This window comes from Callospermophilus lateralis, unplaced genomic scaffold, assembly GCF_048772815.1.
Source record: "Callospermophilus lateralis isolate mCalLat2 unplaced genomic scaffold, mCalLat2.hap1 Scaffold_2286, whole genome shotgun sequence".
Lineage (NCBI taxonomy): Eukaryota > Metazoa > Chordata > Mammalia > Rodentia > Sciuridae > Callospermophilus > Callospermophilus lateralis.
In genome coordinates, this window is record NW_027513193.1 from 169,139 (window position 1) to 241,227 (window position 72,089).

General features: G+C 40.1%; 4 protein-coding genes and 1 pseudogene across 4 annotated transcripts; 4 read left to right on the top strand and 1 right to left on the bottom strand.

The window, feature by feature from the left end:
- Nucleotides 1–5,184: 5,184 nt before the first annotated feature.
- On the top strand, nucleotides 5,185–15,662 carry LOC143640407 (olfactory receptor 14A16-like). Its single transcript, XM_077108237.1, has 3 exons — nucleotides 5,185–5,433; nucleotides 14,699–15,187; nucleotides 15,279–15,662. The coding sequence occupies exons 1-3, from the start codon at nucleotides 5,185–5,187 to the stop codon at nucleotides 15,660–15,662; spliced, it is 1,122 nt and encodes a 373-aa protein (XP_076964352.1).
- Nucleotides 15,663–25,979: 10,317 nt separating this feature from the next.
- Nucleotides 25,980–26,984, bottom strand: LOC143640408 (olfactory receptor OR9H1-like). The gene has a single exon (XM_077108238.1). The coding sequence runs from the start codon at nucleotides 26,982–26,984 to the stop codon at nucleotides 25,980–25,982; it is 1,005 nt and encodes a 334-aa protein (XP_076964353.1).
- Nucleotides 26,985–36,982: 9,998 nt separating this feature from the next.
- LOC143640409 (olfactory receptor 2T3-like) lies at nucleotides 36,983–37,839 on the top strand (annotated as a pseudogene).
- A 22,504-nt stretch (nucleotides 37,840–60,343) lies between these two features.
- LOC143640406 (olfactory receptor 14C36-like) lies at nucleotides 60,344–62,548 on the top strand. The gene is made up of 2 exons (XM_077108235.1): nucleotides 60,344–61,248; nucleotides 62,518–62,548. The coding sequence occupies exons 1-2, from the start codon at nucleotides 60,344–60,346 to the stop codon at nucleotides 62,546–62,548; spliced, it is 936 nt and encodes a 311-aa protein (XP_076964350.1).
- A 6,710-nt stretch (nucleotides 62,549–69,258) lies between these two features.
- Nucleotides 69,259–70,194, top strand: LOC143640410 (olfactory receptor 14C36-like). Its single transcript, XM_077108239.1, has one exon. It carries the CDS (start codon nucleotides 69,259–69,261, stop codon nucleotides 70,192–70,194), a length of 936 nt encoding a protein of 311 aa, XP_076964354.1.
- The last annotated feature ends 1,895 nt before the right edge of the window (nucleotides 70,195–72,089 follow it).

The window sequence follows — 72,089 nt, forward strand, 5'->3', positions numbered from 1 at the left end:
AGACTAAATAATATGCTACTGAATTAACAATGGATTGCAAGACATCAAGGAGGAGATTAAAAAATTCTTAGAGGTAAATGAGAACACATAAACAATCTATCAAAATCCCTGGGACACTATGAAGGCAGTATTAAGAGGAAAGTTCATTTCATGGAATTCATTTCTTCAAAAAAGAAAAAGTCAACAAATAAATTACCTAACATTACATCTTAAAGCCCTACAAAAAGAACAAATAAACACCAAAAGCAGTAGAAGACAGGAAATAATTAAAATCAGAGCTGAAATCAATGAAATTGAAACAAAAGAAACAATTGAAAAAATTTCATTCTTTGAAAAAAATAAAATAAAATTGACAAAACTTAGCCATGCTAATAAAGGGAAGGAGAGAGAAAACTCAAATTACTAACATCTGTGATGAAAAAGTAAATATCACAAAAGACACTACAGAAATACAGAAGAAAATCAGAAATTATTTTGAAAACTTGTGCCAAAAAATAGAAGATATCCAAGGCATTGACAAATTTCCAGAGTAATATAATTTGCCCTAATTGATTCAGGATGATATATACAATTTAAATAGACCAATTTTAAGCAAGGAAATAGAGGACACCATCAGAAGCCTACCAACCAAGAAAACCCCAGGACCAGATGGATACACAGCTGAGTTCTACAAGACCTTTAAAAAAGAACTGAAAAAAATAGTCTTCAAATTATTTCATGAAAATAGAAAAATAGAAATAGAGGAGCACTTCCAAACTCATTCTATGAGGCCCATATCACCCTGATTCCAAAACCAGGCAAAGACACATCAAAGAAAGAAAACTTCAGACCAATATCTCTAATGAACAGATGCAAAAATTCTCAATAAAATTCTGGCAAATCTAATACAAAAGTATATCAAAAAGATAGTGCACCAAGATTAAGTGGGGTTCATCCCAGAGATGCAAGGTTGGTTCAACATACAGAAAGCAATAAATGTAATCCATCACATCAATAGACTTAAAGATAAGAAACACATGATTGTCTTAATAGATGCAGAAAAAGCATTCAACAAAATGCAGCAGCCCTTCATGTTCAAAGCACTAGAAAAACTAGGGATAACAGGAACATATCTCAGCAGTAAAAGCTATCTATGCTAAGACCAAAGGCCAACATCATTCTAAATGAAGGAAAATGGAAGGCATTCCCTCTAAAAACTGAAAAAAGACAGGGCTACTCTCTTGCACCACTTCTGTTTAACATAATTCCTGAAACACTTGCCAGAGCAATTAGACAGGCAGAAGAAATTAAAGGGATATGGATAGGAAAAGAAGAACTGAGTTTAGCACTATTTGCTGATTATATGATTCTATACCTAGAAAACCTAAAGAATTCCACCAGAAAACTTCGAGAACTAGTAAATGTTCTTAGTCCTGTTCATTGAAGGGATACATCTAATCAGGAAATAAGGTGCTAGAAGGACTTATGAGCCACATCAGTCTCTAAGGTATGACTTTTTGACATTTCAGTTGGCCAGTCTGAAACTCTGTAAATGTCCATCTTAAAACCATTTCCCTCCTGTGGACTAACTCTTATAATAATAGAAATTGATAACATGAATTTGCATAAAATGTCTCCTCTTTTGAACTTTTTGCCTTCACTAAGTCTTTTCTTGGGCTTTTCTTTTAATGGTATCTAAATATAAGTTCTGGGTTTTAAGAGTTAACTTTTCCACCTTTTTTACCTTAATGTATGGACCTTTGGGAGGGCAAATTTAGCCTTAATAATTGCTTGGGATGATGGGGAAGAGTCATAGCATAAGGAATTTCTCTGGAATCCTGACATTATGTCTCAACCCCTATGACTGACAATATCTGAATTTTCTCAGAACTAACCACTCCACACAAGATTACAGCCATGAAGTCCAATTTTCCAGGAGAAAAATTGGATGGAAAGGAAATACAATTATCTCAATTACTCCAAACACCAAATATTTCATTAAGTAGAGAAGGCTGTAGATACAGGAAGGAAACAGTGTCAGTCTGGTTCAAGAGTACGATGAAGCATGCAAAGAACTTTTTGGTCACTTAGGAAGACTGTTTCCTGATCCACTACTTTTATTCTTTATACCATAACATGTTCTTGATTATCACACTGTAGATGTAACACACCTACTGTATGTTGCAGGGAAAAGTCATGTCAGGTGAAAATTATGGAAGAAGAGGGAAACAGAACTGGATTACAATGACTGTTAAGATTAACATAAGCTAGGGATCTCTTCCTTAAAGATTTTACAGGCATTTCCCTCTCCCAGAGGCTATGCTCCTGCCCCTCACTTGAGTTAGGATTCAGCATATGAATTTTGGGAGGACAAAACAGTCCATGGTACTGTCTGTGACCTATTCTATGTGACTTAACATTGTGATTGTAAAATACATTCTTCAAGCTTTTCACAACTTTATGTTAAATTTTTCTTGAAGTTAATTCCATTGTTGTAATTTATTCTACTCTAGACTTGTACTGTTCAGCTCAGGGAATTTATGCTGTTTTAATTTTTCAATATGATATATAAAATTTTAGTTATAATTTGTATCATTATAACTATAGTGCTTGCACTTCTGTGCGGATTTTGTGTAGTGGAGTCATACCTTTGTTTTGAGACACATTTTAGATCCCAATTCAAACTTTGCAAGCAGAAGAGGAAACCAGGGAAAAGAAGCAAATATCATTAGGACCTCTTTCTTGGCCCCTTCAGACATGCCCTGGAGCTCCCACTTCAGCTTTCCTGGAATTCGGAGAGGAAGTGCATCCCTCTGACTGCAGTGAAGCACAGCCCCAGTGCTCTGGGAGCTCCTCCCAGCTGGGAGGCTGGTGGCACTTCTCAGGGACGTGCTATAGGAAGAGGCAGAGCACAGAGCCAGCCATGAGGCCTGTGGGCTCAGAGCCAGACAGCACGCTGCTGTCACTCCAGGCCACCAAGGGTCCACAGGGACCACTATGGTCCCTGTTAGAATTGTCCTCATCTCCTACCCTCAGTCCACTGTTTCCCAAAGGATGATGCAGAACACAGTGAAAACTACTTCAGGCTCACTGAAAAGAGGGGACGTCAGACAAGGTGAAATCTCTGAGCTTCTCCCTCACACCCAGGATGGTTGAAGACTTTCAAGAGGAAGGAAATTTCAGTGTTTCTGGTCCTTCTAGGTGAATACTGGGGCTTCAGGAGTAGTAGGGAAATTATTGGGGAACAGAGATCCTCCATGGAATGAATATTATATATATATATATATATATATATATATATATATATATATATATATATATATCTTCAAGTTTGTTTTCAAGAAGGAAGCTGATATATGTTAAATCTAAATTTACTTTCAAGTGCTTACTTTAAGATTGAAAAGAATTGATTGACACATTATAGTTCATATTTATGGGATGCAATATGATATTCCAATACTTCCAATACATGCACATAATGTGTAATGATCAAATCTGGGCAGTTACATTTGAATTTTATTAAAAAATTATTTACATAAAGCAATAAGTTCATTTTAAAAAAAGAAGTTTCTTGGGAATCACAGAATATGAACTCCTCATTTTATAATTAGAACTACAGTCAAAGAGAACCAGAAAATCTCCAAGTTAGCAAACATTAATTGTAGTGTTGTTTTTTTTAAAAGGCTTTCTGTTATACAGTTCCCTCCACATTTGCTTTTAATTCTTTTCAAGTGCATTTATTTCTTTGGTTTTATAATAGGAATCACATATAAAACATTGGGGGAAGCCATAGAAAAGTAGTTCCTTTCAGAAGACAATTACTTGGGATTTTTAAAGAATGCAAGGGCTTTATTTCCAGAGAGGAAATAACTCAGGAAGCACAGCCAAGGAGTGCATGGTTGGTGGTCAGCACACACACTGCAGCCTCCTCAGCTCCTGCTGGCTTATGCAGTCAGATAGTCCTGATTGCAAACACCCGCAACCCAGCACTGAGAATCCTCAACTTGATGGGGGCCCTCAGATGAACAACTTCATCCTCTGCCTTGATAGAATCTGTTTGGAATTGAAACAGCAATTCCTTAAACTTCACACACAGGCCATCCCTAGGAGAGTTCTGCTGTCTTAGCTAGAACAGGCCTTAATTCCTCTCTAACTCAGAAGATGGAGAAAGCTTGACAAGTTGGACAGAAGTCAGTGGCAATAATTAGCAAAGTTTCATTTTCTTTAGAAAGTAAGTACTTTATTTTCCAAAGGCCTACAGCTAAATATCTAATTTTTATGAAATGCTTTATTTTTACTCAATTCAATTAAAGTTATTCTATATTTCCTATTAAAATATTTTGTAAATTTTCTTCTTTCTCAAACACTAAATTACCCATTTAGGTTGAAGGATAAATTTCAACCCCATGATCTCAGGACTCGATAGCTATAATTATAGCTATAATTATTTGTGCCTTTTTTTTGTAAAAACACTGGAAATACAGTCAGAGAGAGAGAGACAGAGACAGAGAAACAGAGAGAGAGAGAGACAGATGATTTGTGTATGGCTGCATATAAAAACAGACTGTCGGTTGGTAATGGTGAACATTTCCCCCCGTTCCTTGCGCTTCTCTAACTTATCATCCATGATCACTGTTGCTTCTTCATTACAATGATATACCTACATGAATTTTATAATTTATAAATTTTCTTTCACTTTTTCTCTCTCCTTTTTACCATAAGCTTTAGTTCTTATACTTTTGTTCAATGTATTTAATAATAAAATATAAACTACATTAACTCTCTATGAATATGTTACTAAGTATTAAAAACAGGATTATTTCAATATGACTCAATGGGTATGCCCTCTTTGAGCTGCTTTACAAGTTCACTGGCTTATTCCAAAAATTCTACGTAGAAATTCAGGAATGATTCAAGATAAATTTTATAAATTTATAAACTTTATTATTAGATATGTAAAGTCTCCAATTTTCATTTTTTTCAGTTTTCTTTCTGATCACCCTTCTCGGCATTGCTGTTGCATGCATTGGGAGTGGAGCTGGGCAGGTCGTTGATCCTGGTGTGTCAGGAGAGCCGTGGGTGCACGCGTTATCACAGAGCAGAGCTGGACCCTGCAGCGGTGAGCACACACTGTTGGTCCAGAGCAAGGCTTAGTGGGAACCTGTCATGCGTCCGCCCTCCCCTTCCCTCCATCAGGTCCACAGCATGGCGTCCACGGCCAACCACACAGTGGAGATGGAGTTCTACCTCACACTATTCTCCAAGGACCAGGAGCCCCAGCTTGCACACGGCTTCCTATTCTTGCTAATTTACCTGGTGGCACTGGTGGGGAACCTTCTCATCATCATCCTGGTCACCGTGGACCAGTGTCTCCACACTCCCATGTACTTCTTCCTGAAGAACTTGTCCTTCCTGGATGCTTGCCTTGTCTCAGTCACTGTCCCCAACTTCATTGTGAGTTCTTTCTGCCACAAGAGCACCATCTCTTTCCCAGGATGTGTCTCACAGGTCTTGTTGGTGATTCAGTTTGCTGGGACTGAGCTTTTCACTCTCACGGCCATGTCCTATGACCACTAAGTGGCCATCTGCCATTCCCTGCACTATGACGTCATCATGAACAGGGGGCTCTGTGTGCGGATGGTAGGTGTCTCCTGATTCCTTGGGGGCATCTTTGGGGTCTTATACTCTGCAGGAACTTTCTCTTTATCTTTCTGTGGCTCCAGAAATCTCCCACAATTTTTTTGTGATGTCCCCTCTCTGCTGAAGATTTCTTGCTCAAAGTCACATGTCATCATTGATGTTAGTGTGGTCTTTGGGGTCATATATGCACATTTCTGTGTTGTGTCCATTGGATTTTCATATATGTACATTTTCAAGACTGTGACAAGAATACCGTCCTCACAAGGACGGTCAAGAGCCTTCTCCACCTGCACACCCCATCTCATAGTAGTGACCACATTTTTTGTGACAGGCGTCACTGCCTATTTGAAACCAGTGCTGGAATCCCCACATCCTGTGGACTTTCTGGTATCTGTTCTCTATTCCGTGATGCCTCCGTCTTTGAACCCTGTGATATACAGCCTGAGGAATAAGGACGTCAAAGCCTCTCTGTGGAAGATTCTATGGAAACTGTGCCATAAGTATTCTGGGGGAAAACAATAGGACTATTCTCTAGAAAGGATTAATTAAACATCTTTATAAATTATTGTTTTGGGGGTTTTATGGTATATGGTTTATTTTGATATAAGGTAAATAACTGAATATTTTGGTTTGGTACATGTGTATTTTATTTAGAATGAGGTTTATAGGTTCATGACCATGATCACCAATGATTATCTCAGAATCATCAATCGTTTCTTCCTTAGAGCGAATCCATGTGATCAGAACATCCATGATACTAGGCAGTCATCTGAAGGACCAGCTCCTCAGAAACTGTTGACACAATTCTCTGCTTGCAGATGTGACTAGGTTAAAGGGTTTGGGGTGGCTGGTGGTCCCAATCTAATCACCTCAACCCTCAGAAACTGCAGACTAAGATTTTCCCCAGAGAAGGACTGCCTGTGGGAGAGTGGTCTGACCTCGCTGTCACTAAAGAGGGACTGTCCTGTGCTGCAGACTCCCAAAGAAACACAGCCCTGCCAGCTCCCAGGATTCCAGCCAGAATGATCTTGGCCTGTAGAATAATGAAGATTTATTCTAAGACAAGCAACTGGTGAAGGTTATGACTACAGAAATGTAAAACAACTACAAACCAAATCTTTCCCCCCATAAATGCCTTTAAATCAGAGTTTCTGGCACATGCATAGATATAGATGCTAAGTCTTAGTAAAAGGTGATGAAGATTGGGAACAAACACATTATAATCCTCAAAATTTTCACAAAATAGCACAAAATTTATCATTTATGTCCATTTTCATGTTGTATTTCACATTTCAAATATTAACATAAAATATGAACATTTTTATTTTGTTATTTTAGCTTTATTATTTAATAAATTATTTATTTAAAGTATTATAGAAACACCAAACTTGCTTGCATTTCTTCCTGTTTTTGTTGTTACTGATGTTTTTCCATTTGTCAAGATTAGTATTTTTGGCTGCTGGTTATTTTGCATCTATTTCCCCAATGTATTTTATCATTGTTTATAATCTTCTTTTATATATTTAGGAATATAAGTTAAAATAAATTTTTACTGTGAGGAAGGATTAAAATTAAATGAAATTTTTTTATTAAAAAAAATAAAATTGTAAAGAGAGGGAAAGGCAATTTCACAACACCTATGTCTCCCACCACTACCAGGTCAGACAGCCCTTGAAATTCTTCAAGCCGAGGGAAGGAGATGAAGTCAGCATTCAACTTGGCCATAGATTGCCTTGTTTTTGAGTTCTAGTCAAGGCAAATAGACAAGAAAGATAAAAACATTCACATTATAAAGGAGAACAACAAGCAGTCTCTATTTACAGGTTTCCACATCTTGTCAAGAATCATCCCTTACCTGTGATTTTGCTTTCTGCCAGTTCAGTTACTTGCAGTCAATGAGAGTAAGAATACATCAAATGGAAAATTGTAGAAATAAACAGTGCACAGAATTTAAATAAATTTTCTAACAGTGCTTATAGTCATAATTTTTTATTTCTAAAATTATTGCATATTAACCTCTCACTGTTCCTAATTTGTAAATTAAACTTTATCCTAGGCATTTATGTCTAGGAAAGCCCATAACAGACCAGGTGGATTACTCTATGTGACTTCTGGCATTCACTGAGGGGCTGGTAACAGATCCCTAGCTTACCTGGTAGGACTAGTTATGTGGAAAAACTCAAAATTCCAAATATATTTTGAAGACAATTATATTCTTATCCTTAAATTTTATTTATACTATGAAAAGGGACTTCAGACATCCAAAAAAATCTTGAAATAATTCAGAACTATTATTTTAAAAGGCACAACAAAGGTACAAGATTCAAAACACTACATTTTTTCCATCCATTTCCATCCCCAGTGCCTTGCTTTCTCTCCTCCCTCCCACTATCTCCTTCTACACTACTGATGAACCTCCACTTATTTACATATATTTAAATTTCTGATTGATAGATCTACATAAAGATGGAATCCACTGGGGTTTATTGATACATGCACATAGGGAATATTGTCAAACACGTTCTGCATTTCACCCTCCTCCCTCCCCTTCAGCCTCTCTCCACTGATCTTCCCTATACCATCGTGTTATCTAACTATCCCTTCCTTTTCCCCCCTTATCTTTCCCTTGCTTGAGCATATGAGAAAAATCTTTCAACCCTTGATTTTCTGAGTCTGGCTTATTTCATTTAGCATGATGTCTCCAGTTCCATCCATTGACTGGCAAATGCTACAACTTCATTCTTCTTTATGGCTGAGTAAAACTCCATTGTGCATATATACCACATTTTCTTAATCCATTTATCTATTGATCAGTACATGGGCTGGTTGCATATTGGTGTGTTTTAGATATAAGGTGTCAACAAAAGCTCATGTGTGAAACAAAGGGAGAAAGTTCAGAGGTGAAGTGACTGGCTTATGAGAGCCTCAACCTAATCAGTGCATTAATCCACTTGGGTGGTAATTATATGATTAATTGGGTGGTAATTATATGGTTAATTGGGTGGTAACTATAACAAGGTAGGGTGTGGCTGGAGGAGGTGGGTCACTAGGAACATGCCTTTGGGGCATGTATTTTGTCCCTGGTAAGCAGAGTTCTCTCTGCTTCCTGGTGCCACATCCTGAGCTGCCTTCCTCCTCCACACCCTCCCACCATGATGGGCCCACTGACTTCCAGCCCAGAGCTATGAATTCGATCTTCCATGGACTGAGACCTCTGAACCTGTCAGCCACATATGAGACATCTCCAAAAAGCTCATGTGTGAAGTAATGTGAAAGGGTTTAGAGGTGAAATGATTGTGTTATGAGAGCCTGAAACTAATCAGTGAACTAGTCCCTTGTTGTGATTAATTTGGTGGTAGTTGTGGGCAGATGGGGTGTGGTAGGTCATTGGGGCATGCCTTTGGGGCACACATGTTGTCTGTAGTGAGGGGAATCCCTCTCTACTTCTTGGTGCCATGTCCCCAGCTGCTTTCCTCTGCCTCTCACTTCTGCCACAATGTTCTGCCCCACCCAGGCCCCAAGGAATGGCTGGCCATCTGTGGACTGAGACCTTTAAAAACATGTGCCTCCAAATAAACATTGTCTCTTTAAAACTGTTTTTGTCTGCCAGTTGAGATGGAGCATACCTGTAATCTCAGTGTCTTGAGAGGCTGAGGCAGGAGGATCACAAATTTTAAGTCAGCCTCAGCAATTTAGTGAGAACATGTCTCAAAAAAAAAATTTAAAAGGGTGGGGTGTGCTTTAGCTCTCCTGGTTCATACCAGAAAAAAAATTGTTCTTGTCAGGTATCTTGGTCAAATTAATGAAAAAACTGACTAAAACACCTCCTTTATTTGTTCTTGTTAGGTTTTTTGGTTACTGCCACAGTCTGGCTGGGCACAAAATAACCGAGCCTCCATGAGGCACTTGTAGGTTCAAACAGGAACTCCTTTATTGCCTGAACTCCTGCAAACGCCACCCATGCGGGCCTTCCAGGAACACCACACCAACTGGAACTCCCTCCATCAGAACTTCACCAACCAATGCGAATTCCCCAGGAATCCCCCACCCCCAGCAGCCACCAGAGGCAGACAGCAGGGGTCTATATACAACTAAATACACAGCTTAACTAACCATCATCATCTCAATGGCTCTCTGGCTCACCTCTCAACCACTCCCTTCTGGCAAAATGCCATGTGTCATTCCAACTGGGCTGTGGCTCTCAGCAGGTTACAGTGCCCAAAATCTGACTGAAACAGAAATCTTCCTCATGTGGCTGTATCATTAGGGTGTGCTGGTGGGATAAAGAATTTGGAGTAGGGTAGCTGGTTCATACAGTGGTTCCATGCCCACTTTTGAGGAATCTGCATACTTTCCAGAGTGATCGTAATAATTTGTACTGAAACCAAAAAATGCATGATAAACTTTCCCCCCACATCCTCACCATCATTTATTATTTATTATTTGCATTCTTTGACCAGAATGAGATAAAATTTCTGTGTAATTTTGGTTTTCTTCATTGCTAGGGATATTGAATTTTTAAAATATATTTATTAGCCATTGTGCCTTTTTCTTTTTAAGAGAGAGAGAGAGAGAGAGAGAGAGAGAGAGAGAGAGAGAGAGAGAGGTGTGTTCAGTTCTTTTGCCCATTAATTGATTGGGCTATTTGGTTTGGGGTGTTAAGTTATTTGCATTCTTTATATATTCTAGATATGAATCCCCTATCTGAGCAGTAAGTAGCTAGCAAACATTTTTTTCCAGTTCTGTGGGTTCTCTTTTCATGCTCTTTACTATTTTCTTTGCTGTGCAGAAGGCTTTTGATTTGATGTTGTCCTACTTTCTGATTCTTGGGTGTAGTTTTTGCAATTTTAAGGTCTTGTTAAGGAATACTGTGCCTGCATCAATATGATGGAGTGTTGACTCTATGTTTTTTTCTAACAATTGCAAAGTTTTCTGGTCTAATTCATAGTTCTTTGATCCACTTTGTTTTGACTTGTGCGAAGAGTGAGAGATAGGAACGTACTTTCATTCTTCTGTATATGAAAGGCTGGGTGAGAACATTCTTATCTTTTTCCTAATTTTAGTGGAAATGTCTTCAGTTTTTGTCTGTTCAACAGGACGTTGGCTTTGGTTTTGTTTTGTTTAGCTTTTATGATGTTGAGGTAACCTCCTTCTTTTTGAGAGCCACAACCAAGTCAAGATGGCGCCTGGCATTTTGCCAGAAGGAGTGGTTGAGAAGTAAGGCCTTCGAGCCATTAAGATGATGATAATTAAGTTAAGCTGTGTATAATTATTAAGATAATGCCTGACTGCTGTAACTGGATGATGCTAAATTGTAACAAGCTGTGTATTCAGTTGTGTATATAAACTTCTGCTGTCCAGCAATAAGGAGGCTCCTGCTACCTGGGGTGCCCGCTTACTTTTGAATTCTCGTGGAGTTCCCGTTGAGTTCCCATTGGTTCTCGCAGAGTTTCGGTTGAGTTTGAGTGGAGTTCCCATTGGGTTCTGGCAATAAAGTAGTTCCTGTTTGAACCTACAAGTGGCTCATGACCTCCCGGTTATTTGTACCCAGGCAGACTGCGGCATCTTCTATCCCTGGTTTCTCGAGGGCTTTTAACATGAATGGGCATGGATTGGATCAGAGGCCTTCTATGCATCTGTTGAGAGGATCATATGATTCTTGTCCTTAATTCCACCATGTGGGGGATGACCTTTGTTAATTGGCATATGTGTGTCAACCTTGCACCTCTGGGATAAGGCCCCGCTTGGTCATGGTGCGTGTGCGTGCACACTTTACTCTCCACAGTCCAGTTATGCTAGGATAGGGAGATAATTTGCTGAGAGACCTGGAGCTGGCATGTGAGAGATAGGTTTATTGGGAAATGCTTCTGGGAAAGGTCCAGTGTGATGGGCCAAACAAGTAGTTCTTCTTCCCTCCCAGTGTCTACAGTACTTCACCCCTGGCCTCATGGCACTCTGTCCACTGGAGACCAGCAGGAGGAGCCCTTATCCTCTCTACAGTGGGACACTCCAAACCAGTTACCACAGGGAACCAGCTAACCAGTCCCAAGTCCTAGCACTCATGAGGGTAAGTCTGTGTCCCTCAAGATGATACTTATCCAGTATCCAAGATGACACTTACTCTGTACAAGCTCCGTCCCATTTTTCCCTTGACTTGGATAAGTTCTTGAGAATGAAAAGACATTTCAGGGACATAGTGTTTTGCTGTCTTCATTTTCTTCAAGGATGACAGAGCATCAGGGACTAGAAATCAAGGCCCTGTGCAAGCTAGTCAAGCACTCTGCTACTGAAGTACACAGCCAGCTTCTTTAAACTGGCCACTTTATCTCACAACTTTTTGTCATCTGAATCTGAGGTTATTGTGAACACTGTAATTAATATGTATTAGCGTAGCATTCAATCTCAAAGAATTTGTATGTATGATTATAATTAAACACCTTCTAATTTCCAGATAATTTATGAAAAATAGCACCAAAATCAAAGCACCTGCATGTGGTACAAGTTTTAGCTTTTGGTCTCTGAATCATTGATTAATTAACATCCCTCATTAGAATCATGCATTTGCCGCTCTAAATCCATAAGAGAAAACAGAACTTGTCAATCCAGAAAAAAATATGGCTTATGATAACTTAAAAAATAATAACCATGGATTTGTATTGTGAGATGATAAGTCCCTGGGGACATTCCAGATGCACGGTCCCTCCTGCACATGCCCGCCACAGGGGTTAGGTAAGTGTGTCTTGGGTGCTCTTTCAATAAACACTAGGACTCCTGAGGGCATTCAGTGTTCACACTCACTCATGCACAGTGTCATCCCGGTGCATCCTGCACACACGTGGAGCCAGACTGCGTGTCCAGCAGCCGTGGAGATGAGTAAATAGTCCCCACATCATCTCCCTTTGGAATATTTCCAACTTCCGGCCTGTGGGACAGGGACAACAGAGAAAACCAGCACCACCCTCCCTCTGCTTGTGCTTATCTACCTCTGCTTTTGCAAACTCTAGACAGCGGGGACAGTGCTGGGCTGGAGACAGCAGGGACAGTGCTGGGCTGGAGACAGTGGGGACAGTTCTGGGCTGGAGACAGCAGGGGACAGTACTATGCTGGAGGCCTCTACCATTTGGAAGGTAGTATGATCTTGGACCACTTAACTTAGTGATCTGTAGTGATTTCACCAGCCTCTACATCGAAACTTGAATGAAAATGGCAATTTCCATTTCACATAGTGCAGATACTTTATCAAATTTCAATTTTCTTTTATTCTGATTATTGATTATAATTTCAGTTAGAAAATAACTGGCCCAGGAGAAAACTTGGGTTTCAATGCCCCAATTAGAAGTGTTTCTTGGATGATTAAATGTCAACTTAAAGATAATTAAAACACATTTGTAAGTATAGGTCCCTGTGAAATAAGATATTAATTTTGAGTGTATTTTTTGAAATATGTTCTCAAATAATTTGTTTCAAAGGCTTTATCTTTATTGTGAAATATTGGCTCAAAGATATAACAAATTTTGTAAATAATCATACTATGTAAATAATCATTACAGAAGAGTTTTACCACTGAGCAACATCCCCAGCCCCTTTTTTTGTTTTTTATAATTTTTAGACAGGGTTTCACTAAGTGGCTTAGGGTCTAAGTTGCTGAGGCTGGCCTTGAACTCGTGATCCTCCTGCTTCAGCCTCCTGAGCCAGTGGAATTGTAGGTGAGTACCCCCCTCACCCAGTTTTGCCTTTTTTTGTTTGTTTGTTTTTAGTCAGGCTCTCAGCAATTTGCTGAGTTTGACTTCAAACTTGTAATCTCCCTGCCTCAACATCCCAAGTAGCGGGTATTACAGATGTGCACCACCATAACCTTCCCAGGAATTTTAGAATTTTAGACTAAATTTCATTATCTAAACTCTTTAAAGGACTGTCTTTTTTTCCAGCTGGTTGAATTAATTTATTTATTTAATAGATAGAAGGATAGTCAATAGAAAGGAAATTATAAAATACTGGCAGAAAAGTGTCTCGACTATGGTCTTAGAAAATTATATCAGAAGTTATGAAGTAAAATGCTGACATGTATGGATAAATAATCACTAGACATGAATATTGATATGCTGGTACACTTATATCAACATTTACATAGCTGTTTATCTATCTGTTTATGGATTTCCATTTAAAGTCCGTTAATTTTTAAATCAACTAGAAAGTTATGTAAATTTTGTCCTTGAACTATAGAAAGAACTCAGAATATCTTAAGGAAAATGTTCATCTGGAAATTGGAAACAGGATTAGCAGCTATTATGGAGAGAATGAAAATATAAATTTAAATAAAATCTTAATATGTCTTGCCTTTTTAAAGTTGTGCACCACAATTTAAATCAAAGTTTGGTAGGCCTCTCTCTCTCTCTCTCTCTCTCTCTCTGTCTCTCTCTCTCTCTTTCATCTACCTAGAAATATTATTTCAGGAATGTATGAAATAACCTTATAATCATAAACTTGAAAAAATTGAAAGGATATAAGAGTGTTAAGAAATACAGAATATAGAAATACAGAAGCCCAAAATAAACTCTGAGAGTAAATTTAACAAATTTTAAAAATGACCTAAAGTCTCAGAGAAAATTAAACAAGCAAGAAACTTTAAAAGAGCAGGTAGATATACATCTGTTGTAAAATTTATTTTAAAGACAAGTATCAAAAATATATTAAAATATTAATTGCAGAAGAATTTGCAAAGCAAAATGGAAATAGTCCTGGCAGGCAGCTATCAGTCTGTCTCTCCCTCTTTAGACATTTTAATACAGATACTTCTTTAGAAGACACGGGTTGCTTTGTGCTGGGTTCCTGTAAATAATTTGTGTCTACAGATGGAGAACATTTTCATAGACTTAAAAAGAAAAATTGAGAGAACAAGCAGTGGACAATGGGACAAATGAATAATTCCTTTATTGGAGAAAATTTACTGTTAAATCCACATTGTTCATATGCATGTACAGATTCACACAGAAACACATTCATTGACGTCTGCTCCGTGTTGGACAGGAAAGCTTGGTATGCCTGCCCTCTTAATCACACATGTCCATTTTTACTGCAGAACGATTGTTTGAGAATGAGTAATAACTCTATGGTCACAGAATTTCTTCTCCTGGGTTTTTCTGACTCACGGAGTCCTCTGCTCCTACCAGCTGTGATTTTTACTGCGATATACCTGGCTGCCCTGGTGGGGAATGGCCTCGTTATTACCATCACCTCCCTGGACCCAGGCCTCCACTCGCCCATGTACCTCTTCCTGAGGAATCTGTCCCTCTTTGACATCTGCCTCATTTCTGCTGTGGTGCCCAAAGCTGTGGCCAACTGGGTCACCCACTGCCACTCCATCTCTTTCCTCGGCTTTGTGGCCCACGTCTTCCTGGTGCTTTTCTCAGCAGACACAGGCCTGTGCCTCCTCACAGCAATGTCCATGGACCGCTATGCTGCCATCTGCCATCCACTGCACTATGAAGCCATCATGAGCAGGGACACCTGTGTGCAGATGGCCACTCTGTCCTGGCTCAGCAGTGGCTTTTTATCTGCTATCCACACTGTGAGCACCCTTTTTTATCTTACTGTGGATTCCATGAGATCCAACAGTTCTTCTGTGACATTCCCCAGTTGTTAGCTGTCTTTCTTCAAAGCGTGTGACTGCAGAAATTGTGTTCATTATCATTAATGTCTTCCTGGACACTGGCTGCTTTGCCGGCATCATCATCTCCTACGTCTTCATCTTCTCCACCTTCAGGCGGATCCCATCCACAGCAGGGCGGGGCAAAGCCTACTCCACCTGCCTCCCCCACCTGGCAGTTGTAGTCCTTTTCCTTTCAACTGGTTTTTGTGCTTACCTGAAGCCCCTCCTGGGGTTCTCCTCCTCCACTGACTTGTCTCTCTCTGTGGGCTATGTTGTGCTGCCCCGATCCCTCAACCCCATCATCTACAACCTGAGGAACAAGGCAGAATTGGAGAAGCTGGTCACCGGGAAGCTCCTGACAAACCAGCACGTCCTCCTTTTCCTCCAAGAATAGTGTGATTCCTCCCTTCCCACTCGTGGATATATGGGGTCAGTCTAGGCTTGTCTCTGTTTGTCTCCAACTGTTTTCTGGAACCAATGTGTTGATCTTAGTTCAAACTGGAATAAAATACATGACCAGGTTATTAGCAAAGCTGCGCTCGGCTGTACCCATCCTAGTTTTGGAGCATTGCCAGAGAAAGTGTGCTCATTAGTGATTCACCGCAGGTTTCTCTAGGTTATCTTAATTGGTTTATTAAATCAAGGCACACATCTTGGTTTTCGATATTTGCCAAGGGAGTTATTAAAAAGTCATTCTTCAGTGAGTCTATAGATCTAGATGCTGTGGTTTGTGCTCCAAAGAGGAAAAACAGCCATTGTGACCTAAAAATCTCCTGGCCAATGGCCCTGATTGCACTGGACCTGCCTAATCTCACTTCACCCTGTTGGGTCTGTTGGGCTCTACCCTGGCCTGTTAGACATTCTTTCCTGAGCACACATTTCTAGAACCTTACACGTTACTTATATTGTCCTCATTTACAAAATTAGCTTCATAGTCAATAAAATATTCACTCCTATCTCAACAGCACATTCATAAATAGCACTGAAAAGCAAAGGATGGACACTTTGCCAGGAGATGCATTTTCCACAGATGGGCAGTTCTCCTACCTAGGCATGAGCACTGTATCTCCTATCCCCAGATGATCATGTCCTTTCAACATTTTGGGGTTGCATAAAATATGAGATGTTGAGAATTTGTTAATAATTTCTGTCTTATATGTAAAAATAATTTCTGTGTTCTTAAGTTTTCACTTTACTATGTACTTTTTACCTATACTTTGAAATGTTCTTAATTTTCTATTCTCATTGACCAATATATGGAACTAACATATGAAGCTGTTAAATATGTGATTTATTAGTACTTTCTATCACTTCCTTATGATTTGAATAAGAGGTGTTCCTCAAAAGCTCATGAGTGAGACAACACAAGAACTGTGGCAGCTGAGGTGTGGCTGGAGGAGGTGGTCAGTGGGGGGTGGCTGTGGGGTCTGTATTTTTTCCGTGCTTGGTAGAGTTCTCCTCGATTCCTGTGGGCCGTGCCCTGAGCTGCTCTCTTTCACCACGCCCTTCCTCCATGATGCTCTGAATCACCTCAGGCCCAGGGCTGTGGATCAGCTCACTGTGGACTGAACCTCTAAAAACATGAACCAAAATAGACTTTCTCTCCTCTAAAGTGCTCTTGCTGGCTATCTTTATTACATTGACCAAGATCTAACTTAAACAGTATAATATCTGACCCCAATAACTGCAGGTGCAAAACTGGCTTTGAATCAAGCTCAGTGATTTCCCCTTAGCACTCAGCCAACCATACCAAGAGCTGGAGACACACTCTCTCTCTCTCTCTCTCTCTCTCTCTCTCACACACACACACACACACACACACACACACACACTGAGAATTTTAAAAAGGAGAAAAAACTTATACTTGTCTTATGATTTTTCTGGTTCATGACCTTACCTGAAAATAAATGTACAGTGAAAAATATTTGGGGGAAAATATATATTAGTTAGAATTTACTAGAGGAAAAGGAAAGAGTTAAGTATGCTTTGTGTTTCCTCTTTATTTTATTATTTTCTAAAACATTAGTTCAAAATAATTAAGACTAGAACTCTCCTGCGGTTCAGCAATCCCACTGCTGGGCAATCCACAGGTCAAGGGGATATTTGACAATGGAGCACATCTAGGCTGCAGCCCTGCGTCCTGGAAATGAAGTAGTGAAAACAGCTGACCAGAGAGGCGGCCAGAGTAAACACCCCGAACCCGACATTGGACAGCTCGAGACTTGATGGGACTTGCAACATGGGATTTGGTTACTGGAGCAGAAAATGAGGAAAGAATTCCTTGAACCCAAGCCCTGACAATTGTGGAGCCATGGGGAGGTGTAACAAAGAGAAGAGGGGAAGGGAAAGCCCATGAGCTTCCTCCTCGGAAACAGCTGGGAGGACAGCAGGCTGAGTTAGCCGGTCATCAGCCCCAGAGACAATGGAGAACCTCACACAGGCCAGCCGGGGTGGGCTGAGGGCTGTGCGGCAGAGTGGCCTCTGCAAAGTCTATAGTTGGCCTGCTTCCCTAGAACAAGCCGAATAAACACAGGCTCTCGCCACATTCAGACAGCCACAGGTAAACCCAGAGGGAGCGCCTTGGGAGTGGCTGCCTCTGACACTCATCAGAGAGGCTCCTGTGGAGGATCACTGCTGGCTGAAGACTCCCCAAACCCTCCGCTGCAGACAGAGGAGTGAGGGGGACTTTGCCCAAGAGCAAATCACTCCCATGGGTGTGAGCCCCAACCCAGCACTCCCCCACCACCAAAGGAGCCGGTTGACATCATACCCCTCTCACGGTGGGTGGAAGCCTTGGTGTCACAGATGCCCACAGAGGAACTGTGCCCACAGGCCTCACAGGTTCAGTCATCAAGAGCTTTGATAGGGCTTTACCAAGAATCCCCAGTGGATGAGGCAGGTGATAAGCACTCACAGCCACAGGGGCTCAGACCAAGTGGGCCCACTGATACTCCACTGCCATTACAGAGATGGCATCCTGACCATCTCCACCAGTCACAGACTCCACCCACAGAAAGCCTATGCTCACAGGCCCCACCTTTGCAGACAGCCACCAAGCTCTATGCCACCATAAAGAAGGCCCTTCAGGGGGAAGTGAATGCTTAGAATTCCATAGAAGTCAACAACAGCCCTGAGCCTCCCCTGTTCCCCCCACCTAATGGAAACAGCCAGTGGGTGCAACATCCCAAGCATGCAGACGGGCCTGTGGGCTGCCGACCACCCACCAGCTGGTGAGAAAGTGACAGAAACCAGGGAAGCAGCTCCTGATCCCAGCATGGTTCATCTCATGGACAGAACTTCCAGTGCTTCAGATAGATAGCTCTGTTTACTTCATTAAATAGTATAAAGACAAAACATTGGGAGTTTAGCTTTTTAGAAGCCATGAACATGATTGGAGTATCTTCCCATTGAAAGGTTACAATAGGAGCAGATGACCTTTCCAGAGAATTCTACCAAACATTCACAGAACTAACAATCTTTTTAAATTCTTTTGAAAAATTGGCATTGGGACAGCCCTTCCAAAATTATTCCATGAAATAAGTCACTGCCCCCAAATACAAACAGACAAAGACATAAAAAGAACAGAAAACTATAGAACAATATTCCCAAATGTTCCTCAACATTAATCCTAAACAAAATACCAGTACACTACCACCACCCACATAACCAAATGGCACGGGCATGTTCCCAGAGAAGATGAGTAAATGGTTAATTACTGTATGAAAAGAGACTCAATATCACTTATAATCAGAAAAATATTCATAAAACTACAGCGATGTCTCTTAGGGACTGTGTTCTCTTTAACAATCACACTCTCCTAGCCCCCGTTGTACTTGCCCTTTTCTAGAGAAACTGCGAGATTTTTCTAATCCTTCTGCCCTGCTTTCTGCTCCTGAGTGTCACAGTAAACTGGGCTGAAGGCTGCCTGGGTATCCATGCCTCTGCCCCAGTGCTGCTCTGGCTGGAATTTCCTCTTCCAAGTTAATTAGCCCAGCATCTTTAAATCCATCCTCACAGAAAGTCTCAGTATACAGGCAGAACACAGGCGATTCCTTTGCCAGAACACCAACAGTCTCTAGTCCAATTTCCATTAGAACCTGCTAAGAGCCACAGCCAAATAATATGATGCATGGCATTTTGGGTTGAAAGGTGATGCCAGCAAGCCATTGAGATGATATGATTTTGTTAAGATCTGCATTCATATGGATATTGGACTCCTGCTGTCCACCTTGGCCTGCTACGGGACTCCTGGAGAGTTCCCATTGGTTGGGGAAGTCCAGTAGGAGGGAATTCCAGAGGAGGGACTTCCTGTTGGGGTCTGGGAGAACGCCGGGTGGGTCGGTCGGCAATCTGGCCGGGAGCGTATGGGGCATTGGCGGCAGTTTCAAAAATAAAGTTTGTTCCTGCTTGAATGGCTCATGATTTTGTGCCCAGCCAGACCGCAGCAAGAACCCCCCTTCCCCTCTGAAGCCCCATTAGAGTCTTTACTGTTTGCCATTTTATTGGCCTTCTTGTCTCTGCCTTCCCACCAGAACTGCCCATTAAGCTCCATTTACAGCATTCAAAGGCTTTTCCAGATTGCTTTTTTTTTAAATTTCTGTTCCTGATCCCCCTTTTCCCTCTCCATTTTCCCTCCTGTCCTCTCCTCTGACCCTATCCTTCCTCTACCCTACTAGACATCTTTTCACTCTTCTATTAATTTGTCCAGACTGCATTGCTAAACTTCCAAAAGTACCTCTCCCAAACCATCTCCAGTGTCTTCTGAACTGTGTGGTCAGGTGAGTCATAGCAGTAGAAATTGTCACTGACAATTTCTGTTTCAGTTAGATTTTTGCATCACTGTGACCAAAAGACCTGAAAAGAACAACTTAGAGGGAAAGTTTATTTAAGCTTAAAGCTTCACAGGTTTAGTCCATGGTTGGCTGAGTCCATGGCTCTGAGCCTGAGGTAAGGCTGAATATCATGGTAGAAGAGAAAAGTAGCTCAGGACATGGCAATCAGGAAGCAGAGAATGCTATGTAAGTGTGTTTCAAAAAATTAATGTGCATTTCGGTGACAAAAGATAAAACAACTCATTCAATATGGGCAGAGTTTTATATTTTTTTTGTAATTTTTATTAGCCATTTTAATTATACAAAAAAAACCCATGGGTTTCATTGTGGCATATTCATATTCATCACCCAAAGAGGAAAATCAAGTGGCAAGTAAGTGCATGAAAAGTCCCACAGTATCATTAGTCACTTGAAAGCAAAAATTAAAACCATAGTAAGGCACCACATCCCACTAACGAGAACTGCAAACATAAGAAGAACAAAAACAAAAAATGTGACAGTGAAGATTGTAGAGAAATTGGAACCCTCAACACATCACTGAGGGAAAATGTAAAATGGTATGGGTGCTGTGAAGAACAGCTCTACAGTTCTGCAGAAAGCTGAACGTGGTTACCACTAAACCCGCCATCCCATGCTAAGTGTGTACTTAAGAAAAGTGAAATGGCCTGTGTATAGACACATGATAGCATCAAAGTGTATATCAACTAATGAATGGGTAATTAGAGGGGGGAGGGAAAGAGAGAGAGAAGGGAAATTGCAGGGTAAAGGAAGGAGACCCTCATTGTTATACAAAATTACATATAAGAGGAAGTGAGGGGAAAGGGAAAAAAAAACAAGAGAGACAAATGAATTACAGTAGATGTGGTAGAGAGAGAAGATGGGAGGGGAGGGGAAGAGAGGGGAGGGGAGTGGGGATAGTAGAGGATAGGAAGAGCAGCAGAATACAACAGAATACAACAGACACTAGTATGGCAGTATGTAAAATAGTGGATGTGTAACCGATGTGAATCTGCAATATGTATACGGGTAAAAATGGGAGTTCATAATCTGCTTGAATCAAATGTATAAAATATGATATATGTAATGTTTTGAACAACTAATAATAAAAAAGACATATCAAAAATAAATAAAATAAAATAAAATATGTCCATACAATGGAATATTAGTCATTCATAAAAATGAATTACGAGTACATTCTAATGACATGGATGAGCCTCATGGACGTTAAGATTAGTGAAAGAAGCCAGTTGTAATAGCTTCATGTTCTATATCTACATGGTGTGGAATACAATTTAGGCAAATCCATAGGCATAGAGAGCAAATTAGCAATTTCCAGGGGGTGGGGTAAAGAGAAAACAGACCAGGGCTGTTAAGAAACACAGTGGGCTTTTCAGAATGATGGAAATGTTGTGAAAGTAAGGAGTGCAATTTTTATGCAACTTTGGGATGTATCAAAAACATTAAACTATACATTTTATATGGACAAAATTTATGGCATGTGACTTAATCTCAGTAAGATTGTTGTAAAAATAGACTCTCTCTATATAAGTTCCCAAAGACAAAAATGCAATAATATACAATATGGCAGAGTTTTTAATAGAAAAAAAAAATCCTGGAAGCAAACATCTGTAAATAAACTTCTAAGGAAAAAATATATAATACATTTATAAATATAAAAACACATTTAAGTTATAAAAGAGCAGAATTTATTTATATGTGATAATATTTTATAAATCAACTGTGACCTTTTTAATGTCTTTTCTTCTAATTTTAACATACATACTAATTCTAAGTTGGTTTTTATTAAATAACTATTTTGCTTATTATCAGTCATAATTTTTTCTTTTTTTTTCTTTAATGAGAAGACAGTTATTTGATTTTATTAATATATTAAAATATTATAATTTATTCATTCTTAAAAAAGTTATAAATTTATATATATCATATAAAATCATAATTCAGAATGCAAAACAAAATAGAACAATAAAGACATAGACATGTATAACATATTAACATGATAATAAGATATTTATTTCTTATTTATTTATTTATTTATTTTTTTATTGGTTGTTCAAAATATTACAAAGCTCTTGACATATCATATTTCATACATTAGATTCATTTTTTCTAATTCTGATAATGCCTGTCTGGCAAAGTCATTAAAATTAAAACATTTTAAATGTTGTCTTTCCTTGGTTGTGTGCAGCATTACATAGTCTTTTTATTTATTATATTATTAGCACACTAAATATATAAATTAATGGGTTTCATTGTGACATTTTCACATGAGCATCCATGTGTCCAGTGACCCTCTCTCGACCTCCTCCCCTGCCAGCCTGATCCCTTTCTTTAGTAGCAGTCTCTCCTGTTGCTATGTCATCATACCCACCCCCTAAGTTTCACTTACACAAGAAACTTGTGATGCTTTCATTTCTGAGTCTGGCTTATTTTGTTTAACGTGGTGGCTCAAGTTGCACTCCTCTTCTGAAAATGACGCCATCCCATTGATCTTTGTGGATGAATAACAATCCATTCTGCACACACTCCACATTATATCTGTCCATTCATCTGCTGCTGGGCAGTGAGACCCATCCCACAACTTGGGCACTTTAAATAGCCTCCCAATAAATGTGGGTTTATTGGGGAACTATAAACCAGTAAACTAGATCAAGTAGCTCTTTTGTATGCTGACTTTGACTCCTTTGGACATGTATGTAGCAGTGGTATAGATGTATCACAAGGAAGTTCTAACCTCAGGTTTTTGTTTTTTTAAGAGAGAGAGAGAGAGAGAGAGAGAGAGAGAGAGAGAGAGAGAGAATTTTTTAATATTTATTTTTTAGTTTTTGGTGGACACAACATCTTTGTTTGTATGTGGTGCTGAGGATCAAACCCAGGCACACGCATGCCAGGCGAGCGTGCTACCGCTCGAGCCACATCCCCAGCCCACTAACTTCAGGTTTTGTGGCACCTCTGCACTATTTTGCATAATTATTGTTGTCATTTATACCCCAATCATCAGTGTTTGCAGGTTCAGCATCAACATTTGTATTTTTTTATTTTGTTGAGAGTAGCCTTTCTTACTGGGGTGAGATGAAATCTCATTTGATTTTTAATTTGCATTTCCCTGATGGCTAAACATGTTGAGCATTATTTATATATTTCTTGTACTTCTTCTTTTGAGAAGTGTTTATTCAGATCATTTGCCCATAGGCTTGCTTGTCCTTTTGTTGCTGAATTTTTTAAGTGTTTTGTATATTCTGAATATAAGTCTTCTATCAGATAAATTACTGGCAATAATTTTCTCCTATTATTTTTGGGGGGTGAGGCTGGGGGGCTGGGGATTGAACCAAGGGCACTTAACCACTAAGCCACAGTCCTTTTTAATATTTCATTTAGAGACAGGGTCTCTATAAGTTTCTTTAGGTCCTCGATAAATTGCTGAGGCTGGCTTTGAACTTGTGATTCTCCTTCCTCAGCCTCCCAAGACACTGCAGGCATGCCCCACCACACCAAGCATGATTTTCTCCCATTCTGAATGGCTGTCTCTTTACCTTCCTGATTTGTTTCTTTATGCTGCAGAAGCTAGTGTAATTCCATTTGGCAATTCTTGCATTAATTTCCTGAGCCATTGTGTTCTTATTCAAGAAATAATTATGTGTATCAATATCTAACACTGAAGAAAATCTCAGTGTTACATTAAGGTCTTTGGTCCATTTTAAGTCAATGTTTGTATGGGTGCAAGATAGGAATCTAGCTTCAACCATCCATGGCTGAATGTCCAGTTTTCCCAGCACTGTGTTTAAAAGAGGACAACAGTTTTCCAACCTGTGTTTGGGCTCCTTTAATCAAGAATCAGATGCCTGTAGATGCCTGTGTCATTCCAGGATCTACTCTCTAGTCCGTTGCTCTGCATGTCTATTTTTATACCAATACCATGCTGTGTCTGTTAAGATGGCTCTGTGTTATATTTTTAAATCACTGTTGTGATGCTGCTAGAATTGTTCTTTCCCTGAGAATCGTGTTGGTTATTTAGGACCTGGTGTTTCCATATGACTTTCAGGGTGGTTTTGCCTTGGTATTTGATGGGGATTGCATGAAACCTGTAGCTCACTTTGTTAGTATGGCCATTTCAATTACAGCATTAATACTCTAATACAAAAACATGAAATAGAGCTGTGGCCACAGCTCAGAGTTAGAACACTTGCCTAGCATGCATGAGGTCCCAAGTTTTATTGCCAGCACCATAAAACTAAAACTAAAGTAAAACAAAAACCATGAAACACTCAGTGATCAGTCTGTAAAAGTATGAAAACTGTAAAGTTTTCTTTGTGATGTAGAAGCTGGTGGAATTCCATTTGTTAATGGTGTAAAGATCGGCAAATAGATCAACAGAACATGACAATTTCAGAAAAAAAAAAATCCCCAGATGGGTCGGCAACTGATTTTTAACCTAAGTCCAAGGTAATTCATTGAAAACAGGCTAGTATTTTTTAATGGTTCTGAAATATTGGAATTTATGTGCAAAATGACACTTGAACTCAGCCTGGCACTATTTAAATTAACTGAAACTGATCCTTGGACTCAAGTGTAAGCCCAAAACTGTATCTGTAGAAAAACATAACTAAGAACTTATGAGTTTGGATTAAAGATCTATTTACGTAAGACAATGCAAACACATTCACTCATAAATTGATACATTGGATTTAATAAAAAACTAAAACCTCTGCTCTTAGAAGTGCAATGTTAAAGAAAGATATATCAAGTCACACTGTGGGGACAGACTTTAAATCATGTATTTCATCAGGGGCATTTATTTAGAAGATATAAGGAACTTCTAGACCTCCATAATCAGAAAAATGATTTTTTCCCAACCAAGGGGGAAAAAGAGCAAAAAGTTTAAACAAATATTTCACAAAGCAAAGGTGTTCACATGGTAAGTAAGTTCGTGAAAAGATTCTATCATATTGCATTTAGCAAACACGTGTTAAATCAAAATGTGACACAACCACATACTTGCTAGAAGAGCTTACATGAAGAAGGCAGACTATACCAAATGCTCACAGGGATACAGAGGACTGAAGGGCACATTTTGGTGACAAAAGCATTAAATAGCACAAACTCTGAAAAGCCACCTGTATTAACTATGACAGTCAGCCCTTCCACCCTTCAGATATTTATTTAGATGAAATTAAAGCAAACACCCCAAAACAGATTTATTCACAAAAATATCCATGATTTCTATATGTGTAATAGTCCCAATCTGAGAACAGCCCAAATGTTTATCATCACAAAAAGCAATAATCAAATTATAGTCTATTCATACAATGAAAAATTATCTCAAAATGGAAAGGATAGAGCATTGATATTGCTACTAGTTGGATGGATCTCAAAATAATTATGTTCAGGAAAAGAGCCAGATCTCCAAGGTGCCCACAAAAGATGATGTACATCTTAATTGTTGAGTGTGTCAATTATGTTTCCACAAAGTCTGCTTAACATATAATTTAATACGAAAAAGCTAATTACTAAATTATGTATTTCTAAATATTTTTAGGTTAAACACTGAAGCATTTTATTTTTCTTTACCTTTGGGAAGGATTTGCATTTGTACTTCAAGATAAACATTTTACTGATTTTATAAAAGTGCAATTTATACCTATTTTCTGATGGTGCTTGATCAAGATGCTATATGAAATAGGAGGTAAAAAATGCCATGCTATTTCTGCCTATTTAATCATCCATTGTTCCAGTTGTAACATTTTATTCCCCATAAGCCTTGATATTGCTCATTATTAAAGATATCAAGACAATTAAAGGACACTCTGTCTTCTACATTACAGATGTCCATACAGGCTTGTCTCCAAGCCTGGTAAAGCCACCTAAGTACCCACCCACGAGCCGCAGTGGTTTGGAGTAGATTCCAGACTGCTTTGTGAGATCCACAGACCCAGAACCCCTGAGAGCTTCCACTTGCCCCTCTTCAGAGCCTGCTTGACATCTTTGTTCCTCAAGCTATAGATGAGGGGGTTCAACATGGGGATGACAACCGTGTAAAAGATGGACACCACCTTGCTCTGCTCCAGGGAGGAGATGGCACTGGGCTGTGCATACATGAAAAACACGGTCCCGAAAAACAAGCACACTCCAGTGAGGTGGGAGGCACACCTGGAGAAAGCTCGGTGGCGTCCCTGCACGGTGCGGATCTTCAGGATGGCTGAGATGATGCAGAGGTAGGAGACCAACACAACCAAGAAGGTGCTGACAATGATGGAGCCACACAGGCTGAGGAGAACCCACTGGTTCACAGATGTGTCTGAACAAGACAGGGACAAGAGTGGGGGGACGTCACAGAAGAACTCATTGATCTCATTTGGCCCACAGAAGGACAGCCTGAAGGTCATTGTTGCCTGAGTGACAGCATTCACTAGGCCCCATGCGTAGGACCTGGACACCATTAGTCCGCAGACCCGGTGAGTCATGCTCATGGGGTACAGAAGAGGGTTGCAGATGGCAAAGAAGTGGTCGTAGGCCATGGCAGCCAGGAGGAAAGCCTCAGTGGTGCCAAACAGAGACAAAAAGAAGAACTGAGACTGAGACATGCACGCAGCAAAGAACACCCTGCAGTCATCTTTCATACAGTTTACCAGGGTCCTGGGCGCAATTGTGGAAGAATAGCAGACGTCCAGGAAGGAAAGGCTTTGGAGGAAGTCATACATGGGAGTGTGGAGGTGAGCATCGGCCCTGATGATTACAATTATGCCCAAGTTTCCCACGATGGCGATAACATACATCACCAAAAAGACCAGAAACAGAGCTTTCTGCATTCCCAGCCCGCCCCTGAAGCCAAGTTGGACAAACTCTGACACCTGTGTACAGTTGGTCATTGTGTAATGGCAGCCAGAGGAGGCAGAGGAGGAAGCGGGCCAGGAAGGGGAAACTCTGCAAGCTCATTAGAACTTACTGCCTCAGGGTTAAAATGAAACTAGAGATCTCCACGTGACACTAAAAGCATTCTGTGTATAATCCTGTTACAGTGTCTTGGTTTATTGGATTCCATAGGCCATAAAATTGGAAAAACCTCTGCTGCAAAGGAAATACAATGGCATCAAATAAGCATTGACATAAGAAGTCTGCACCTGTAAACATGTATAGTTACCTATGATGACCTTTATCAGAATTACCCATGTCATCTCACCAACAATATATGGAAATGAGTCCCTGATCTACTTTGCATCCTTTATTTACTTCACTTACCTAAGGGTTTTGTTTTGTTTTGCTTTGCTTTGTTTTATTCTTAAAATGCTTTAGAGAAGTCTCAAAATCAAAGAATAAAAACAGTGACTGAGAGTCCAGCTCAGTGGCACAACACTTGCCTAGTGTGCAAGGCCCTGGATTCAATGCCTTGTGTGTGTGTGTGTGTGTGCATGCACGTGCACACACACACACACACAAGCACAACGTTGGACATGAGTGCCCCTGAGAACTAGCCATTGAGCCAATCCTGCATTATATAAGAACTGTCATCAGACAGAACTGGGAGATGTTGGCAAGTGACATTGGTTGTCTGGAAAAGACCAAGCCCTGTGCCAAACCCTCTACACTGGTTTCCTGTTACTGCTGAAATAAATTACCTTGAATGGCATAAATAAACAGAAATTAATGATCTTTCAGTTCTAAGGAAATACATGCAGTGCCCATGGTCTGCACTTGTTAGCCAGCACGCTTCCTTACGGAAGCCCTGAAGGAGAATTTGTTCACCTTTTCCAGCCTCTAAAGACCTGCATTCCTTAGCCCATGGTCCCTTGTGCTTTTAAAACTGGAAGCACAGCATTTTCTCTTCTCTCTGACCTCTCTGCTCTTGGACTTGCTTTATCTGTATGTAACCATCCTGTCTTCTTAAATGCCCTTGTGTTGAAATCAGATCCTTCTAGATGGACCAAGATAACCACCACCCTGCCGCCCTGTCTCAATGTCCTTTGCAGTGAAAGGTACTGTATCCTTGAATCAGTGTGTGGACATACTGGGAGGGTAGCTCTCATCCCTACCATGGAATATATTTTGTATATTTTTTTAAAGATTGATGAAGTTGTGGTTATAATATAAGGCAAAAGAAATCCAATCATACATGGTGCTGTTTTTACTAATTAGGCTTTTTACTACAATCATTCATTAACACATTCTTGAATTAATGATTATCAAACTATTTTTCCTTTTTATCTATAATAACTTCCCCTCCAATACACTCTCTTCATCATTAAATATTACACACAAAACAACAATAATGTATTTAAGCAGCTAATTTAGGGCACCTTGAGCTACAGTAAGCTGGAACTTCCTTGTAGGGTAGAAATTCCTCCTTGGAATGGAGCTGGGGATGGAGCTATAACTGGGTGACTGTTGGAGTCAATGTGTTGAAGGAGAGAGCAAGTGCTTCTCTTACTCCAGCTCTGGGTGGACTGACTCACAGGCTCCTCACAGTGGGCAGGGCACAGCAAGGCTGCCCACTTCCAGTGCCAGCTCACACTGCTGGAAGTGATCCCAAAGTCTTGTGCACAAAGAAGCAGGTCACAAATCCATCCCAGGCACAAAGCCAGGCAAGTCAAGTTAACGCAAAACATAGTTACAGCTGTGACACTGCCACAAACATAGCCATGACTGTGCTGCTGGACACCACCATGCCTAGACACAGTGAGCCTGCTGCAGGGAGTGTCATACGTCTTACAAGAGGCCCTGAGGAGAGGAGGCACTAACCAGCTAACTCCAGAGGAGCAGGAGTATGATCCTGTCTCATCAAAGGCCACTCTTCTTCCTGGGAGAGTTAGTGCCTAAGAATCTCAAAAAGGAAATCTCATCAAAAAACAGAGCAAAATCACACAGCTGGAGGAGTTTTTGACACTTTTGAAGACTTGACATCCATGAAAACAAAAGTCTCCTTTTTTGGGGAACTTGGACTCAACCACTGAGCGGTGTCCCCAGCCCTATTTTATATTTTATTTAGAGACAGGATCTCACTGGGTTGCTTAGTGCCTCACTTTCTGCTGAGGCTGGCTTTGAATTCACGATCTTCTTGCCTCAGCCTCCCCAACCACTGGGATTACAGGCATGCACCATGCACCCAGCCCAGAGTCTCCATTTTAACTGCTTTTCAGATAAGCATTTATAGCTGTGTTGTAACAGATTGATGTAGAAAATGAAGGCACCAAACCCTAATTCTGAAAAAAAAATAGCTATTGGATGATTGTTATAATATATCAATCTAAAAATATTTAAACTGTCTTTAATGCTCAAAAAAGCAACCAGTACCACATACTAATACCACTGAGTTTCACCATAAGAAATGTGCCAAGATTTGCCAAGTTGTCCTGCTTATTTTTTTTCCTGACTCCAGAGCCCTTTTTCTTGCCCCCTTATTTACCAGACACCTTTTTATATGTGAGCACTGAGCAACACTAGTACTGCTGCGTGCTCTTGTTTTGGATCTTTTGCTGGATTATCACCCTCTGTTGCAAACCTTCTCTGTGCTCCTTAGAAACCCCCAATCCTGAGATAGCACAACATAGAAATGAGTGACCCAGCACAGGGTCTGGATCTGTCTGAATCTATTAACATGAGCTTTGAAATGGGAAAGGCATGTGTGAGCTTGTTCTTTCCATGTTTTAGTAGACGGACCAGTTAAATGTGGATAATTAAAGTTGCACTTCACTGTAAGGACCAAAGTGTTTCACAGATAAAAGCCCTCCAGAAAGCATGGCCATGTAATAAGCACAATTAAGTATGGCCATTATTAATAGTTCTGCTTTTAAAACTTAGTTCATTGTTGTCCAACACTGTTTAATTGAGTTCCACCATTTTCATAGCTCCAAAGGTGTTCTTCAGCAGTGTGGTTGATCTAGCTTTCTAGCTGCCTTGCTAGAATCTAACTTAATTGTGCAGAGGGTCTTGAAGAAGGGTCTTGATTAATGTCAAGTCAGCCTCACCTTAGTGCCCTGTGCTTTGCCCCCCTCCCCCGTTTCAGCTGACTCAGCTGCCCCTCCAGCTCTGCAGTGAGTTCTGTCCTCAGGAAATCTCAGCACAATTTTGTGAGAGTCGAGGGTAAGGATTATAATAGTTCCTTCAGTGTCGGTCCCCAGGGTGGCTCCCCTCGGTTCTGTGTTAACAGGAGCAGAGTGGCTCCTTCAGGTGCTGCGACTTGGCAAGGAGACAAGATGAAGTCCCAGAACAAAGATCTGAGAGCAGAACCTGACAAATTCAAAGCCACAACTGTCCTCAGAATAAGAAAGTAAGATGGGCTTATAAGTTTGAGGTTGGAAAGCTTAATAGAAGTTTACATGCTTCCACTCCAGGCCCACTGCTGTTATCTAGAAGATGAACACATGCTAATCAAATCCAACAGGTACTGGTCAGGCTTCTAGCTTGCTGGTGACCTAATCAAACTCAAAGACATAAATACAATTGCAGGCATATTTTGTGATCCATTCTAAGTTATTTTTTTAACTTACATAAGAAATAGGTAGTAAGACACTAAGATTTCATTTTATGTGTTTCTGATTAGAGACAACTAATATCCAAAACTGATAAAAACCATATACCACATATTAACCCACATAATGCATGAGGAAATATTTGCTTACATGATCTTTGAAATATTCCTTCAATTCATAATATTTTCCAAGTCATATACATGGAATGTAAGACCTGAAAACATTCAAACTCACTGTAATGTCACCAGAGACTAACTGATGGAATTAGAATTTTAGTAAAACACATCTCAACTTCATGGAGCTCACAGTCTATCCTTATAATTTCTGAAGTCGTGTTGAAATGGTCTGGAATATATACAGGCACATAACAAGTTTTAAGTTCTGTAATGTGTGTTCGGGAAACTTGATAAAAATGGAGCCCTCTCTCTTCTTGAAATCTAGCGCCTTCAGTGTTTATAACTGGAATGACTATAATAGTGGAAGATTCAATACATTAGGTACAGTAAAATAAATGAAGGTTATTAAGTGGATTGAACAAAGTTGGTGCATATTTAAAGAAACTAAATTATTTCAGCCATTTAAAAATATTTGCTCAGGGGCTGGGGTTGTGGCTCAGAGGTAGAGCGCTCATCTGGCATGTGTGAGGCACAGGGTTCAATCCTTAGCACCACATAAAGATAAATAAATAAGGGTATTGTGTCCATCTACAACTAAAAATATTTTTAAAAATTTTATTTAGAAAACATATGTTCAAATGATATTATTTACTTACAAATATATATTAAACTAAATGTAGAATTCAATACCTTTTTTGTAAATATGTATTAAATGTACATTAAATTACATATATATGTAATGCAGATATATACATGATGTTATCTTTTTAAAAAGTATAATCTGATATAAAATTATAATCCATGATTTATTAAATACTGTGGTACATGTTGTGGGTGAAAACATGCAAATAACAAGGTAATTGCCTTCATGATTGCTGCTATTTTCTACTGAATGGTAAAATGATCACAGGCATTCAAACAAACACAGCTAAGGATGTTCATTGGACCTAACCATACACATGTGGAATATAATTTGCTCCAATTCAGTCCCCAGGACTTCCTCATTCCCTCCCCTGTCCCCTCCCTATACTCCACCAATTATTCTTCTTTGTTTCTTTGTAATTCTCTTTGCAAATCCATATAGCAGTCTCAGTCAGTGACCTCTCCCCAAGACTCCTTTCTCCCAAGATATGAGGAAATATATGGAAACTGCACCTCTGGGCACCCTGGGAGATTTGCACACTATCATGTGTGTTAAGGGTAAAATTATCAGGTCTTCTGAAAACCATCTAGTAAGTAAGTGTCAGTCTCTGAAATAGCAGATAAGCTGGTGTAGCAGAGGGTTTCCTCTTCCTGAGGGCCATGTGGACCTATGCAGAAGATCCACCACCTGTAAGAAGGTTGATAAATTCTGTAAGCTTCTCCTGAAGCATTTGGAAGACCTCAAGTCAGAGTGAGTTGCAGGAGGCATGCCCAACACACCGTCCTGGGAGACGAAAACTGCGGCGTATTGGTTACTTCCTGAGATCCAGGCTCTGCACTGTGCAGCACGGACTTTACAGAAATCATTTCAACCAAGATAGTCACGTCATAGTTTTCAGGAACCACCACTATTAACAAAGAATTTTTAAAACACTTAAGCTAGTCTTATTTATTCTATGCTCATTGCATATTTTAAAAGTTTTTCTTATAGTTGATTGATTAATAAAATATACCAAAAATATATATACATTTACTGGTAATATAAATAGTAGAACAATCAAAGACAGGAAATAATTTTCCTGAATAAACAGTGTAATAATTGCTTCTGTTTAATGTTATTAGTAGTACAATGGATGGACAGGAACAACTTCCCTGGAGTCCAGAAAATATGAGTCAAGGTCCACTTTCACAGGTGTTTTCTGAGACAGCAGCAGCTTTCCTGGTCCTATTGTCATGAATTAGAATGTTTGAAAGCATTCATTGAAAATTTCATGTCTAAAATTAAGATCACTTAAAAGCTGCCCTTTGCCCTGATGTGGGTCAGCTTTGATGGAAGTTTTTGGATATTTTTCCTGTTAAGATGTAACGTAGTCTGTGTTAAAGGAGATGAGAACTAAGTTCATCACTCCATCTCCCACTCAATCTCAGTGGACACAAACCTCTGAAAGTAACTCTCATGTGGATAAAGAGAGTGAGCACCAAGGCAAACACCCTTTGAGGTTCCTTTACATAAGTAAACGTGAAGGATGTTCAGCTTTCTCAACTGATTCCCCTACATGTGACTGGGATATTTTCTCAGATTGCTAACATTTAGAGTATATTATATGAATAGACAAAATATTTTGTGATGAAATCATTTTCAACATACTAAAAGGGACCACATCTTGAATACCTATTCCAAGTTATCTTTTAACCATATATTAACTCAAGATAAATTCTGTGCATATATAAACATATACAAATATATACACACCAATGCACATATATCTGCATACATAAGTATATATGACCATTTTATTTAGCATATACTTATTTCATTAAGTATGTAGGGGAATATAATAATGAGATGAAGAATTAATGATTATTCCAATTTTTATATTTGACCCTTATATATTATAATACAAATCCCAAGCTGCTTCTCTCCCATATAGATACATGTGTACTAAAAAAAGCATTTATCACCATGTCTGCTTTAAAAATATATCTATTTTATCACTTGGTATGGCATTATCATTATCCCATACCAAGTGAAGTGCATAGAAGTGAGGTAGTCCCCTTCAGGAACTAGCACCTATTAAAACCACCAGGGGATTTCTAACTATCACACAAAGTCTGTATACAAAATACACTGCACTTGGGGGCAGAATCATCCAGACTGACAGTAGTGAGTATTTTAATAAGAATATTTACAAGGTTTAAGAGTCTTGGATAAGACGGTTTAAGATGGAATGTTTCATACTGTAACTGCTGAGGACTTGGCATGGTACCTTCAGACTGGGGCACACAATGAGGCCCAGACCCCAGAGTGGAATCTGGGATGTCACTGGATGAGTTTTTGTGAGCCATCACTGGATCTGTGATTCATGATGTGATTCATGAGCAGGTTGAGGGCCAGAGCAACAAATACACACACAGATGTGTTCAATCCTAGGAATTTCGTGAAACAAATGGTGAAGTCGATTACGTTCTATTCTCTCCCTCCTGACCTACTAGAATACACAGTTATGTTATTTGCAGTTCTTAGTGTGACCTCATTATTGCTCCAAGTCTGAGATTAAGTACAGAATGTGTGGGTCTACAGATCTGATCTACTGATGTTCTGCATCACTGTTGTGCATCAATTTCCCCTTCAAGGCAATTTGAAATTTGGCATTATATTTCTTCTACTATTTTTAGATAAATTTTTTAGCAAAGGCATGGTAAATTGATGATTTTCTTTTTTTTTCTTGACTGAACTACTTTTTCATTGGTGTATTACAGTCATACATAAAATTGGAATTCAATGTGCTATGCTTCTACATGTACATGACATAGTTTGGCTGACTTTATTCTGCTGTTCTACCCCTTCTGCATTTCTCTTCCCTCCCCCTCCCCTTCCTCTACTTCACTATTCATCCTTCTGTTTTCATGAGAGTCCATGTCTCCTTTTTTTAATTACTTATTTCTCTCTATGTTCTGCATATGTGAGGAAACATATGACTCTTGACTTTCTGGGTCTGGCTTATTTCAATCAGCATGATGTTCTCCATTCATTTGTTTATCTGGAAAATGCCATAATTTCATTCTTCTGTAAGATTGAGAAGAAAACTCCATTGCTTATATACACCACATTTTTTTTATCCATTTGTCTGTTGATGGGCACCTGGGCTGGTTCCATATCTTGACTATGATGAATTGTGCTGCTATAAACATTGATGTGGCTGCATCACTGTTGCCTGCTGGCTTTAGATCTTTTGGAAAAATACCAAGGAGTGAGATAGCTGGGTCACGAGGTGGGTCCATTCCTGTTCTTTTGGGGAATCTCCATACTGCTTTCCAGAGTGGTTGCATTCCCACCAACAATGTTTGAGTGTACCTTTTCCCCACATCCTCACCAACACTTATTATTATTTGTATTTTTGATAATTGCCATTCTGACTAGAGTAAAGTGAAATCTGAAAGTGGTTTTGATTTGCATTTCCCTGACTGCTAAGGACGTTGAATATTTTTTATAGACTTGAAAAAAGCAGCAGAATTATATATGCTGCTACCAACAAATTACTAACTTCTTGATATTAAGATTTTTTTTCAGATGCATTAATGATATAAAATAACACAGAGAGTGCTTTTGTCAGCTTTTTCACTAATGTGACCAAAAGACCCAATGCAAACAAATTTAAGGAGGAAAGTTCATACTATGCTAACTTTATTTGTTGTTGTTGTTGTTGTTTGAATAAACACTGAGGAGTAAATAGCTGAGTCATGTGGTGGTTCCATTCCTAGTCTTTTAAGGAACCCCATATTGATTTTCATAATAGTTGTGCTAATTTACAGTCCTACCCAACAGTGCATAAGGGTTCTTTTCTCCCCACATCCTCTCCAGCTTATTATTATGTGGATTCTCAATGACTGCCATTCTAACTGGAGTGAGATGAAATTTCCATCTGTATGAAATTTGCATTTTGATTTGCATATCTTGATTGCTAAAGTTGTTGAACAGTTTTCATATACTTGTTGCCCTTTGTATTTCTTTTTTTGTTAAGAAGTGTCTAGTTTATTTGTTCACTTGTTGATTGGGTCATTTGAGTTTTGTTGTTGTTATTGTTATTGCTGTTTTTGTTTGAGTTCTTTATATAGTCTGGATATTAATCCTCTGAGGAGCAGCTGGCAAAGATTTCCTCCCATTCTTTAGGCTCTTTCTTCATGCTCTTAATAGTTTCCTCTGTTGTGCAGAAGATTTCTTCCAAGTTATGTGATCTAAGTCGGATGGATTGAATACACAAGAAGAGTTTTGAGGTTGGGTATTTTCATGGAGAGGGCTTAGACTCAGTTTGTATGTCAGAGGTACAGGTGGCCTGAGGTTCACAGAAGCTTTAAGAAGGAGAGAATGTTGCTTCTTTTGTTTGATTCTGAGAAACTGGCACCCCAAACTGGCTTGATTTAGATTATAGAGTTAGATGGAAGCAAAGCTAACACTTGGCTAGGAGTTCTGCAATTTTAAGACAAAAACCTTTCTGTTGTAATACTCTATATCCTGTATCCTGGTCTACACGGGCCCCAATATGGCTCTGTGGAATGAAATGGCGAGCTAATCTAAGAGCTCAGACCTTCTGAGCTCATTTTGAATGCAGATTCTTTATGTTGGAGCCATAGTACTGAACTTAGACAATTAGAAAACAATTCTTCAGTACATATAGGTTTCAAATGAACACACAATGGGTTTTTATATCTGCCAGATGACAGAGAAAGGAGATTCTGCAATTAATTATTAAAATAATCATTTTATTAAACAATTACACTTTTACAATTTTTTTTTTTTTTTGTATTTTACAAACATAGAGTCCTGGAGCAATCCTGGAGGCACTATATTGCTCAATTACATAATGTGTGAGGGAAGGTGATAGAATTTTCTCAACTTCAATTGAAATCACATAACATAAATTTACTGTTTTGTTATTTCAAGTATACAGTTCAGTGTCTTGAGAATATTCTGTGTTGTGCAAACTATCTCCAGAATTAATTTCACATTGTAAAACTGAAAGTAGGCACATGAAACCACTGCTCCCAGCTTCCCCATCCTTTCAGCCTCTTACCAACTATCTGTCCACTTCTATTTCTCTATATACCTATATACTACTCTATATACCTCATGTAGGTGGAATTGTAGTGGACTTGTCTTTTATGACTGACTTATTTCATTTAGCAAAATATCCCCAATAAGCATTCATGTTGTAACATGTGCCTGAATTTCCTTTCTCTTAAGATTTCCATTTCAGTCTTTTAAAACAATTTGTAGATTCATTTATCTGTCAATAAAACTTTGCTTTCCTTCCACCCCCTTGTGGATAATGCTACAGTGAACTTAGGAGAGTAAATATCTCTTTTATATACACACCAACAAGCAGAATGGCCAGATTGTATAGTAATTATATACTTAACTTTTGTGAGGGTAAAACATCATTCTTGATTGCTGTATCATTTACGTGAACACTTACAGTTCATAGGATCTAAATGATTCACGTTCTCCCCCAGACTTGCTATTATTTATTTATTATTGTAGCCACATTGTGGGTTGGAGGTGATTCTAATTCATATGTCCTTAGTTATGAATGACACACAGCAAATTTCCATGTACTTGTTGCCCATTTGCTTATTTTTTTGGAGATGGCCCTTGCTGGGATCATGTTTCTCATCTTCTGGATCTATACAGAACCTCGCCTCTGGACCCCCTCATATTCCTTCATCAGCCAGCTCTCTCTCATGGATCTCCTGTACATCTCTGTGACTGTGCCCAAGATGCTGGTGGGCCAGGTCACGGGAGACCATATAATCTCCCCTGCAGGCTGTGGGATCCAGATGTTCTTCTACCTGACCCTGGCAGAAGCTGAGTTTTTCCTTCTGTCGGCCATGGCCTATGACCAGTATGCTGCCATCTGCAGACCTCTGCATTACCCACTGATGATGACCCAGATGGTCTGCTGGCTGCTGGTGTCCGACTGATGGCCCCTGGGAGCACTGGACGGCTTGCTGTTTACGCCCATCACTATGAGCTTCCCCTTCTGCAAATCCAGGAAGATCCTGAGCTTCTTCTGTGAGGCCCCTTCCCTGCTGAGGCTCTCCTGCTTGGACATCTCCCTCTACAAGATGCTCATGTACCTGTGCTGCGTCCTCATGCTCCTGGTGCCCACCATGGTCATCTCCAGCTCCTACACCCTCATCCTACTCCTCATCCACAGGACCAGCTCAGCTGAGGGCCGCAGGAAGGCACTAGCCACCTGCTCTTCCCACATGACAGTGGTGCTACTCTTCTTTGGTGCAGCCATCTACACTTACATGCTCCCCGGCTCCTACCACATAGTGCAGCAGGATGTGATGGTGTCGGCTTTCTATACCATCCTCACCCCTGTACTGAACCCCCTCATCTACAGCCTGCACAACAGGATGTCACTGCGGCTCTAAGGAGCCTGCTGCAGTCAAGGAGGCCCCTCCTGAGGGTTCTGAGAGGGCGTACCTGGGAGTGAGCCTGCCTCTTTCCCTCCCTCCTCCTCCCCCATCTCTCCTCTCAGCTGTCCTCAGGATCCAGAGCCAACAAGGAGCCCTCCCATAGTCCCACTCCTGTCTGGAGCTTTTCCTCTATGCTGCTATTCATCCTGTTTTCTCAGTGCATTTCACTTCTTGACATCATTTAACTGTCTCAGTAGCTGATCTAGTGGCTTTTACTCACCTATCTCCATCCTGGGTTCACAGGGCATGTCCTGTGACCTAGGGGCCAGCCTTAACCCTAGCAGAGACTCACCATGCAGACTTCAGACCTTGTAGAGCCCTGGAAGGGACGCTGGCTGCTCCCTCACTCTCGCTACCCTGTAAGCCACCATTGACCTGTGACAGACACAGGTGCTCAGAAACCTGATACGGTGCCTCAGTAAGGACAGGGGAGCACAATTTTCACAATGTTAAAAGTGAGCTGTGATTCTCCACATCATGTACTACTGCAAGAATGGGGTCCTAATTAGAGGAAAAGTTATGCTCTGTGTATGTATAATATGTCAAAATGCACTCTACTCTCATGTGTACCTAAAAAGAACAAATTAAAAAATAAGTGAGCTTGATAGTGTAAACACAGTGGTTTTAAACTACTGAGACAAAATGTCATTAATATTGAAGTCCAGGGAGATCATAGGTTCTTCTAATTTTACAGGATGTAAATAAAAGTGCTTCCACATATAATTCTATAATTCTTTGGAACTTATACTACTGTAGAAAATGTGTACTGTATTTATATTGAATATAAAAAGTGTCTTGGAGGAGGATGGAATTTGGGAAATTTACACTTCTCTGCTCCTTCCTTCCTTCCTTCCTTCCTTCCTTCCTTTTTTCTTTATTTCTTTCCCAGGGACTGAACATAGGGGTGCTTAACCATGGAGCCACTTCCCAGCCCTTTTTATTTTAAATTTTGAGGGAGGGTTTCACTAAGTGTGTAGAGCCTTGCTAAGGTGCTGAGACTGGCCACAAACCTATGATCTGACTCTTTGGCCTCAGCCTCCCAAACCAACCTTTTTTCTTTGAAATTGGGGAAGCCAATAAGATGATTTTAAACTTACAACTAGGCTGTGTGTCCCCTGCCAGGTGTCAGGCTGTCAAGGACATATCTGTGTGTCTACCAGCACAAGATCATGATTACTTTCAAAACTGATACAATCTACATGTCCAGTGCTTCTGGAATGCAAGGAGGTGGGAAGACATACATCATCTGTGGCCAACAGGCAAGAAGGTGACAGGAGTCCTGAAGTCATCTGTCATGCCAGGTGGCACACTGGCCTCACTTTATTTACCATCAAGGAAGGGAAGCCGGGTCTCCCAGGCCAGGGGCACATCACCAGGGCTGGCAGCCACACCGTGCTTCTGACTGACCATCACTCCTGCAGGGTATCAGGAGAATTTGCCTGAATTGAGGAAAAAAGGGTCATCTGTAAAGAAAGAGGGGCTTATTTAGAGGTGGTTAGAATGTAGGTTAGAGATTGATGTGATTAAACTAAGTAATAAAAGGAGCAAAGCTGCTCAAGTGAACGGCAGCATTGTGCATCATCCCAACATCACCAGGACCTTGGCGTCACTGCACTTGTGGTTGCATTGCTGGTGTCATGGGGGAGTTTATGGTTTTTTTTTTTTTTCTTGTTCTCTTGTTTTTTAACAAGTGCTTTGTTTATCTGTTTGCCACTTTGGAGAACAATGTGCAAAGGGGTTCTACTTAGGAAGTACCTATTTATCTTTGTATTTCCAAGATTATATGATTTAGGTTAATTAATAAGCATACAAGGAGCTAGCTGCTTGATCTAACATGAATTAAAAAATAAAGGAGAGCCATAGTGATTCATTATGGAGTTGTCGGCACCATGAAGATTCATTGTTGTCTTCAGCTCCTCCATAACTACTGCAGCCTTACCCCACTTCTGGGCATGTGCCAATGTGGACAGTGGATGGCACAGAGGAACTCCTCTGCTGGGCATCTCCCTGAATCTTTATTGAGAATCAGGTAACACTGAAGAGAGACTGATGGTGCTCACTGTGTGTTTCCATCTGTGCCCCCCTTCACCACAGTGTGTTAGGGGTGTTTATGGGGATCAGTGAACACTGAGGGTGGTGGGCAATTCTCACTCATTCCCCAACCTGTAAGTGGGAAACATCTAAGGCTGTCTGCAGTTCAGCACCAAAATTTCTTATCAATGAGATGAAATCTATGTGACATAAAGTTAAGCTTTGCAACAGTTCATGTTTATTGGCTTAGTCTTATTTACCACACTGTCCCATTGCACAACTTTCCACTACATCTTGTTCCCAAATACTTGTTTTGTTTCAAAAGAACCATCTAATCCATTACACACATTTTGCATATTATGCCTAACTGCAGTCACTGGAAAAAACTAAATTTATTCTGTATCTTTGAATTTACATATCTGGAAAATTTCAAATAGATGTAATCATTCAGTATATGATCTGTGTTCTGGCTTAAGTTACCCTAACATCATTGAAATTAAGCTACCTTGTTGCATGTATCATTTGTTCATTCTTTAAGGATGAATGTCATACCATTATATATATATATGCCAGAAATATTTAATCAACACATCCATTTGTAGACATGTATTTTTCATTTTGCTAATATAATGTGACTGATTTATTGATTATCATATGTTTTTCCATATTTGACATCACTTGTAAACACTTTAAACTCTCAATGAATGTGCTGAGTAATTGTGTCAGTGAGCTTTGCATTGTGGTGACAAAAATACCTGATCAAAACCAAAAACCAGCCAGGCACAGTAGTGCATGCCAATAATCCTAGATCTCATGAGGCTGAGGCAGGAGGATTGTGAGTTCAAAGCCAGCCTCAGCAACAGTGAGGCACTCAGTGAGACTCTGTCTTTAAATAAAATACAAAATATGGCTGGGGATGTGTCTCAGTGGTTGAGTGCCCAAGTTCAATCTGTGGTACAAAAAAACAAACCAAACCAAAACAAACAAACAAAAAAACCCCCAAAAAACAACAATGAGGGAAAGCACATTTTTGGCTCCTAGGTTCAGAGTTTCAGTTTAATCATTGGCCAATTCCATGGCTTTGTGCCCATGGTGTGGGCACATTGAGGTACGATACTGCAGAGGGAAGCTGCTCAGGATGTGGCCGCCAGGAAGCAAAGACTGGGAAGGGGAAAGGAAATCCGAGGAAGATGACTGTTTCCAGGGCTTAATTCCATGGCTCACCTCCTCCAGCAATAGACCCAAAGCCTAAAGCTACCACCCAATCAATTCATTCAAACTAGGAGAGACTAATTAGGTTGAAGGTCTCACAATCCAATTATTTTACATTTGCAAATTCTGGCCTCAACTCAGGAACTTTTGGGAGACATTTCACATCCCATCCATAACATTTCAACCCCAGACCTCCAAAACTCATGTCCATTTCACAATTCAAAATGAATTTAGTCCATCTCCAAGGGTCCCATAGTCTTTGCCCTGAAGTCCACGTCCAAAATATCACCTGAAACTGAAGGTAAACTCTTGGCTGTGAGCCCTTGTAAAAGTCAAAAGCAAATTATATACATCCAATATCCACTGGTAGAATGTAAATCTTCCCATTCAAAAAAGAAAATAACAAGGCTATGGAAAGAATGGATGGGCCAGAGGAAATGCAAACCCAGCTGAGCAACCATAACTCCACATGTAATTTCATGTAGAGCACCTAGGACCCTTGTCAGTCCAGAGGGATTGACAATGCCTGCCTTTTCCCGCTTGCTGGGGACAGAGCACAGGGCTCTCTTTTCCTTTGGCTCTCTCTGCAGCCAGCAGGATTCCTTGGTGGAGTTTATGCTACTTGCATCCATTAAATTCTGGGGATTCCATTCCAACTTTGGCTTCACTTTCACAGCTTCACATAGCACCCTGTCAGGGACAGCCTGCAGGGACAGTTTACCTGACTTCCCAGGCCTTTCTAACAATGACAGTGGAAACTTCCATGACCCCTAACATGAGCACCCTACATTCCTAAAGAGCCAGCATCACAGAGATGATGCCAAAGTCTGCTGCCAACTCACATGTAGCTGGGTCCCTGAAATTATTGCCCTGGTGGTTTCTGAACGTCTTTCTGGTTGAGTGTGGTAAAGCAACTTCCTGGGCCCTGTTTGGAAGCAGGGTGCCCCATAAGCCTTCTCAAGGGAATTTTCCCTTCTACATTCTTAAACATGCCATGGCTGTGGTCTTGCAAATTCCTTCAATGCCCTCTGCTCATTTTCAAATGTCAATATTTTGTCTTCTGCAATTTCAGTTCTACAACACACTGAAAAAACATAATCACCAAAAGGCTCTAACAAATACTTTTAAATGCAGTTTCCATAAAAGGGTAGACCTAATATTTCAGAAGAGCTCCTTTTCCAATAGATATCTTTCCAATTTATATTAGTATAAAAATCTAATACACATTTTCTTTGTGTATTAATCTTTGTTCATGATTAATATACAAAGAAAATGATTTTTGCTAAATTCTGCAGAAATACTATACCACCCTCTCACCTGCAGGGTTTTACATTATTTGACACAAGATTTGAGATATCATAAAGTCCTTATGTTAATGTTTCCTGTTTTCATATCCTTTGCCACCTGTTTTCTTGATATAAAACCTCTTAAAACACACATTTAATATACAAAGCTTTCATCAAGAGGGACACCCCCTCAGTAGAACTGGTGTTTGCTTTTAGGTTTGAATCCACCTGCTCGTTGATTCTTGATTTTACTTTTTGCACTTTAGGAGTCTTTTTAAGGAAATCAGGTCCCAAGCCAACAGGATGAAGATTTGGGCCTGCTTTTGGGATGGAGTCAGACTAAAAACTTCTTCTTTGTAAAAGAAACAAAAAATGTAGTGGCAGCCTTCAGAATGGGAGAAAATCTTTGCCACGTGCACCTCAGATAGAGCACTGATCTCTAGGATATATAAAGAACTCAAAAAACTTAACACCAATCATCATAATAATAATAATCTAGTCAGTAAAGGGACTAAGGAACTGAACAGATACTTCATAGAAGAAGAAATAGAATTAATCAACAAATATATAAAAAAAATTTCAACATCTCTATCAGTTAGAGAAATGCAAATCAAAACTACTCTAAGATTTTATCTCACTCTAGTCAGAATGTAAATTATCAAGAATACAAGAAATGATAAGTTTTGGCAAGGATGTGGGTAAATGGTATACTCATACATTGCTAGTGAGACTGCAAACTGGTGTAACAACTCTGGAAAGCAGTATGGAGATACTTCAGAAAACTTGGAATAGAATCGCCATTTGACCCAGCTGTTCCACTCCTTTGTTTATACCGAAAGGACTTAAAATCAGCATACTACAGTGATACAGTCACGTCAATATTTATAGCAGCTCAATTCATGATAGCTAAACTATGTAACCAACATAAATGCCCTTCAACAGATGAATGGATAAAGAGAATATAACATATATACACCATGGAATATCACTCAGCCTTAAAGAAGAATGAAATTTTGGTATATGCAGGTAAATAGATGGAGCTGCAGAATATCATTCTAATCAAAATAACTCAATTCCAAATAAACAAAGGCCAAATATTTTCTCTGATATGCCAATGCTGATTCATAAAGGTGGTAGGGCTAGGGAAGAATGGAGGAACTTTGAATTGCACAGAAAGGAGTAAGAGGAGGAGAAGGGATGTGGTATGTGAAGGGTGATGGAATGATATGAACCTTATTTTCTAGATACATGTATGATTGCATGACTGGTGTGACTCTGCATCTTGTATAGCCAGAGCAATGAGAAGTTGTGCTCCATTTGTGTAAAATGTGTCAAGATGCATTGAGTTGTCATGTATAACTAATTAGAACAAATAAAAAAATACAATTTATACAAAAATGTTGTTTATTATTTAATTACTTTCCAGCTTTTTACATTAAATTTAAAATTAAGTTATCTAGCCACCTGCATCACGTAAAACTTCAATACCATCCATTAGGATTCAGTGAGCTATAGCTGGGGAGGAAATGTGTGTGAAGATGGAGTTTGCAGAATTCTTCTGGGGTCCTCTGAGTGTCCTTTGATCTAGCAGGGAACATTGGAGCACTGAGAACCAGAAGCCATGGGACAGTCAAGGGGTCTGTGGATAATTTTTGGTTCAGAGGGAACAGGTTATAAAACCATCTGGGGGTGGGTGCTTCTATGAGAGAAAAAATAACACCTGAAAACTGGAATGAGATTGGTACAAAATAAATGTTGCAGCATCTGAAACATGATCATGAATATAATTAAGATGATAGGAACTAGTAACTCTTTACCAGGAGGCAGGAGCTCAGAAGTTGTTCCCATGACAAGGCTGGTGATGCAATGGCCCTCTAGACAAAGAAAGTGACCTTCAGTTAAAAACAGAATAGAGCAGCAAATATTAAGATATTGCTAGCCAGGTGTGGTGATGCACACCTGTAATCTTAAGGGCTTGGGAGGCAGGAGGACACTGAGTTCAAAGCCAGTCTTAACAACAGTAAGGAGCTCTTCAACTCACTGAGACCTTGTCTCTAAATAAAATTAAAAAAATAGGGCTGGAGATATGACTGAGTGGATGAGTACCCTTGAGTTCAATCCTTGGTATCAAAAAAAAAAAAAGATTTTTTTCACATATAAATTCTCTGCCTCAAGGGACAATATCTCCTTCACAGACAAGGATATGGAAGATTTTACTAAGAATATGAATTTGGGGGACCTACAGTAAATGTTTTATAACATTAATGTCATTGTGACTATGTGAAGGCACAGCTTCTGAATTTGTACTCTTGGGTGCAAGGGACAAGTCTCCACAGTATGGCTTGATGAGCCAGTTTCTAGGAGCAGGCTGACAGCAGGTGACCTCACCATGTTCCCCGACTTACTGGATCAAATGAGTTTCCTGAGCCAATGGTCAAATTACTCTAGTTTTTTGGTTCTGCTTTCTGAGTAAGAACTTACAGGACCTCATGATTTGTTAGTGCAGCTAGTGATGTGAAGCTGGAGTATAGAATGTGCCCAGGGATAGAATCATCCCAATTAGATGTGCACCACTGTTCGCTGAATCATGTGTGCATATCGATATTTACATGAAGGTTAATTCAAAAATTTTCTTCTATTTTTTGTGATTATATGGATGATGATACAGTTGTTCAACATTTTAAAAAAATGGAGACACACACTGTTTGGTCCAGTGTAATAGCATGAAAGACCACAGACTTCTGTAGAAGATTCCCCCAAGACAGGATGCTCTTCCACTCTAGGAGTCAGGCATCATGTTCAGAGTTTGGTCTGTTAAGTGAGCCTGTGTCCAGCTCTGTCTACTCATCAGGGTGTAAGTCTTATAGTCTTGGGACATCAGAACTCTAAATCATGGCATGTAGCACTTTTTCTTAATGTAGCATGCCTTATTTACATTGGAATTGAATACGATCTAGGGTATAAGATGGGGTGCAAAACTTCCTTTCAGAAATTAAACTTTTGGTGGTGTTTAACCTGGGAGTGACTTTTCACCTCCCAGAGTCACTTCTTTTATGATGAGAATGGAAAATGTAAGGCCAGTATCAGTCCTGGATGTTTTAAGGGTTGATGTGAATGTAAGAAGCAATCCCTGGGAACTACCCCTGCCTGGCCTAGGAGCAGGAAGCAACATTTGCTCAGTGGCTGGGAACACATACCAGTCCATGTGGAAATGTAAGTAATTTATTTTTGGAAAAATACCTCTTTGGAATTGTCTGATAGCATAGTGTGGGCCTCACTTCTCAGAGCTGGTGTTTTACTAGATGGAGAGACTTCAAGTAGAAAGATCAACAAACTGAACTACAGATAAGCAGGAAACTCCAACTAAGGAGTTTACTGTGAGGTTCCCAGATGGAAGATTTGAATTTTGTACACTGACACCCAGAGTCCTTCCCTAAGCCCCATTATTGTGAAAATCTGGAGAAGTGGCTAAACTCTACAAAAGGCCCACGTGTTATTTCAGCCGTCACACTCCATTCTGGATTTTACTTACTGGGCCTTACAGAATTGTGGTCACTTCCACCCAGGGCATTTTCATCTAAAACACTGTTTCATGTTTAAATGGAGTTTTTGAGGGAAATAAATAATTCCCCCCAAGGTCCTGGTAACAAATGGATCTTGATGGAACTCAAACAGAAATATGGACAAGCACAACATTGGCTTGACAGTTTTAGACAGATCCTGAGTCAAATCAAACCACATGTGTCTTTTTCATGGAGAAAGTTGGAACATTAAGAACAAGATGGCAAGAGTGACAGGAAAGAAGAGCTCCAATTGGTAAAAACACCGTAATGCATCCAAAGTCTTAAACAGGAGGACAGAAATTAAGACCCATGTATAGAATATTGTAGTATAATAATTTTGTGATTTACACTATTATTTCTATTCATCCTTCATAAAATGACATTAGGTTTAACTGTAGAAAAAGAGACAGCAGTGACATATTTAAGACTTACTTCACATATGAAACTACCTGCTGAGCTATGAAAACAATGCCCACATTTTGGCAATAATACATTTTATTCCAGGTACAAATATAAATAGTAAAGACCATTCTGAGTAAAAGGTGTTTTTTTCTCTGTGTCCCTCTGTATAAATTCAAATGGATACTCTAGGGAGAGCAGCTAGGAGGTCTCTTGAGGTTTGTATTGAAGAAACTTGATACAAAAACCACTGACCATGCCTGCAGTGCATGGTGGAGAAGACTCTGAGCATGCTCTGGAGCAGACGGGCTGCTGTTGGCTGCCAGGATCAGTATGGCTCCAGCCACTGCTGTAGAAAACCCTGTTTTCACACTGTGCTTAGGTAGCCAAGAAACTCAATGCATCCCTCCAAGGAAAAAGCCCACTGGACAACTGGATTTGCTCCAGCCCTGAACACAGGCCTTCCACCTCCACAGAAGCCATCATGACTAGGAGGGGCAGGCCCCCACCTCACTTGCCCCACTCTGGAGAGTGCTTGATGAATGTTGTGTTCATGAGGAGTCTGCGGCTGGCTCTGCCCTGAATGATGCTGCTGGCCTCTCTGAGGTCCTGAGGGATGGGAGGAAAAACAATTCCAAGAGTCCATGGACAGTCCAAGGCCAAGAAGGACAGGATTCCATGGCAGGTGATAGTGCTCCTCTCCCTCCATGGCCTGCATGGAGGTCAGCACTGTGACCCCTGGACCCCTCTGGGGCTCCAAGAAGCAGATTCCTCTTCCTCATTATTCTTAACATTCTTTCCTGATTTCTTAATCATTCCTTCATAAATATAAAAACAGAGGAGTCCTTTTTATCTGGGATCCCTCGCCTGTGGAACACTGCTGATGGATTGAAGAGAAGGTGTCCATCCACAACATTCTTTCTCCATTAAATTTGTTTCTAGGCATCTGACTTGGTATTCTTTCATAATACTTTTTATATTCTGTACTTTCTTCCTAGACATAGGGAAGGTTATACTAGAAATGACAGTTAACCTGTGAAAACTAGACTGATCACCAGTACACCTGAGATTGGTCTTATTTAGAAGTTACATTGTTCTGATGACCAACGCCAAGTCCTGCTCAGTATGTCTCAGGTGAAATGTACATAGTGGAGTGGAGGGTGCTGGCCTTGGCCAGGGTCTGCTGAAGATCATGAGTGAGACAAGGGGATGATGCTCATGGGTCACTCTAGACCGTCCTTCATTAGGCTTTCCTCTGTGGCTTATCATAATCAGTGTTCCTTCCCTGTGCTGGGCTCTGGACCTTAGTTTGGTCTGTACCAATATGAGTACAAAAGGTAAAAGATCCCTTTGTAACTTTTGAATTTTGAGGAATGTAGGATCACTCTCTAGCTGCACAATGGTGACCAAGTCAAATACTCAATCCTGTTCCTGGACATTTCCCTTCTTTTCATTGTCCGTGGGACTTAAAGTCAAATAAGGTGTATAGACATAATAAGTAATGTTGTCTCTACTGCAGATGAAGTCACTTACATTGTACTCTTTTCCTAGCCTTGGAGCCCCCTGGGACCATAAAGTAACATGCCTGCTTATTGGGTCTTTCAATCTCACAGACCTAGTGGCCTAAAGACCAAGGTGCCCATCATTACTGATGGCTGTAGATACAGGGTCTTTGTTTGTTCTCTCTTTTTCTGGATAAACACAGATTTATTTTCTTTCTTATTTTTCCTTTAGGACAGGCACAAGTTGGGGGATGACTAGCTAAAGACAACTTGGAAAAGGCCATATTGAAATGAAGACCACAGTATAATAGCTCTGATCAGAATATAGGCCAACATTCTCTATAAAATCTAGCAAAGTAAATCCAGCAGCACTTCCGATGGATTATAGAACACATTCGTGTGGAATCTCTCCCAGGATACAAAGAAGCCCCTACAGAAGATCACCAACAAATCCCACGTCATTTTAACACAGCAAAGGGAAAACATCCATCAGTGGACGCATGGATATTTAAAGTGCTGGTGTATACATATAATGGACAGTTATTCATCCCTTAAAAATGATATAGTGGTAAATGCTACAATGTGAAATAATTTTGAAAACATCAGGCTGAATCATGTAATAAAAACAACACATATTGAATTATTCTAGTCAAACAAAATGCTTGGGACCTATAAATTTAAAAAATGGAGATTATACACAGTGGTTTCCAGTGACTATAATTAATGATAAGCAGAGATAGTGTTTTTAATGGATTAGATGGTTCATTTGAAGAAATACAAATATTTGGTAACAAGATGTAGTTGGATGCTGTGCAATTTTGAAATATAGTATATAACACTGAATTGATAACTATGGAAGTTACCAATGTTAACTTTATGTCATGTGGATTTCATCTCAAGGATAAGAAATGTTGCTGCTGACCTGCAGATACTGTTAGAAGTTTCCCACTTACAGGTTGGTCAGTGAGTGAGAGTTGCCTACCACTCTTAATGTTAACTGATCCCCGTGAACAACTCTCACTCACACTGAGGTGAAGGAGGGCATAGATAAAAACACACACAATGAGCACCATCAGTCTCTCCTCAGTGTTACTTGATTTTCAGTAATGACTTACGGTGATGCCAGCAGAGGAGTTCCACTATGCCATTCACTGTCCACCCTGGCACATGGCCAGGTCCTCTCTCTTGGGCTCTGGAGGTGCTGCTGCCTGGTGATGTGCTCAGGCCTCCTGCTGTCTCTGCAGGCTGAGCTCTGGGCTCCCAGGGGCCCTGCTCCCACTGGCCAGGCACCAGGTTCACATAAAGCAGAGATGACTGAGGTTCCCACATCCCACATGGTACGGAGCTGGTTGGACTGACCCATCTGGTTGCAGATACAGTGGATGGGAGATGCCAAGGAGAGACAGAGTTCTGCTCCCAGTTAGAAAATGGGCAACACTCAGGAGTGAGTACTTGGCAGTTAGAGTCCAAACTCTTCTGAGCCTCATTTTGATTCTACTCAGCAAATTGCCATCTCATTCATATTGTGAGGTATCCCAGGAAGTGCTTGGTCAATTCTGCAAGAATAACAGGCACAGAGAAGTCTTGTAAACAGTATAGTATTTGCTGTGTTTTCTAGTGCTTTCCTATTAGTGTAACTGGAGTGCTGCAGATGAATGAACTTTGTTTTCAAGTATATAATGTGATCTCTCTTCATGCTGCCTCTTTTTGGTTTAAAGTTATGCTTTTCAAATTATTTTATTGACCTCACACTTAGAAAATGCACAGAATTATCTGCACAGATAAGAGAGGTGGCCAGGAATACATTCATATCATGACAGAAAGAAAATTGCCAAATAGTTGAATTTATTTAGCAAATGATATTCTTATTTTTCAGTAGCATTGAAAATAAAACTTCTAATATCCTATAAAATTGTCATTGAAGCATTTTGAATTCACCAACTTCACCTTTCTGTCATAATGACAATTATGATTCCTTTTCAATAATTTTTCTCATTTTATACTAAAGGTATATCAGGTGTGATGAAGATTGTGTGTTAGTGGTAAAAATATAAAAATACAGTGGTGCAGCCTTTGAAAGCACATTTTCAAGCTCAGGATGTGATAAGTGCTTCTTAGCATTCCCCAATGACTGATCAACAGCATTAATTCATAATTGCTAATACAGAAAAATGTAATTTATAAAATGATCAATTCCTATCTCTTACAACCCAAACAATGCTTTGCATTTTTACTTGCAATCCATTTCCCATACACTTCTTTATTTTAAGCACTATCAAGAGAAATACCCAAAGGGAAAAATGTCAGCTGTCCCCACTTACAGAGGGAAGCACTTGGAGCAGTCTCTCTACATACTTCTGGCATTAAACATATGCTAATATTACATTTTACTTATTTTTCAGACCCTCAAGATATTTGATCTTGGTTTTCTTTATGCTCCCACCTTTTGGGTTTTCTAAGGGAAGTTTCAACAAGCATTTTTCACCCAAAAAGGAGAATGTAGTTCTGAACACTCTAAAATTATGGAGGTCAAACTACAAAAATTAATGCCTATTTGTTATTTCTCAAAATATAGGCTCATAAAGTATTCATATTTTCAAGATCTGAAGGAATACTCTGAGGACCTATGAAAGTTAGGTGATGATTCATGTATTTACTGTATCACATCCATAGTCTGAAGTTTTCTAGGAGACTTATCCATGAGAAAATTAAGTTAAATTTAGAGAAGTTTTCAAGTTGTAGTTAAACCACATAAGCAAAGAAGGACATCAATTAAGTTGATATAATTCAAACTACTTACTAGAGAAATTACTAAATTCTGTTGCAAAAACAAAGACAGTGAATGGGTTAGTATTAAAAAAGTGAAACAAAGAAAATGTCTCAAGTGATTCTACACCAGCTTCCAAATCCTAACAGATAGTTGATTTTCCAACTAATATTTGTCACTAATGCCTGGGGTTGGTCAGCAATCACCCATGAAGTGCCCAGAAGTCAGTATAGAAGGGGAAAAAGCTGCTAGGTTTTTAATATGGAATTATCTCATCACCCATCACATTCTCAATTTGTCATATATATTTACACCTTATATATTGTGTTACTATATTTGTCCTCTAATGGTAATCAATTCATTTTAAAATAACAATAATTTTTCTTCTTTTCAAATCCTCAAGGTCTGAAATACCTGTCATCATATTTATGTCCTTAGTAATATTTGTTGGGTAGTACTGCTTTAAAGACATCTAAATTTGCAAGTGCACTTGACCTCACACCACCCTGCACTGTGTGTGCTACAGCAGTGCAGAAGGGGCAGAGCCTGCTTGGGAGCTCTTCACCTGTAAATCTGTGGCATAAAGAAAGTCAACCTAACTGAGTGGTCTGAACAATGCCACCAGGTGATAGGTTATTAACCACTGTGCAGGAAGTCATGCACTGCTACTGAAAGGTAAAATGATGGATAATACAAGGTCCCAAATCAAGGAATTTGCACCAGTTGACTTGGGGTGATAAATATATATTGATTGGCTGAAAGGTTGTATACCATGTTGATTTCTAAATCTCAACAAAATTGGAAGAATAATTAGAGATTATGAAGAAGGTTTCAGAGTAAAGATTCCAGTGGAGTCTCCTTTAAAGCCCAGTACCTACTAAAAGGAAATAGGAAATTAATACATCATAGTACAAAAAAGTCAGCAGTGAACAAGAGGGTCCCTCAGGATGAATGTCAGGTGTGTGTCAGGAGAAACAGATTGCAGGTAGACTGACTGCTTGAACTTCACACTCACCACAAATTAATAGCAACCTAGCTGAGTCTGACCACCCACCTATTACCCTGGGAGACACACAGACTTCCAGAGGAGCTCAGGCAGGATGAGAAGGAAGGTCTTTTTTCTAAGAGCATGTGTGGTTAACCTGACAAGGTGCTGAGGAGGACCCCAGTTTGCAGAGGGCTGAGGAGATGAAGATGCAGGTGACTCAGGAGTGAACTGGAGTGAACTGCTATCAGAAGTGTTGAAACTATGAGCAAAACCTTCCTTCTAGGGTTTACAGCCAGTTTCAGTTTGTGGGATTGTGACATTGCTAAGAAAGCAATATAATAGAAGGTGTCACCAAGACTAAGACAAATTATGTTTTGGACAAAAGAAGCTTCAACTTCATGGTGCTGAACATGATATAAAAATATAGCAAGGTAAAGGTAGAAGCTTAGGTCAATGTCAGTTGTGCTGGAACCTAGAGGTTGAAAAGACATTATGCTGCTCAGTTGGAGAGAAAAAAGCCTCAGTGGGGGCTGGAACTGGTCTGGCTGTGCTCATGTGGCCATAAGACAGCACCATAAATGTCCTGGGGGAGCAGCAGGGAGAGTGGGGGACTGCAGGCAAGTCCAAGTGCAGTCAGGTCACCTCAGTTTTCACAACACTGGACCTGTGAGCCTGGGTGGGAAAGTGAATTCTTGAAATGCTTTCCAAATGAGCCCAGTTTTTTCGTGTTCATGGAGATATATTCTCCACCATTATGAATAGTTTCCTATATATTAAAAAAAGTAGAAAGTAATTATTTTTTTTTTTTTTTTTTATTTTTATTTTTTATTTTTTTATATTTTTTTTTATTGTTGGTTGTTCAAAACATTACATAGTTCTTGATATATCATATTTCACACTTTGATTCAAGTGGGTTATGAACTCCCATTTTTACTCCGTTTACAAATTGCAGAATCACATCAGTTACACTTCCATTGATTTATATATTGCCATACTAGGGTCTGTTGTATTCTGCTGCCTTTCCTATCCGTTACTACCCCCCTCCCCTCCCCTCCCCTCCCCTCTTCACTCTCTACCCACTCTACTGCAGTTCATATCTCCCCCTTGTATTATTTTTCCCTTTCCCCTCGTTACCTCTTGTATGTAATTTTGTATAACCCTGAGGGTCTCCTTCCATTTCCATGCAATTTCCCTTCTCCCTCCCTTTCCCTCCCACCTCTCATCCCTGTTTAATGTTAATCTTCTTCTCATGCTCTTCGTCCCTACTCTGTTCTTAGTTACTCTCCTTATATCAAAGAAGACATTTGGCATTTGTTTTTTAGGGATTGGCTGGCTTCACTCAGCATAATCTGCTCTAATGCCATCCATTTCCCTCCAAATTCTATGATTTTGTCATTTCTTAATGCAGAGTAATATTCCATTGTGTATAAATGCCACATTTTTTTTATCCATTCGTCTATTGAAGGGCATCTAGGTTGGTTCCACAGTCTTGCTATTGTGAACTGTGCTGCTATGAACATCGATGTAGCAGTGTCCCTGTAGCATGCTCTATTTAGGTCTTTAGGGAATAGACCGAGAAGGGGAATAGTTGGGTCAAATGGTGGTTCCATTCCCAACTTTCCAAGAAATCTCCATACTGCTTTCCAGATTGGCTGCACCAATTTGCAGTCCCACCAACAATGAACAAGTGTACCCTTTTCCCCACATCCTCGCCAGCACTTGTTGTTGTTTGACTTCCTAATGGCTGCCAATCTTACTGGAGTGAGATGGTATCTTAGGGTGGTTTTGATTTGCATTTCTCTGACTGCTAGGGATGGTGAGCATTTTTTCATGTACTTGTTGATTGATTGTATGTCCTCCTCTGAGAAGTGTCTGTTCATGTCTTTGGCCCATTTGTTGATTGGGTTATTTGTTATCTTGTTGTCTAATTTTTTGAGTTCTTTGTATACTCTGGATATTAGGGCTCTATCTGAAGTGTGAGGAGTAAAGATTTGTTCCCAGGATGTAGGCTCCCTATTTACCTCTCTTGTTGTTTCTTTTGCTGAGAAAAAACTTTTTAGTTTGAGTAAGTCCCATTTGTTGATTCTAGTTATTAACTGTTGTGCTATGGGTGTCCTATTGAGGAATTTGGAGCCCGACCCCACAGTATGTAGATCGTAGCCGACTTTTTCTTCTATCAGACGCCGTGTCTCTGATTTGATATCAAGCTCCTTGATCCATTTTGAGTTAACTTTAGTGCATGGCGAGAGAAAGGGATTCAGTTTCATTTTGTTGCATATGGATTTCCAGTTTTCCCAGCACCATTTGTTGAAGATGCTATCCTTCCTCCATTGCATGCTTTTAGCCCCTTTATCAAATATAAGATAGTTGTAGTTTTGTGGGTTGGTTTCTGTGTCCTCTATTCTGTACCATTGGTCCACCCGCCTGTTTTGGTACCAGTACCATGCTGTTTTTGTTACTATTGCTCTGTAGTATAGTTTGAAGTCTGGTATCGCTATACCGCCTGATTCACCCTTCCTGCTTAGCATTGTTTTTGCTATTCTGGGTCTTTTATTTTTCCATATGAATTTCATGATTACTTTCTCTATTTCTATAAGAAATGCCATTGGGATTTTGATTGGTATTGCATTAAACCTATAGAGAACTTTTGGTAATATTGTCATTTTGATGATGTTAGTTCTGCCTATCCATGAACAGGGTATATTTTTCCATCTTCTAAGATCCTCTTCTATTTCTCTCTTTAGGGTTCTGTAGTTTTCATTGTATAAGTCTTTCACCTCTTTTGTTAGGTTGATTCCTAAGTATTTTATTTTTTGGGGGGATATTGTGAATGGAGTGGTTGTCCTCATTTCCATTTCAGAGGATTTGTCGCTGATATACAGGAATGCCTTTGATTTATGTGTGTTGATTTTATATCCTGCCACTTTACTGAATTCATTTATTAGCTCTAATAGTTTCTTTGTAGACCCTTTTGGGTCTGCTAGGTATAGAATCATGTCATCTGCAAATAGTGATAATTTAAGTTCTTCTTTTCCTATTTTTATGCCTTTAATTTCTTTCGTCTGTCTAATTGCTCTGGCCAGTGATTCGATAACTATGTTGAACAGAAGTGGTGAGAGAGGGCATCCCTGTCTTGTTCCAGATTTTAGAGGGAATGCCTTCAATTTTTCTCCATTCAGAATGATGGTAGCCTGAGGTTTAGCATAGATTGCTTTTACAATGTTGAGGTAAGTTCCTGTTATCCCTAGTTTTTCTAGCGTTTTGAACATAAAGGGATGCTGTACTTTGTCGAATGCTTTTTCTGCATCTATCGAGATGATCATATGGTTCTTATTTTTAAGTCTATTGATGTGGTGAATAACATTAATTGATTTCCGTATATTGAACCAGCCTTGCATCCCAGGGATGAATCCTACTTGATCATGGTGCACAATTTTTTTGATATGTTTTTGAATCCGATTTGCCAAAATTTTATTGAGGATTTTTGCATCTAGGTTCATTAGAGATATTGGTCTGTAGTTTTCTTTCTTTGAAGTGTCTTTGTCTGGTTTAGGAATCAGGGTGATGTTGGCCTCGTAGAAAGAATTTGGAAGTTCTCCCTCTTTTTCTATTTCCTGAAATAGCTTGAAAAGTATTGGTGTTAGTTCCTCTTTAAAGGTTTTGTAAAACTCTGCTGTATACCCATCTGGTCCTGGGCTTTTCTTAGTTGGTAGTCTTTTGATGGTTTCTTCTATTTCCTCAATTGATATTGGTCTGTTTAGGTTGTCTATATCCTCCTGCCTTAATCTGGGCAGATCATATGACTTAAGAAATTTATCGATGCCTTCACTATCTTCTATTTTATTGGAGTATAAGGATTCAAAATAGTTTCTGATTATCTTCTGTATTTCTGAAGTGTCTGTTGTGATATTGCCTTTTTCATCCCGTATGCTAGTAATTTGATTTCTCTCTCTTCTTCTCTTCGTTAGCATGGCTAAGGGTCTGTCGATTTTATTTATTTTTTCAAAGAACCAACTTTTAGTTTTGTCAATCTTTTCAATTGTTTCTTTTGTTTCGATTTCATTAATTTCAGCTCTGATTTTAATAATTTCTTGCCTTCTACTTCTTTTGCTGTTGTTTTGCTCTTCTTTTTCTAGGATTTTGAGATGGAGTATGAGATCATTTATTTGTTGGTTTTTTCTTTTTTTAAGGAATGAACTCCAAGCAATGAATTTTCCTCTTAGAACTGCTTTTAATGTGTCCCATAGATTCCGATATGTTGTGTCTGTGCTTTCATTTATCTCTAAGAATTTTTTAATTTCCTCCTTGATGTCTTCTATAACCCATTGATCATTTAGTAACCAATTGTTCATTCTCCAAGTGATGCATGTTTTTTCCTTCCTTCTTTTATCGTTGATTTTCAGTTTCATTCCATTATGATCAGATAAGATGCATGGTATTATCTCCACTCCTTTATATTGTCTAAGAGTTGCCCTGTGACATAATATATGATCTATTTTTGAGAAGGATCCATGTGCTGCTGAGAAAAAAGTGTAACTGCTTGATGTTGGGTGGTATATTCTATATATGTCAATTAAGTCTAGGTTATTAATTGTGTTATTGAGTTCTATAGTTTCCTTATTCAACTTTTGTTTGGAAGATCTGTCTAGTGGTGAGAGAGGTGTGTTGAAGTCTCCCATGATTATTGTATGTTGGTCTATTAGACTCTTAAACTTAAGAAGAGTTTGTTTGATGAACATAGCTGCACCATTGTTTGGGGCATATATATTTATGATAGTTATGTCTTGTTGGTGTATGGTTCCCTTGAGCAGTATGTAGTGTCCCTCTTTATCCCTTTTGATTAACTTTGGCTTGAAATCTATTTTATTTGATATGAGTATGGACACTCCTGCTTGTTTCCTAAGTCCATATGAGTGATATGATTTTTCCCAACCTTTCACCTTCAGTCTATGCATGTCTTTTCCTATCAAATGCGTCTCCTGTAGGCAGCATATTGTTGGGTCTTGTTTTGTGATCCATTCTACTAGTCTGTGTCTCTTGATTGGTGAGTTTAAGCCATTAACATTTAGGGTTATTATTGAGATATGGGTTGTTCTTCCAGCCATAATTGTTTATTTATGTTACTAAACATGGTTTGTTTTCCTTTTTTGATTATTTTCCCCCCCTTTACTGTCCTACCTCCCACTGTTGGTATTCATTGTTATTTTCCATTTCCTCTTCCTGTAATGTTTTGCCGAGGATGTTTTGAAGACATGGTTTTCTAGCTGCAAATTCTTTTAACTTTTGTTTATCGTGGAAGGTTTTAATTTCATCTTCCATCCTGAAGCTTAATTTCGCTGGATACATGATTCTTGGTTGGAACCCATTTTCTTTCAGTTTTTGAAATATGTGATTCCAGGATCTTCTAGCTTTCAGAGTCTGTGTTGAAAGATCAGCTGTTATCCTGATTGGTTTACCCCTAAATGTAATCTGCTTCCTTTCTCTTGTAGCTTTTAAAATTCTCTCCTTATTCTGTATGTTGGGCATCTTCATTATAATGTGTCTAGGTGTGGATCTCTTATGATTTTGCACATTCGGCGTCCTGTATGCTTCTAGGATTTGGGATTCTGTCTCATTCTTCAAGTCTGGGAAGTTTTCTCGTATTATTTCATTGAATAGGTGGTTCATTCCTTTGGTTTGGACCTCTATACCTTCCTGTATCCCAATGACTCTTAAGTTTGGTCTCTTTATATTATCCCATATTTCTTGGATGTTCTGCTCATGGTTTCTTAACAGTTTTGCTGAGCTATCTATGTTCTTTTCAAGTTGAAATACTTTGTCTTCATTGTCTGATGTTCTATCTTCTAAGTGTTCTACTCTGCTGGTAGTATTCTCAATTGAGTTTTTAAGTTGGTTTATTGCTTCCTGCATTTCTAGGATTTCTGTTTGTTTGTTTTTTATTACCTCTATCTCCCTGTATAGTTGATCTTTTGCTTCTTGGATTTGTTTATGTAATACATTGTCGAAGTGGTCGAAATGATCTTTCATTGTCTGATTTTGCTGTCTAATGTCTTCCTTGAGACTCCAGATCATTTGCAGCATGTATATCCTGAATTCTTTATCTGACATTCCATCTGCTGCAGCTATAACCTCTTCTAAAGTTGAGTTGACCTGCATTGCTTGTGGTCCTTTCTTTCCTTGTCTTTTCATATTGCTCGTGTTTCTTTCTGCTTAGTGAAACTATTGTGTTTTTGAAATTTTTCCCCCTATATATTTATATTGCTCTTGTATAGTTGAAAAGTCTCCCTTGCAGGGGCGGGCGGCAGCTCTGCTCCTCCTCCAATTGGGGTGATCTGTCTACCACGCTGGTGGGCCGCTGGGACTGTTCTGCCGGTCGGTCGCAGGTCTGCCTACCTTGGAGGCGCGGGCAGCGGCTCTGCTCTGCCCTTCCTCCTATTGGTGTGACGTGTCTACCACGTCACCACGTCCGTGAACCCCTGGGCCTGTTCCACCAGTTAGTCGAGGATCTGACTACCTTGCAGGCGTGGGCGGCGGCTCTGCTCTGCCCCTTCTCCAATTGGGTTGTCGTGACTACCACCCCGGCAGGTCGCAGTGCCTGTTCTGGGCGCGGGCTGCGGCTCTGCTCTGCCCCTACTCCAAATGGAGTGATGTGACTGCCACGCTGGCGGGCCGCTGGGCCTGATCCAGGCTCGGGGAGCGGCTCTGCTCTGCCCCTCCCCCAAGTGGTGTGACGTGTCTACCACGCCGGCAGGCCGCTGGGGCTGTTCTGCCAGACTGTCACAGGCCTGCCTACCTTGCGGACGCGGGTGGAGGATCTGCTTTCCCCCTACTCCAATTGGGGATTCTTGACAACCACGCCGGCGGGTCGCTGGGCCTATTCCGGGCTCTGGCAGCGGCTCTGTTCGGCCCCTGCTCGAGCCGGAGCGATGCGACACCACGCCGGCGGGTCTCTGGACCTGCTCCGGGCGCAGGCGGCGGCTCTGTTCGGCCCCCGCTCTAGCCGGAGCGACGAGACACCACGCCGGCGGGTCGCTGGACCTGTTCCGGGCACAGGCGGCGGCTCTGATCGGCCCCCGCTCTAGCCGGAGCGACGTGACACCACGCCGGCGGGTCGCTGGGCCTGCTCCGGGCCCCGGCGGCGGCTCTGTTCGGCCCCTGCTCTAGCCAGAGTGACGCGACACCACGCCGGCGGGTCGCTGTGCCTGTTCCGGGCTCTGGCGGCGGCTCTGTTCGGCCCCTGCTCTAGCCGGAGCGACGCGACACCACGCCGGCGGGTCGCTGTGCCTGTTCCGGGCTCTGGCGGCGGCTCTGTTCGGCCCCTGCTCTAGCCGGGGCGACGCGACACCACGCCGGCAGGTCGCTAGGCCTGTTCCGGGCTCTGGCGGCGGCTCTGCTCCGCCCCTCTGGCCTTCACAGTATTCAGCAGGACCCGGACCGAGAGACAGTTTCCGCGGGTTCTTTATCCCTGGGCCAGAGCAGTTCCGGGAGCCAGAATTCGGCCTCTCCGGACTTGGTGCATGCTCCGACAGGAGCAGGCTCCAAGAAGCAGTTTCCGCGGGTTCTATAGCCCTGGGCCAGAGCAGCTCCGGTAGCCGGAGCTCCGCCGCTCCGGGCTCGGTGCGTGTTCTGATAGGAGCAGGCTCCAAGAAGCAGTTTCCGCGTGTTATTTAGCACTAAGTCTGAGCAATTTGTCTGCGAGACGCAGACAATTGTCAGCCTGAAATTACCTGTTCTATAGCTGAAAGAGCTGCAATCAGTCAAAAACAAGGATGGTGACGTCAGCTCTCCAAGATGGTGGCCGCTGGCTTCCTCCGTGGTCTGACCGGTGTGGAGAACCGAACTGGACCGTTTCCTTCCCCGTCTCCAACCCAGAATTCAGCTCCGAGCTCAGCAAATGCCTAGCTGGCAGGAGCCCGCAGAATCAGCATCGCTGTATCTCTGCGCCACCAGCCCGTCGTTTCCCAGTGCGCTCCGCAGACTCCAGCCGCAGGGCGATCTGCCGAACAATAAGCGCTCCGTACGGACAAATCGCTCGCTTTTGAGCCCCTGAAGCTGATCCTCGTGCGATGAAAATCCTTCCACTAGGTTTTGGAGCACCCCAATTTTGCTGGAAATTCCTAACCAGATAGCTTTTAGCCGTTCTAACTCATCATTTTCCCTCACAGTGACGCAGTACTCGGATTTACTGCACTCCCTTCGCGGCCATCTTCCCTCCAGTAATTATTATTTACATTATTAAGTGTGAATACAATAGCAAATTAATGTGGAAATTATATTCATGCACTAAAATGAAGGTAAATAAATTGGAGAATATTAAAGAATGCACTGTCAGGCAGGTGGCCATGAAGGAGGAGGGGAAAACCCCTGGAAATGATCCACATGGGAGTCTCAGGAGGTCAGCAAAGGCCTGATGGGGAGCTGAGGACAAGCCCTGCAGGTAACACCCAGACCCTGGGCAACAGAACTCCACATCTGCACTGGGAGGTGCACTCTGCTCAGAAATGAGTAAACATATCAGAAAACCAAGAGTGACCTTCCTCTGCAGGGAAAGCAACTGCCAAATATAAGAAAAATACTTTGAATAAGAATATGTAAAGTAATTGCATTTTTTCAAATGATCATTATTGTCAATGGATGTTTTTTAACACATGTTAGACAAGTGCTCTATGACTGAGCAACAATCCCAGCCCCAAGTAATTGTATTCATTGCGTTCTTTTTTTTCTTCCTCCCTCTTATCTCTTCATCTTCTCAGAAAACCAGAATTTCCAGCAAATGGCCAATGCCACCATGGCAACTGAATTTCTCCTCCTGGCCTCTCCTGATGGCTGGGATCTGAGTTTCCTCTATTTCACAGTATTCCCAATTACCTACCTGGGTACCTTGTTGGGGAACCTTCTCATTGTCACTGTCACCACTGCTGACCAGAACCTGCACACACCCATGTACTTCTTCCTCAGGAACCTGTCCATCTTGGACATGTGCTACATTTCCATCACTGTCCCCAATGCCTGTGTCAACTCTCTCACTGGCAACAGGGCCATTTCAGTGGCTGGCTGTGCAACGCAGATCTTCTTGGTCATTTTCTGTGCATATGTGGAGATGCTATTTCTCACCATCATGGCCTGGGACCGCTATGTGGCCATCTGCCAGCCCCTCCAGTACCCGCTCATCATGAACCCCCAGTTTTGTGTCCACGTGACCCTGGCTTCCCTGCTCAGTGGTCTGCTGTATGCAGTTGTGCACACGGGGAACACATTCCGGCTGTCCTTCTGCCAGTCAAACGTGGTGCACCAGTTCTTCTGTGATGTCCCCTCTCTGCTGAAGCTCTCCTGCTCTGACACCACCAGTAACCTGGTCCTCCTTCTTGTCTCTGCTGTGTTGATTTGTGGTGGTTGCTTCCTTTTTATTGTGATGTCATATATTCACATACTTTCTGCTGTGCTAAAATTTCCCACTGGGAACTCATCGAAGGCCTTCTCCCCCTGCACCCCTCATATCCTTGTTTTTTCCATCTTCCTCAGTTCTGGTGCAGGTGTGTACCTGAGGCCTTCAGAAGAATCTCACACACTCCAGGACATGGTTCTCTCTACCTTTTACACCATGGTTCCTCCCTTCCTGAATCCTCTCATCTACAGTCTCAGGAACAAACAGGTAAAGGAAGCTATGAGGAGAATAATGCAAAGACAGTTGTTCTCAGGGAAATGATAAAGATGTGTTTCAGTATCATCCTAATTTCTGTGAGTGAAGGTTCAAGATTAGGTCGAATGCTCTTCATATTGGGGTGACACAAGTTAAACTGCCTACGCTAGGGTCACTTTGTTTGAATATGAATTTTTTTATTAATTTATATTTTCATTTACCTTATTAATTCATGAATCCTTTATAAAATGTGTAATTTAATCACTGAGTCTTTTAATTACTAAATATAATTTAATATATTTATTGAAATCATTTGTGGAGCCATGCATTAAAGATTTATCAAATACATTAGAGTACCTGTATCAAGTACTGTCACAAAGAAAACATTACCAATCAAATCTGAAGAAAACTTACACTCATAATCTGCTATTATTCAGAGAAGTGTCAAGCAAATTTCTAGGCACTGTGGTACCTAACTGTATCAATTTAACTACATTGAATATATGCAATAATTAAATCCTAAAGAAGTTATAACCAATTTATTTGGAATATGAGAAGGGTAATTTCTTGTCTATGAATAAACAGGGCCATGTGTACCACACCCTGTGTCCCAACAGTCAAATCCATCCACAAGGAAGAGCACCCCAGTGCTTCCTTGGCAGTGGCTGCTGCCAGTCTGTTATTATGTCCATGAGTAACTCAGTGTGGGGGACAAAGCCTGCAGCATGACTTGCAGGTCAGCTCTGATAGTTTACCTCCCACACATCTTACTTTTGTGACATCTATGCTAACGTGTCATGCCTGAAAATTATGACATGGTGGACCATTATTCTTTGGCCTAAATGCCTGACCTGGGTCAACTCTTAAATCTCCCCCAGTTTACTGTACTCCTTAAAGTACATCTGTCTGTACTTGTTCCCTAAAACCTTATGGCAATGTATGTGCTCTGTTTATTATTATTATTATTATTATTATTATTATTATTATTATTATTATCATTATTCTTTTTTTAACCAAATATTGAACTTAAGGCCTCATCCCCAGCCCCTTTTTTGTGTGTTTTACTTAGAATGGGGTTTTGCTAAGTGGCTTCAGGCCTTGCTCCATTGCTAATGCTGTCTTGGAACCTCTGATTCTCCTGCCTTAGCCTCCTGAGGCACTGTGATTGCAGGCTTGCACCACCACACCTGTCTTGGGGCAGTCTTTCATCACCTCCCACAAGTTATTTCTCCCCAAGTATTCTAATGTCCTCACAGGCATATACTTTGATAATTATCAATAATAACTGACATATTCTTAAGAACAAGTTTATCTAGGATTACTTATATAACACAATGAAAAAATATTTATATAATATCACATTCAAGATTTTAAATTACAAATTCTGAAAACCAATTTGTTCACCATTACACTAATATGAAAATATGGAGAAAAACATAAATATACTTATTACCTAAGGAAATACAAAATAATAAACATATATGACTAATTGATGAATACACTTATTAAAGTTTTTAGGCAAGGAAATTCTTGTGGTAGGAGCAGATGAGCACCCCAACACTGACTGCTGCAGGAAGCCTTGAATTGCTTAACAGGATCCAACCATCCCCATACTGTGTCCCATGGCTTCTGGTTCTCACTGCTCCAATGTTCCCTGTGAGAAAAAAAGACCTTCAAAGAACCCCAGATAAATTCTGTACACTCCACATTTATATGCATTTCCTGTACAAATATAGCTTACTAAATCCTAGTGAGTGGCATTGAACATTTTATATAGATGAGAAGGCTACTTAAATTAATTTTAAATGAATGTAAAAAATTAAAAAGAAATTAAATTATATACACCAATTCTTTTTTGTATAGATGGTAATTTTTAAATTTGTTCTAATTAATTCATTTTAAATGGCAGCAGAAGACATTTTGACACATTATACATAATTGGAGCACAACTTCTCTTTCTTTGGCTGTACATGAGGCAGAGTCATGTATGGAGCAATCACACATGTATATAGAATAATAATGTCCTCATTCCACTGTCTTCCCACCCTAACTCCCCAACACTCACTCCCCTCTGTCCAGTTTATAGTTTCTCCATTCTTCCCTAGCCCTCCCACCATTACAGATCAGCATCTATCAGAAAAAAAACATTGGGCTTTTGGTTTTTAGGAATTGGCTTATTTCCATCAGCATGATATTCTGCAGCTTTGTCCATTTACATGCAAATGCCATTATTTCATTCTTCTTTAATGCTCAGTAATATTCCATTTATATATATCACATTTCCTTTATCCATTTTGTTGAAGGGCACCTAGGTTTGTTCCATAGTTTAGCAATTGTGAATTGAGCTGCCATAAATATTGATGTGGCTGTGTCACAATAGTTTGTCCTTTGGATATAAACCAAAGAGTGGGATAGCTGGGTCAAGTGGTGATTTGTAGAAATTCTGTGTTTGAGATTGGGTTTCTGATAAACTTCATGACTGTGGCACTTTGGTGGCTAGGAAGTTTCTGTGCAAAGGTGCAGAATGCCTGGCTGCTAGAAAACTTGCATGTTAAAGCCACGGGATGCCTGGCCACTGTAGCAATGGTCTTCCCGAGGGTTTCCATCTTGATCTTAGGCACATAAATCCTGGGAATAGAAGAATTTGTTGGCTAGATAACTACCATGTTTCATCAAGCTCCAGTGCTCCTGGAGCTGCCCACCTAATAGTAACTTCAGACAACGGACTTTCTTGAGAACTGCACAAAGCTCCTGACATGGCATATTGTAACTGTGAAATGTAACTGCAGAATAAGAAACATTCTTGATACTCTAAACAATAATCTGGTTATGGTACTAATGATCTAATTTTAACCTATTGTTATAAATAAATGTGGCCACTTGCACAAGGAGCCACTCTGCCTCCTTTCCTGCTCTGCACCTTGTTGTCTCCTTTCTTAGAGATTATTTACAGTGGTTCCATTCTAAATTTTCTGCAAAATATCCATACTGTTCAGAGTATTGCACCAATTTTCAGTCCCACCTGCATTGAATGAGTGTACCTTTTTACTCACCTCCTCACCAATGCTTATTTGTATTATGATAATTTCCATTCTGAATGGAGTGAGATAAAATCTTAGAATAATTTTAATTTACATTTCTCTAATGGCTACAGATGTTGATCATTTTTCATATATTTGTTGATCAATTGTGTTTCTTCTTCTGTACAGTGTCTGTTCAGAAAATTAGCCTATTTGTTGATTGGATTATTGTGGGGTTTTTTTTTTCCTCTCATTTTTTTGAGTTAAGTTTTTTGAGTTCTTTATATATCCTGGAGATTAGTGCTCTACCTGACTTGCATGTGGTAAAGATTATCTCTCATTATATAGGATGTCTCTTTATGTTATAGGTTTTTTCTTTTCTGAGAAAAAGCTTTTTAGTTTGACTCCATTCTAAACATCGGCCCAAATTTTTATCATGTCCGCTTAGCACTGGACTTCCTTAACAAGACTCATAAAAAAAAAAAATCAAGACTGAACAAGTGGCATGGACTCAAACTAAGAAGCAAACACCTGTTGTATTGAAAGGTGTCCCTCTTAAAAAAATCTGTTGGATATTTAACACCTGTTTTAAGTTGTTTTGTATCATAAGATCTGGTACCAAAAGATATGAAAAATGGAAACATTGGTGTAAGAACTTTGGGACATCTTAAATCTCTTGTAAAATAACACAAAACCCTGGAGGTGCATGAGAATGTTACAAAATTTCTGCAGAATTTACAAAAACATTTTCTTTGTGTATTAGTCATGAACTAAGAAATATATTTTTATAGGAATATAAATTATGTGAAAGATATCTATTGGAAAGTGAGCTCTTCTGAAATATCAACTCTACCCTTTAAGGAAACAATATTTAAGAGTAATTGTTAGAGACTTTATTGTGATTATGTTTTTCAGTGCTTTGTAGAATCAAAACTTCAGAAGACAAAAGACTTAGAACAACACATAGTTAGAAATTTGATGAGAGTTTAGCAACCAACAAGAAAATGTAGTAACTTATTCTATGTGTTTTATGGTAATATTCATGACTGAGACTATTATGCCAGAATACTCAGACTTTTCTAAGTTGTATAAAGACTTTAGAATATTTAAATTAATACCAGAGATATATTGCATTGTAAAAAAAGCAGTTGTTATATTAGTAGAGTTAAAAAAACTAATTGGATCAGAGTTTTAAAGGGATTGTTTAAGAAACTAGGGAAAAGAAAGGTGTAATTGTAATAGATACTAGCACCTAAAGAGATGTTAAGCATTTCACACAGAGACATCAGGAAAGTGGCTGAGAGCATCTAAGGAATTTTATTATTCTTTTTGAGGTACTGGGGATTGAACTGAGGATCATTCAACCACTGAGGCATATCCCCAGCCCTATTTTGTATTTTAGTTAGAGACAGGGTCTCACTGAGCTGCTTAGTACTTTGCTGTTGCTGAGACTGGCTTTGAACTCGCAATTCTCGTGCCTCAGCCTCAGGAGCTGTTGGGGTGATATGCATGTACCACAGTGCCTGGCTGTTTTTTGTTTTTGTTCAGGTATTTTTGTCACAGCAATGCAAAGCTCACTGAAACAGGTTCTAAATATAATCTTACAGAGTGTAGAGTGTTTACTAGAGAAGTCAAATACAGCAAAATATAACATAATCAAACATTCAGTCAAATTATACTAGAGAATGAAAAAAATGTCCACAATTAGATATGTTGATTAAAATATTTCTGGCATATGCAAATAATGGTTTTTCATTCATCTTTCAGAAATGAACAAATGATACAAGCTACAAGGTGGACTAATTTCAATGATGTTATACTCACTTCAGCCAGAATAAACATCATACATTGAGTGACTTATTTATATGCAATTTCACAAATATTTAAATTCAAAGATACAGAATACATTTAGTGTTCTCCAGTGACTGAAATCAGGGACAATGTGTGTAATGGGTTAAGTGGCCAATTTGAAGTAAAAAGTATTTTGGAGAAAGATGTAGCTGGAAATTGTACAATTATTCAATGTGGTAACTCACACTCACTTGAGAACCATAAACTGTTACAAAGGTTAATTTTAAATCATGTGGATTTCATCTTAATGATAAGAAACTTTTGCTGCTGAACTGAAGGTAGTTTTAGATGTTTCCCTCTTACAGGTTGGTGAATGAGTTAGAGTTGTCCACCACTCTTAATGTTAACTAATCCATACAAACACCTACAGCTAACTCACACTGAGGTGAAGGAGGGCAGAGATGAAAACACACAGTGAGCACCATCAGTCTCTCCTCAGTGTCATTAGTTTATCAATAATGACTAAAGTCAATGCCCAGCAGAGGAGTTCCCATGTGTCATCCACTGTCCATACTGGCACATGGCCAGGTCCTCTCTCCTGGGCTCTGCAGATTACACTGCCTGGTGGTGCGCTCAGGCCTCCTGCTGTCTCTGCAGGCTGAGATCTGAGCTCCCTGGGGCCCTAATCCCACTGGCTAGGCACCATGCTCACATAAAACAATGGTGACTGAACTCTCCACATCCCACATGGCACTGGGTTGACTGGAAAGATCCACCCTGGCTGCACACACAGTGGATGGGAGAAGCCAAGGAGAGATGCAGTACTGCACCTATCATGGAGAACAGGTGACACTCTGGAGTGAGTACTTGGCATTTAGAGTCCAAATGCATCTAAGATTCATAATTATTCTGCTCTGCAAATTGCAATTTCATCCAAAGAGTCAGCTAGCCCAGGAAGAGTTTGGTGAATTCTGAGAAGAACACAGGAAGCACATAGAATCCTTATAACTGCATTATGATATTTGCTGTGATTGCGACTGCTGTAATAGGAACACAGGGACCTTGGGGACATCTGCATGGTGTATGAAAGTAAAGTGTGTAATAGTTCTTTGTGTTGCTTCTTGTTGGTTTAAAATTCTTTTTTTCAGATTACTTTAACTTTTACTTAGATAACACCCAAAGTAGTTTGCACAGAAATTCCATAGAATACTAACAAATAAATTCACATTAAGACAACAAGAATAAAATGCAAAACATGGAATAGGATATGTAGGTAGATAGGAATGATATTATATAGCTGATACACATGCACATAAGTCAATTACTGTAGGAAATATATTTAATCATGTAGGAAAGATTTATTGAAATATTTTGAATATTAATCTCCTTCCTTTGTTTTGTTCAAAAATACATTTTTCAATTATTCCATTGCTTGTTTGTTTGGTGTCAAGGATTAAACCCAGCGCTGCTCAATTATTGAGCAACATTCCACCACTTTTGATTATTTATTCTGAGATAGGATCTTGAAAAGTTGCTGAGGCTAGCTTTGAACTTGAAATCTCTCTGTCTCAGTCTCTTAAGCTGCTGGGATTAGAGGCATATACCACCATGCACAAGTTTTCAATTATATCCTTAAGTTTTTATAGTAAATATATAGTATGTATGACTAAGAGGATGTGTGTGTTCAGTGGTATAAATATAAAAATTATGAAGGTTTCAGAGGAAAGATTCCAGTGGAGTCTCCTTTAAAGCCCAATACCTACTAAAGGGAAAAGGAAATTAATACATCACAGTAAAAAGTCAGCAGTGAACAAGAGGGTCCCTCAGGCTGAATGTCATGTGTGTGCCAGGAGGAACAGATTGCAGCTAGACTGACCCCTTGAACTTCACACTCACCACCAAATTAACAGCAACCTAGCTGAGTCTGACCACCCACCTATTTCTCTGGGAGACACACACATTTCCAGAGGAGCCCAGGCAGGATGAGAAGGAAGGTCTTTTTTTCTAAGAGCATGTGTGGTTAACCTGGCAAGGGGCTGAGGAGGACCCCAGTTTGCAGAGGGCTGAGGAGATGAAGATGCAGGTGACTCGGAGTGAACGGGTCTGAACTGCTACAGAAGTGTTGAAACTATGAGCCAAACCTTCCTTTTAGGGTTTACAGCTAGTTTCAGTTTGTGGGATTGTAACATGAATAAGAAAGCAATATAATAGAAGGTGTCACCAAGACTAAGGCAAATTATGTGTTGGACAAAAGAAGCTTCAACTTCATGGTGCTGAACATGAAAAAAAAAAATAGAACAAGGTAAAAGTAGAAGTTAGGTCAGTGTCAGCTGGGCTGGGACCAGGAGGTTGAAAAGACCTTATGCTGCTCAGTTGGAGAGGAAAAAGCCTCAGTGGGGGCTGGGACTGGTCTGGCTGAGGTCCTGTGGCCATAAGAGAGCATCATGCTTGTCCTGGGGAGCAGCAGTGAGAGTGGGGGACTGCAGGCAAGTCCAAGTGCAAGTCAGGTCACCTCAGTTTTTACAACACTGAACCTGTGAGCCTGGGTGGGAAAGTGAATTCTTGAGACACTTTCCAAATCAGCCCAGTTTTTTTTTTTTTTTTTTTTTTGTGTGTGTGTGTGTGTTTATGGAGATATGTTCTCCACCATTATGAATATTTTCCTTTATATTAAAAAAATAAAAAAGTAATTATTCAATTATTAATTGTGGATATAATGGCAAAATAATGTGGAAATTATATCCAAGGAATAAATTAAAGGTAAATAAATCTGAGAATATTAAAGAATGCACTGTCACACAGGTGGCCATGCAGGAGAAGAGGGGAAAACCCCTAAAAATGATCCACATGTGAGTCTCAGGTATCAGGGGAGGCCTGATGGAGAGCTGAGGACATGCCCTGCAGGTCACGCCCAGACTCTGGGCTGCAGACCTTCACACCTGCCCTGGGAGGTGCACTCTGCTCAGAAATGAGTAAACATATCAGAAAACCAAGAGTGACTTTCCTCTGCAGGAAAGCAACAGAAATAGAAGAAATACTTTGAACAAGAATATATAAAATAATTGTATTTTTTCAAATAATTGTCATTGTCAATGGATGTTTTTTAACATATGTTAGACAAGTGCTGTATGACTGAGCAACAACCCCAGCCCCAAGCAATTGTATTAATCATATTTTTATTTTTTCCTTTCTATCTCTCATCTATTTATCTTCCCAGACAACCAGAATTTCCAGCAAATGGCCAATTCCACCATGGTAACTGAATTTCTCCTCCTGGCCTCTCCTGATGGCTGGGATCTGAGTTTCCTCTATTTCACAGTATTTCCAATGACCTACCTGGATACCTTGTTAGAAAACCTTCTCATTGTCACTGTCACCACTGCTGACAAGCACCTACACACACCTATGTACTTCTTCCTCAGGAACCTGTCCATCTTGGACATGTGCTACATTTCTATCACTGTCCCCAATGCCTGTGTCAATTCTCTCACTGGCAACAGGGCCATTTCAGTGGCTGGCTGTGCAACACAGATTTTCCTGGTCATTTTCTGTGCATGTGTTGAACTTCTGTTTCTCTCCATCATGGCCTGGGACCGCTATGTGGCCATCTGCCAGCCCCTCCAGTACCCCGTCATCATGAACCCTCAGATTTGTGTCCACGTGACCCTGGCTTCCCTGCTCAGTGGTCTGCTGTATGCAGGTGTGCACACTGGGAACACATTCTGGCTGTCCTTCTGCCAGTCAAATGTGGTCCACCAGTTCTTCTGTGAAGTCCCCTCTCTGCTGAGGCTCTCCTGCTCTGACACCACCAGCAACAAGGTCATTCTTTTTGTTTTGGCTGTGGCAGTTGGTGGTGGTTGCTTTACTTTTATTGCCATGTCATATTTTTGCATATTTGCTGCTGTGCTGAAATTTCCCACCAGAGCCCCAGGGAAGGCCTTCTCTACCTGCACCCCTCACATCCTCGTGTTTTCCCTGTTCCTCAGTTTTGGTGCAGGTGTGTACCTGAAGCCTTCAGCAACCTCTGACACACTCCAGGACCTACTTCTCTCTGCCTTTTATACCTTGGTACCTCCCTTCTTGAATCCTCTCATCTACAGTCTCAGAAACAAACAGGTAAAGGAAGCTGTAAGGAGAGTAATGCAAAGACAGTTGTTCTCAGGGAAATGGTAAAGATTGCATTTCAGAATCATCTTAATTTCATTGATCATGGTTCTTAATTAGATCCAATACTCCTTATATTTGAGCTTTACAAGTTACACTGTCTACCGTTCTATTACATCATTAGAAGCTGAGTTATTTTATAAGGTATATTTTTGTAATTTACCATATCATTTCCATGGATCCTTCATAAATTAATGCATTTAAAATATAAATATAATTCACTGTGTTTTCTGAAATCATTTGTAAATATATAAATTTTCATTATATATAAAAAGTACCTGTTTCAGATGCTGTCACAGAGGAAAGATTTACAAATAAAACATGGAGATAACATATAGTCATATAGCCTGTTCTTGCACAGAGAAATGTAAAGCAGATTTTTTAACCACGGTGATACTGTAATAGTAGGAGCAAATGTGACTCCATTTTGTTTTATGACTTCATCCTGTAAAACAACCATGCCAAGTAGAAGAGTCATGACTGGGGCAAGATGTTCTTTTCCTTTTGCTATAGAAACCTTTAAGAACATGGAACTACCTAATGGGGTATTGTTTCTGTAACTTGGGTAACAGGGCTCTGTTTCTGTAACTGGTGTGACTGGGCTAACTGTGATTGGTTAGGCTTCCCTCTGCTTGACTGCACTGTCCCGCTTCTGTAACCTGGTTTGCTTGCATTGGCTAGACCCCCTGAACATCCCTTTTGCAGTTTTCAGGCTTATAAGGAGTGCCCTTGCAATTGTTCTGTGCTGATCAGGGGAACAGCTTTATATTCTGGTCAGCTGCCACCAGTGTGCTTCAATAAAGGCTTGATCAATTATAAGTGAGTGGTCTGGAAGTCAGTTTATAAAACCCTGGGATGAAGCTTTAACCATAACAATACATAATTGTGTCAGTTTAATTTGAAAACATATGAAAGTCAAATCCTAAAGAACTTTTTACCAAATGCTTAGAGATAATCACAATAATATTTTTCTCCATCTGGAATATGAAAAAGGAAGACACTTTTTGTCCACGAAGTAAACAGAGTGATAGTTACCACCCACTTTATCCCACAGTCAAATATGTCCACTAGGGAAGAGCACCTGCCTTCCTCAGGCACATCGGCTGCCAGGATTTTAGTATGTCCACGAGTGACCCAGTGTCAGGGAGCTAATTTGGGGATTGAGTTGAGGTCAGCCTTCTGATTGTTCCTCCCCCAGGGTTTATTCTGTAATGTCTATGGTGATGTGTCATGCCTGATAATGACCAAAGATGGAATGTTTAAGTGTCTGACCTAGAGTGTGTCTTCTGTGGACTCCAAAATTCCCCCCAGTTTCCTGGAATTTGGAAAGCAACCCTGTATCTGTCTTGTGGCCATCTTTAAGTTGTTGTTGCTATTGTTTTCAGCAGGGTTGAACCCAAGGGCCCAGCCCCAGCCCTTTTTTTTCTATTTAATCACAGAAAACAGGGTCTGGCTAAGTTGTTCAGGTACATTCTAAGTTGCTGAGGCTGACTTAGAACCTGAGATTCTCATTCCTCAGAGTCCTGAGCCACTGGGATTGCAGATGTACACCCCTGAGCCCGCTTGTGGCAACACATCATCTCACACAGATATTCCTCTCCAATCATTTTAGTGTCTTCCCTGGCATATGCTTTGCTAACCATTAATTATAACTGACACAGGATCAATGTCAAGTTACCTAGGAATGCTTATATTCAAATTGAGCCAAATTTCTTATGCAATATCATAATCATTATATTAAATTCCAAATTTTTAAAAAACAATTTTGTTTACAAGTACACTAGTAGGAAAAAAATGGAGAAAAGTGTTAATGCATTTATTACTAAATAAAATTTAAAAAAGCTTAAATAAGTGCAATTAATTATCTAAAGCATTTCTTAATTTGTGCAGACAAGGGAGTACTT

Coding starts and splice junctions, on each gene's coding strand:
- LOC143640408 (XM_077108238.1), bottom strand. CDS start 26,984: ATGACCAACTGTACACAGGTGTCAGAGTTTGTCCAACTTGGCTTCAGG.
- LOC143640410 (XM_077108239.1), top strand. CDS start 69,259: ATGGCCAATTCCACCATGGTAACTGAATTTCTCCTCCTGGCCTCTCCT.
- LOC143640406 (XM_077108235.1), top strand. CDS start 60,344: ATGGCCAATGCCACCATGGCAACTGAATTTCTCCTCCTGGCCTCTCCT. Junction 61,249..62,517: donor GAAGCTATGAGGAGAATAAT/GCAAAGACAGTT, acceptor CTTAAGAACAAG/TTTATCTAGGATTACTTATA.
- LOC143640407 (XM_077108237.1), top strand. CDS start 5,185: ATGGCGTCCACGGCCAACCACACAGTGGAGATGGAGTTCTACCTCACA. Junction 5,434..14,698: donor TCACTGTCCCCAACTTCATT/GTGAGTTCTTTC, acceptor TTTTTACTGCAG/AACGATTGTTTGAGAATGAG. Junction 15,188..15,278: donor TTTTATCTGCTATCCACACT/GTGAGCACCCTT, acceptor CTTTCTTCAAAG/CGTGTGACTGCAGAAATTGT.